Here is a 72,089-nt window from a genome sequence, read left to right on the forward strand (position 1 = left end):
ACCTTACACCTGCATGGGAAACTCGGAAGAGGCTCTGGGCTCCTGGCTTCGGATTGGCACAGCTCTGGCTGTTGTGGTCAGTTGGGGGTGAATCAGCAGATGGAGGATCTTCCTCTCCGTCTCTTCTCCTCTCTGTATATCTGACTTTCCAATGAAAATAAATCTTAAATAAAAATTTTTAAAAGAAATATTATATAAACCATTTAAAAATGAACAGAAAGAAAAATATATACAAGTGTACCCACATATTTCTATCTCAGGTAAGTTCCTGATATTGCCCTCCATGTTCTTTTCCAATCACATCCCACACCTGCAGAAATTGGGGAGCTAGAAGGAAGGATAAGCAGGCTTATGCTAAACATGAAGAGATGAAGGATCTTTGCCAGGAATGAACAAAGACAGGATAAGACACACCATGAGCATATCAGAAAGGCTGGCTTCTCCTGACATCATTTCTATCTACCACTCTTCAAAGATAATGACTCCAGCTCAACGTGGGCATTCTGGCACAACTTGTTAAGCCACTGCCTGAGAAGCCTGTATTCCCTTTCAAAGGGTCAGCTGAGTCCCAGCTGCTCCACTTCTGACCCAGCATCCTGCTTATGCACCTGCAAAGACAGGGAAGATGACCCAAATACTCCTGACCCTGCCATGCAGGGAACCTAGATGGAGTTTCAGCTACCTGGCTTTGACTCGGCCCAGCCTGGCTGCTGTGGCAATTTGGAAAGTAAACTGGATGATGGAAATGCTGTCTGTTTTCTTTGTGTCTTTGTCTCTCACTTTGTTTCCCCCCTTGCTGTCATTCTGCCTTTCAAATAAATAAATCTTTATACAAAGTATAAAAAAAGATTCCAGCTCAAGCATGCCAAAACTTTCACAGGAAGGACCAACATACCGGTTGTTTTTTTTTTTAAGAAATAGATTATAATAACTGTCTAGCAAAAAAAAAATCTTGTATTGCATTTTGACAAGGAGAGGTTAATTAGCTGCACAAGACATTCTTAGAATTCTCTGAAAAGCTCTGTCAACTCAAGATACCATGGATATCATAAGCAGTCTCTAGACAATCCACCAAGATCGACTAGCTAACAACTTTTAGTCCTGAAGTTCACCTGAAAGACAGGCAGATAATTATAAACCCTACTGACAGCCGTTCCCCTGGTTCTTACTGAACGTTCCTGTCCCAACACTATGGACAACCCAGCTTCCATTCTGCTTATCATCAGCTCTGTGTGCTCAGCTCACATCAAAATGGTCCATAAGTTTGATCAGTGTGTCCCATTAGAGATATTTCTGCTTCTTGCATTCAAAGACAATGAAGCTAATGGTGATGAGTCTCTCTCTGTGGTGAATGTTTAAACTCCACGAGAGAGTAATCTGGGCAAGGAGAGACAAAGACAACCACTTGCCTCATTGGCTTGTGGAAGGACATGTGATTGTTGAAGCAAATAGGGCCCTGTGTACCTCGTAAGACTCCCCTCCCCGCACACTGCTGGGTTCTCACCCAGCACATGTTCAATTAGCATTCACTGATGTCTCCAACACATCAGGCTCTGGTAGTTCAGGGATGAGTGGAACCCAGTTTCTGCTCAGAAATCAGACCCTCTGTCATTATGTAAAGGACTGGTGGGTTTTTTTTTTTCTCCAACCAGCCCCAGCGCTTGATGACAAAAGCACCTGACTCATTATGGCACTTACCGTGGGCAGTAGAGCTTAGAGGCGCTCTGTTAGGTGTGACAAGAGGACCTGTGATGGCCCCTACTTCACAGGGCATCATCTGAGGCATACGCAGTGGTCTGAGCACTACAGCAGAAGGTGCCACTCGTATCTGTGATTTAAGGTTGCATTTGGCTCTAATTAGCAGCCAAGTCTAAGTGCCTGCAAGATTCAAGGCATAAAATAATGGTACTCAACATTTTCAAAGTACAGAAAATGATACGTTTGGAACTTGCTCAATGACAGTTATAAAAGGGTTTTCCACTACTTTCCAAAGAGCTCATCAAACTGACAGCCAGCCCCAGAAAATTAGGCTTGGAGTGAAGCCGACACCTAGTCCAGCATGAGAGGTTGGAGTTGTAATACTGATTCACCAGAGGGAGATGAGTAAACTGGAAAGGAAACAGAAATTTCTAAGTACAGCTTATTTCTTATCTACTTTTAAATATTTGTCTCCTTCTAGACAATAGGGATTTTGAATTTCTTTGTTTCTTGATCCATATTTTATCTGCTGTTATTTTAGCTGAGAAAATTACCCAATTGTTGGTTTCTGATTAGTGATGAACTTTCGTAATAAATTACTGTTGTTCAATGCACTTCAAAAAAACATTCTGACCAATTCTAATCATCCCCAGAAATTATTTAATACCATGGAAGAAAATTATGCAGCTAATTTCTGACTACAAAGAATCCTGGTGCATATTCATGATCCCTAAAATTTTCTCCTCTTAAAAACAAGTAAGCTTCAGCTCTGCTTTCTGGAAATGTAGAAAACTTTACATGGAAGGTAGACAAATCTTGAGCCACAGAATTTACTAGCACCATGACTTCTGGGCAACGACTTCACCTCACTAGGCCTAAAACCCCACAAATGGAACCAGTGATTTTACCTACCTCTTGTAGCTAAGTAAGTGAACATGTATCATGGATTTTAACCTGGGATTGGCATTGATCAGGCACACAGCACTGTTGCTGCTGTGCCCCTATCCAAACCATTTTTGCTGTCTTGATAGCCCTGGTGGGGAAAATGAAAACAAAAGAACAAAAGTCTTTTCCTTCCCTTCTCCCATTCACCTCTCCATATACGTATAAGCAGCTAACTGATTCATGAAGAAAGATTCAGGACAGAAGGGTATGCACGGCCTACGAGGGTTGGCAGTGCAAGGCTGCCCTGGAAAGTCCCAGAGGTAAAGTGAGTAGTTGTGTCTCGCAGCTAATCTCTCTCCATGCCTATTCTCTTTTCTTTAATGAGATCCAAAGGGGATGCATCCCGGGGAGCCAAGCTTGTTGTGCTTCCAGAGAGATGGCCTGGCCCGTCCAGGCATAGTGTGTGGTATTCCTGTCTGTTTGGAACTAGAAATGCCCTCCAAGATTCCCTGCAAAGAAAACTGAAAAGACCTCACATGACTAAGAAAGTGTACCTATAGAACAGCACTTTGCTAAGACTCTCCCCCTGCCTTCTTTCATTCTTCTCTATAACCCAGGTATAAAGAGACTACCAGGACTGCAGCTGGAGCATCCTGGCCCTCACTCCCCTGGGGCCATGACCCAGAGTTTGTAGGGTCCCTTCTGAGCAGCAAATCAATAGGGGCAAATGCTACCAAAGCTGCAGCGTATCCTCCCGTAAAGTTCCCATCCTGATCTGATTCTAGAATTTTAGAAATCACTAACTCAAGGGACATTTCATACAGCAGGTAAATCATCACTTGGGTTGGCAGTCCCTTACATCAGAATCCTTGCATTAGTCCCAGCTCCACTTCTGACCTTCATTCCTGCTAATGTGTACCCTTAGGAGTAGCAGATATTATTAACTGAAGAAGTTAGGACCCCGCCTAGAAGTTAGGATTAAGTTCCAGGCTCCTGATTTCAGCCCGGCCCAACCCTGGTAGCTGTGAACATTTGGGGAAGCATGTAGACAGAAGACCTCTTATTTCCCTTCCTCCCCCATCCCCTCTCTGTGTTTCAAAGTAAATCAATGACTTAAAAATTTTCTTTAAAAAGTACAAGAGGAGAAACTCATACTACAGATAATCCAACGTAATAGATTTTTAAAAACATCTCTATGGTGTGGAACACAGGTGTCTGTAATTTTAATTTTGGAGTCCCTGGCTGCTGGCTCTGCTGTGCAGTCCAGGTTTCACAACCTCTTCAAAGAAATAGATTCCTTCCCACAAGCCCTCAGCTGGAGAACAGAGATGCTGTCTCTCTTGCTAATGATTTAATTATTTCATCCAGGTTTTAATTCATTTCCTGGGCGCCTATGGTGAGCAAAAGGAGTTGTAAATCTTCGAGAGTGTCCAGGACCAGCCATCTGTGAAATTGTATTCAGGTTCCCCCAAAGAAATGAAGGGAATGAACACAGCTCACTCAGACTCTGGGGCACCCTCACCTGGGACTCAGAACTGTCTGCTACCCAAGATGCCATCTCATGAGCTGCACAGTCACAGATGAGAGTGGAGCTGGGAAGGAGCATACAGCAGGAGTCCCAAATCTTTCAGGCTCCCTGCAGCTGAGCCACAGAAGAACAGCAGAAAGGCAAAGCCCAACCTCATTGTATCCTCTGAGTGGGAGCTGCTGGGTTCCTCAAGGCGCCTAGTGGGCTTCCTATACTGTCCTGTGGAGTTTCCCTCATGGCCACTTTGTAGGGGGAGAGGAAGTATCCAGGGCGCACAGGACCTGCCTGAGAAGGGTCAGGAACATATGTCTCATCCACAGCCTGTCACCCTGTCCTCCTCTGTGGGATACCCTCAGATTCAGGTATCTCCTGCCAAGCATTAACTCCCAACTGCTTTTACAAGCCCTAAATCTGGTTTCCAAGTCAGTGCTTCCTTAACAGAGATGAGATCAAAAGTGTGTTTCTGGATGAATTCAGAAGCCCCAGGGAGGGAAAGCAGCCTTCAGCCATCCATCTGGTAGCTTCATCTCTTTGTTCTCCCTGGTTTGCAGAACACTGCTTCCCGAGAAAGCTAGGAAACTGAACTTCAGAGAATGAATTTCCCTGGGGGTTTCTGATGCTCCCTTTGCAGCTCCTCTTGCCCAGGGAGTCTCCAGCCTGTCTTCTGCAGGGTCTGCTTCAACTTGAAGTCCTCTCAATGACCTTACACTGAAGGAGAGATCCCTGGAAAACCACACAGGACTCTGTACCATAGCACACTGTCTTGCCTGTTGTAGGGGACAGAAAGAACCCTAACAACCACGGGGTTCCTACAGGCCTGGTGCCCACTCTCTTGGGTCAGGGTTCTGCTCCAGATCCAGTCAAGGAAGACCCACATGGGCAGTTTCCCTTTCTGACTCAAACTAAGCTCCATTGCCCCTGAATTCCTAGGAGCTGACCAGGCATTCCAGACCCCAGGTACATTCTCCATGAAACTGAGAAACTGACTCTGCTCTCTCACCCAATGACCCCCACCCAAGCATCAGCTCCCCTACATATCCCAGATCCTGTGGCCTCTATCTTCTTTTCTGCAGGTTACAAAAGACGTTTGAAAAAGTCAATGTAGCACTGTCAGGCATGGTCAGTGGCCTGAGACATGTCACTCTGCCCCTGTAGGATTGTAGCAATTGTTAAATTGTTAGAATTAATTAAAATAGTATCTTGGAAGTTGCTGATGAGCTTTGAAGAGTTGTATAAATGTCACACTTTTGGTGCCATATTTAGTTTCTTAATGCTGGATCAATATGTAAGGTTGTTGGGCTCAAGACACAAAAGATCCATGCCCTCTACCATCCTGGGAGCCCTTTAGAAGGCCTGGTTTTAAAGGTTTTCACAGCTTAACCTCATGGGTTCCACAAGCTCAGAATAAAGATAATGTTAATGTGAAAAAGCAGTGTCTTAAACCCTTAGTGTGCTATTCAGATATGCTCATGGGAGAAGGCAGGTGGAAAAATACTTCATGGAACAATGGAGAGTGAAAGCAGATGAAATCAGGGTCAGGGGAGGTGAAGATAGTCTGCCTGTCTGGGGGACACCCAAGGTCCTCTGAGGCTGCAACCCTGGTTTAGTGCTCCACACTGCACTGATTCCAAGGACAGAGTACGCACCCCACTCTGACACTCTGACCCATCTCCCCAACCTCAGAGCTCACACCTCCCTAGACCTTCAGGCTGACACAATGCCTCCACACACCTTCCCCAAGGAAATACACCAGTTCATATTCTGAGTTTCTAGTGCCAACCCAATGCCTGGATCATGGAGTATGTATGGTGGTTAGAGGAAATCCAGGAACAGCAGGATCTTTTCCCCAGAATATTTCTGAAATATGGTCCACCTGCATTATCTGGGGAGGACTAACATCAGGTGGACCACTGCTAGTATACATAAAAGAAACGTGATCTTGGAACCTTCTACTCTCATCCTCTTCCCCATAAAAGATGCCAGTTTCAACAAATAAAAAATACAAGCACCCATTTTCAATATGAATTTTTAAAAATATTTTTATTGGCAAGTCAAACTTTACAGAGACAAAGAGAGTAGGCTCTTCCATTTGCTGGTTCACCCATAAAGCAACAGTCAGAGCTGAGCTGACCCAAAGCCAGGAGCTTCTGGGTCTCCCATGGGGGACAGAGTCCTAAGGCTTTGGGCCATCCTTGACTGCTTTTCCAGGCCACAAACGTGGAGCCGGATGGGAAGTGGAGCAACTTGGACATGAATAGGTACCCAGAAGGGATCCCAGTGCATGCAAGGTGAGGACTTTAGCCACCAGGCTACCACGCTGGGCGTTTGAATTTCCAATAAGTAACAAATTTTAGGATAAGTATGTCCCATGCAATCATTGAGATTCAGTAAAATAAATTTGTGCTAACTATCATTCAAGCAGAACTAGATACCTTGCATTTTATCTTGGAGCCCTACTATTAAAACAGATTGTGGGCTGTGAAATTCATTGCTCTCTATAGGAAGCAATTCAGCTTTGGCCTCATTGACTAAATGTTCTAGCCTCTTAGGGGCTCAGTCTAAGACAGGGGAGCCATAGCAGTACGTGAGAATGAACATAAGCATACAAGTTCTATCATTCTGAGATAGAATGTGGATGTAGAAAAGTCAGAATATCTCTTCCTCCCATCATTGTTCCCTTCTTCCTAATTCCCACCAAACCAATGAGCAAGATCCATTCCTATTTGCTAGTAGCCTCTTCTTAGGGCTACCATGAGCCTGTCTCATTCCTTTTTTCTAGGAGCACACTAGTGCCCTTGTTGGGGGGAGAAAAACTCCTTAACAATGCTAGCACATAAGCATGACTCCTTAAGGATTTCGAAAGTCATCCCTTTAGAAGACTCCTCTCCAGAGGAGTATTCCTTTCAAAGTGAGGCAGCACTTCTTCCAGTGATGAATGTGCCTTATACACAAAGAACCAACATCTCACTAGGCCTGTAAGTTGCTTTTCCTGTATGCTCCTATAGCTTTCAGAATAAAAGTCTCATCTATCTGGTAGGCTCAAATGCACAAAAACACGGGTAATGCTTCAGTAATTAGATTATTAATGGTTTGATCAGGTCCACTGCAAGCAACTTTTTCCTAAGATACAGCAAGTCTCTTGGTTACCTGACAGCCTCAAAGACATGAGAAAATTATCAGTGCTGCAAAGCAAACAATGTTGTGTTTATGTGTCCCAGCCGTAGGCTTCCTTCAGCATAAAGGCAGGGAAGATCACTGAAATTCCCTTAAAAACAGCATTCCTCTCTGACAGCCTAAAAGAGACTGTTTATGCACTTAATTAGGGGAACTCCCAAAAGCTGAGCTTCTGCAGCAACTACAACACACCAGGAAGCCATCGTGTAGGTATAGCTTTAATGTCATCTTCTTGTCATTAAAAATCACCATCACCCTACCAGACTTTCAAAAGAGAACATCTACAGAGTATCTATGGCTGTGTTTAGTCTACAGATCAATAAGGGCAATGTTGCCAGTTGACTATGTACCAAACAACCCTTAAGTCTCTAACCAAACCATGTAAAATGAAAACCAACGGATCCCATTCATTCACCATGGGAATTCGCCCCTCAGTTAATAACAATGAAAAGTCACGAGCTCTATGCTGAGTTATAAAGAAAGGCTAAAGCATAATTTTTGCTAAAGAAAATGTTTAGTCATTTAGGGGAGGCAGGTTGTTTTGGGAAACACACTAGGAATAAAAACAAAGTGAATGCAAAACCAATGATGTTAATGTCAAGGAATGACTGTATAGACTATGGATACCCAGAGAGTTTAACGGGAAGAACTCACCAGGTGATGAGCTTCCTTATAATGAGGAATGTGGTTCCCAATCCCCAGCACCCAAACCAGTGCCTGGCACTTGGTGCAACAAAACCGTAGGCACACTGAGGAATATATTTGTTTAAAAAAATGCATGGTTTAAATAGGTTGATTCAATAAGGATTGTGAAAGACGTTCTTTAGTAATTGGAGAAACTTACTAATTGCTTAAATCAGTATTTGGAGAAAATGCAGTGAGTGCCAAGCAAGGGCTATTACGTGGGTAAAAGAATAGAGGCAATCTGGATTTTCTCTGGGGTCATGATTATACCCATGGTCCCACAGCTGAGTTGGCTCATGCTAGCAAGGAAACCTCAAATCAGGCTGTTTCCATCCTGATAAACCCTTAAACCCTCTTTTTATCCCACAAGCATTTCCTATACCAAGGACTACCTAGATCTAATCGCCCACATCATAGTTTAGATGACTTGAAACCCAAATTACAGAACTTTCAACAACTATTTAAGGTTTCAATCCACAGCAAATTCATCCTGTGCAAAAAAAAAAAAATTACAGAAATTACAGAACCAAGATAATTAAAAGACCAGCTAATGTAAATCAGCGCAAATATCCATGGGAACCCATAGAAGGCAACAATGGCAACAGGAGTGTTAAAAGGTAGCACATTTAGGAAAAGAACTTTGGACTAATGAGCCCCAAGAATGCTACATAGTTCTGTTCCCAGGTCAAAACATTGACCACTGCCTCCAGGTGCACATGGACTCAGGAAACGCCAATCCTCAAGCTCTCTCCTGAAGATGGAGCCAACCCAGAGATACAGAGCCAAAGGCTGTTCCCTAAGTGCCTCCTGCCATTTGCCTGACCACTGTACTACCTCTTCTTCATCTGCAACCCAAGTTTTTCACTCTTCTTGGATGTTCTGAACTGCTCAGTCATCCTACCAAGCCAGGTAGGTTGGCTCCTGCAACCAGAGGTGAAGTGCTTCCTCCACCTGCTTACCTGCCGGCCTGACATCCAAACCACTGCAGTTACAATGTTTAGGTGCTCATCAAGACCTGTTCTTCATAGTTCATTATGCATGTCTAGCCCAATACACCTCACTGTGAAGAAGAGCTAACTCGGCATCTATCAGATTCTGTCACCAGTACATGCTCGAAGTGACCACCACAATACAGCATTTTCTGATTTAATCATTGCCTGCAGCTTCCTGCTTCCTACTTTGCCAAAATCTTCTCATACCGTGTGTGGTGTCCTCCCTTCACCCCACCAAAATAAAAGATAGTGTTGAAACCTTAATACGATGGTATTTGGAACTAGAATCTTTGGAGAGTAACTAGGTCACAAAAGTGCAGCCTGTGTGATGAAATCAGCACTCTTCTAGAAGGTACATCAAGAGCTCTTATGCTGTCTTTCCCTCATGTACAGATACAAAGTAAAGCTGCCCATGTGCAACCCAGAAGATAGCCTCACCAGGCTCCAACCAGGCTGAAACCCTGGTCACAGACTTCACCGCCTCCAGAATCAATTTCTATGTTAACAAGCCACTGCGTCTATGATACTTTGTTGTAGCAGTCCAAACTAACACACCCTGCAAATGCTTAAGCCCAAGCCAGATGCCAGAATTCTGCACTTCCTACTTAGGAGCAAAGAAGCTTTCAATGTAGTAAGAAGGGCAAAGAGTTTGAAATACTAAGCAAATAGGTTGCTTCTACCAAGCTCTAAAGCTACATGACATTGGGCACAAAAACACAGCTTTGCATGTAGCTGCCAAGCACATATGGCCACTAGACACTTAAACTACAGTCTGAACTGAAATATTTTGTGAATAAAATATATGTACTGAATTTAAAGTATTTCTTGTGAAAGAAATATAAACTGTCCCAATAATTTTTACATGGATCACATGCTGAAATGATGTATGTACATGTTTTATGTATGTTTAGGTAGGTAAAATATTTAACATTATTTTCACCTGTTTATTTTAATATAGTTTCTGGAATAATTTTAATGGCACTTATGGGCTACCTTAAATTTCTCTGCCACAACACAGCAAAATTAGCTTCAGAGATTACCAAAATACTGACAGTTGTACCAAATTTCTATTCTCACTTATAGGAAGTTAGCTAACTGGGTGGGTCACTGTTACTAGATCTCAGGTTTAATATTTTTTCACAAGAGTTAAATGTTGCATAAATACTCCCTGAAAAACCTCAAGGTAAAATCAGAGAGCATTTCTTTATTTTAAAAGTTTCTTCACATGAGATAAACAACACGTGAGTATTACTGAGAACAAAGTGAGGCAAGCCATGTCAGGAACTGCCTTCCCTAAAGTGTTTCATGGTGTTTTATCTTAACCCATTTTTTTTAAATTTGAGAAATTGCACCTAAATTTCTATGTCTGGATTTTTTTGGTCGTGGAAGAGAAACTTTCAGAACACTAGGCCATAATCCACCAATACATGCATTGGGGGCCATTATCCCTTCAATGGCAAACACAACCCAGGTTGGTGCGTTACCATCATCCACCGTAGTTCATTTACTTGTATGTCTACTTGTATGGTGAGCTGTCTAGTCCTTGTAAGCCCTTGCGTGTATCACTACTGTCTGAATGGTTCAAATTTGAAAAGTATGCCTCACAGAAGCAAAAAACAAAGGGAAAAAAAAGGCATAGCAATTTGCATATTGCACTTTTGTTCCCTCTTGCCCCTAAAGAACAGCACAATGAAACAATGCATTATCAAGGATATCATAATATCACTAAACTTAGATTTCTGGGTTCTAGAGAACAGAACACAATGAAACAAATTGTGAAACTGCTTTTTAAATGGAACAAAATTTAATAAATCATTAAATGAAGCAATGGCCAAATATGTGTAGGAAACTTATGCAATAAGTTTCATGGAACTACCAAACAACTCAACCTCATCTCTGATCATATAAGCACAACTGAAATCAGCTATTGACTTCTCCATCCTAGTCCTCATTTACCTCACCCTGTTATTATCTAGTGGTGTGAAAGAGTCCCCATGGGGCACAGAACAAATGGAAAATGTTAGGCTCTTGTTAAAAAAATTATTCTGAATTTTTAGACATTGATAGCAAAGCATTAAATCAAGTGTAAGGCCCCTCTAAATGTGAGACCCCACATGAATTACAGAATGTACTTGGAATCAACCCTAACTGGAATAGAGGCATCAAATCAATCAATGGGTATTAAGAAAATCTTTCCAGAGGAGGAAAATTCCCAACACAAGAGTTGAAACAGTATCTTCTAATCTGTATCATCCAATATTAGACATTGCAGTATCCGTACAGAAGAGTTATCCTTGGGGCCTAATGCGCAGTAAATGACGTCTTAATATGGAAACCTAAGTACCACGTAGAATGTGATGAGAGGACCTAAGCGAACTCCCCTAATTTAATCTCACCATTAAGGATTTTGCAGTTGGATGGTTATGTAATGACACCATACAGCTTCACATTTCCTCATAATGTGTAAATCCTGCTACTATGAATGACTACCATTTTGATGTCATTATAAAAATCAATATTTAAATGTAATAATCAAAAGATTAGGAGCAATACAGTGGTTTAGCAGGTAACACTGACAACTGCAGTTTTGGCATCTTTTATGGGAACTAGTTCAAGTCTCAGCTGCTCCAGTTCTGATTCAGCTCCCTGCAAATGTACCTGGGAAAGCAATGGCAGATGGCCCAAGGCTTAGTCCCCTACACCCAGGTGGGAGGTCCAGAAAAAGTTACTGTCTCCTAGCTTTAGACCAACTCAGCTCTCCAGCCATTGCAGCCATTTGGGAAGTGAAACACTGGATGAAAGAGCTCTCTTTCTAACTGCCTTTCAAGCAAATAATTTTTTTAAAAAAAATAAACATTTTTAAAATAAGTATATTCATAAAACATTAACCTGCATTTTTAAAAACTCACAGCTTAATTTCAACCCTCTGGTGATCAGACCAACTATTGCCAATTCAAATGGATCCTTTCTCTTCCAGGGACACTTGAGTTACATTATGCCTGTACTTGGGTAAGTTGTATATGTATGGGGTGGATGTGTCTTTATCTTAAGTTTCAAATTTCTTCCTTCACAGAGTAGAGAAAAATGTTAATACTTATTTGGGATTACTGTTCACTCATCTTTTTAAAATAAATATTTCAGGATTGTGTTCCAAGTGTTGGTATTATTCTTAGTGCAGGGGATGTGACAATCTGTCCTCATGTGTCTAACACTTGAACTGAGATGAACAACAGACTACATGAATAAGTAAAATATACAGTATGTTAGATGGTGCTAAGTGTCATGGGGAAGAAATAAAATAGAAAAAGTGTAAAGGGAAAAGCAGGGTTAAGGGTTGCACAGTAAGTAAAGTTGTAGGAGAGGCCAGGAGTAACACATGATTCAAACCGAAGGTAAAGCATTCCAGAGGAAATACTGGTGGAAACCTTGCCCGTGTGATACATGTCACCTGGAACTGAATGACACAGGCAGGAAGCCTGAAGGGCTGGCATGGAAGAGAAATGGAAATGCCATACTGAACAGGGCTTTTGCAGTATTAGAGAGATTTGGGTTTTTATCCTGGATACATGAGTCGTTTGGTTAGAAGAGTGGCAACATCTGGTTTATTTTGAAGAGGTCACTCTGTACTGGCCGATCTCAACAGCAATCAAAGCAAGAGCAGAAATGTAAATCTGGTGTGGATGCATTTGAGGTCATCTAAAGCAGAGATGAGGGGGGATTCAGAGCAGGATGGCAGCACTGGAACCAGTGAGATGTGGTCACATTCTGGAAGAGCTTGGTGTTAGAGATTAACATGTCGGCTGTGGTTTACAAAAGACAACAGGGGGTGATGTTAGCCTAAAATGATACAGAGAAGACCACAAAAAGAGTGTGTTCAGAGGCAGTAACAGGGGCTGAGTAATGTTAGAGAAGGACATCAGTATTCAAGAAGAGAAAATGTGATGGCTCAGTGGCTAAATACTTGCTTGCAAGCACTGAACTCCCACGTAGGTGCCAGTTTATGTTCCAGCTGCTCCACTTCCCATCCAGCTCCCAGTTTGTGGCATGGGAAAGCTGTAGAGAATGATTCCAAAGCCTTGCATCCACATGGGAGACCCAAAAGGAGTTCCTACCTCCTGGTTTTGGATCAAATTAGCTCCAGTCATTGTGGCCTTTTGGGGAGTGAACAAGCAGATGGAAGATCTTTCTGGCTCTCATTCTCCATAAATCTGATCTGCCTTTCCAATAAAAATAAAGTCTTTCAGAGAGACAGTATGTGGTTAATTGAATAAATGAGTTTGAAAATAAGAAATCTTGACACAAGGTATTTGAGAATTGTTAGCAAGCCAATGATATTTAAATCTATGAGATTCAATGATATCAGCAAACAATGACATTAGTAGACATGGAAAATATGTCTGAGAACTATGTGAAGGTAACAAAAGGATATGAAGAGGAGGTGCCTTAGGTCAGAGGAAAGCCAGGCAAGTGTGACAGCCTTTAAGGCAAATGGGGACGAATTTCACGGAGCAAGCACTCAACTGTATCAAATGACTCCAATGGGTCAAGGGAGACGAGAAGACTGAGAACTGGCAACTGGATCTAGCCACGTGTCAGTCAGTCATGGTGACCTTTTATGAGAGCAAAGTAAACAGGGTGGTAGGCCAGCGAGCATGATGGAGAGGAATTAATAAAATCAGTGAGAAGAACAAAACTGTAGGCAGCAAATGTAAGCAACATGGAGAGTAGTTTTGATTGAAAAGGCATCCAATATAAAAACCAAATGAGATATTATGTGGAAAGCACTTTGAAAAGTACAAAAGCACTATGTAAATGCTGTGTGACTGTATGAAATGAGACTCGCTATGGACTAAAAATACGGCTTTCAGATTGTGAGGCTGACTCCAGAATTTCCGTGCCTAGTTAGAGCATCAGCATCCCCAGATGACTGTTTTCTCACTACACCCACATCTGCGCTAAGGAACGGCCAAAGCCTCAAGAAATCAGGGCCCAAAGACTCAGACAGTAAGGGGCAGGGCTGACAAAGCTGTCCTCCCACTCTGGTTACACAATCAGCCCCACAGTACTACACAGTACTACCGGAAAGTTCAGTTACTCTTGATAGAAAGGGGGTCATTGCTCTTCAAGATTGCAGAGCTGCCTTTGGTAAATTTCCTAAGCTAATCAGGCACCTTGTTTGATTACAGTATGCAAATATTACAAAATGAGGAATTTCAGGTAAGAACATATCTTCATCTGCCACTCTAAGAATGAACACCCTTGACAATATCATGGGATGTTGCAGTTGTTCAAAGTGAACATGTGTCCTACTCAGTTTAGAATGTCATAATATTGGCAAATTAACTGAAATACAGACACAGGTACACAAAATCATGGCTGTGAGACCCAGTTCATAGGCTTTAAATCAGGTTCCATTCCAAGTGGCTTCATCCTTGGGTTCACAGACTTCCTGACCACCAGGAGGTCCAGCTCAGAGCTCAGAGCCTGTTTGGGTGATGGACCAATAAACATGACCTGGGGCGAAGAAGGGAAGGTGGGGGTCTAACCATTCCTAGATATCCATCTACCAAATTCATTTATTCAATAGACGTGTTAGGCAATCCAAGAGAAAAGGTAAGCCACAAATACGTGCTTCACATATGATTTTACATTTTCTGAAAGCCACATTAAGAAAAGCAAAAAAGAAACAGATGAACTTAATTTATTTTATTTTTAACTTAGTGCATTAAATTCTAAGAGAAATTGCATAATTTCTCTATAACTAGAAGTTGTTTGAGTTCATTCTCCAGAAACTGGTCTAAGAACCACAGATCTGAATTACCCTAAAGCATGGCTACTTCTCTGAGTGTGGTCCCCTACATGAGCTGCTCATCCTTCTGCTTCACCCCCTTGTTAGGATACAGCACAAGATCCTCACCAAATGTAACTACCCAACCTTGAACTTCCAGTGCACAGAACCATTAACTAAACCAACCTCTTTCCTTTATGAAATTACCCAATCTCCTGTCTTCAATTAAAGCAACAGAAAATGAACCAGGCAAGTTTGAAACTAGCTACAACTCAAGGCAAGAGCCACACAGATGACAAATGTGGCATTCAGGAGAGCAGGCTCCCTCCCTGCTGAAGCCAAGGAGAAAGACATTGCCACAGCCTGTGCAATGCAGAGGAGACACCAGGATGCTCCAGGCAAGGGGAGCCTGGCTCTGGGACCATTCCCTTTTGTTCCACTCTGACGCCTGGTGTTCCACAGAGGCAACAGCAGAAAACATTGCAGGAGCAGAAAATGCTGAGCTGTAACGGAACGTCCCTACAAAATCAGATCGTCTATGGAGATGAGACTCAGGGGAAAGGTCAGAGGGCTTGGGCTGTCAGGCCCAGGGGTGGGGCTCTGTCCCTTCGGCACTGAGCAGCAAGTGACCCCAAAAAATGTATCAGATGATGATGACACAGGGAATACAAGGGTGGTGAGTAATGAGGCAGGCAGAGCAGTGTGTTTTCAGCAGAACAGACGGAAAGATGCTGAGCAGGGGCCATAGGACTGGAAAAGAGGCCAGACACACAGGCCTCAAGCATGCAAGAATAGCCTGGCAGAGGTGGGTGGTGGGTGAGCAAGGGGGGGATGCACAGCAATGTCATGAGTGGGGAAAGAGGTCTCAGGAGCAGGAGTCTCATCAATGAGATGCCGATGAGGAATGTCCAGCAGGCAGTGGTAAAGCAGGCTGGGCCTGGACCAGTATCAACAATCAGTGATTAATAGTAATATGACAGAAAGCGGCATCCAGCACAACAGTTAGCTGGTGCTTAGGAAAGTTGCACCCCAGAGGCGTGCCTGGGTTAGAGTCCTGGCTCCATTTCTGATTCCAACTTGCTATTGGTACACACCATGGGAGACAGCAGATGATGCCTCAAGTAGTTGGGTCTCCCTCACTTAGATGGGAAACCTCGATGGAATTCCTAGCTCCCAAAATCAACTTGATCCAGCTTTGGCTCTTGTAGGCATTTGGGAAATAAACCCGTGGAAGAAGTTCAAACTCTGTCTCTCCTTCTCTATTTATTCTCACTGTCCCTCCCTTCTCTCTCAAATAATTTTTCAAAGCAAAGCAGTAATTTGGTAAGGGACAGGAACCTTGAGGACACAGCTGTGAGTGACAACTTGTTTGGGGTCCAGGGGAGGAAAGAAGGCACAGTCAGAGGAGGCAAGAACACCCACCCACCCAAGGACAGCCCTGCAAAAGCACAACAGCATTATCACAATTCAAGCCCTTATCAGCAGAGTGTGAGGCAGTGATTTGCTATCAATCGCACTACTTAAGAGATACTGGTCTACCAAATCCAATAACTCACAGAGGACAAGGAAAGCCCTGAGCGTGGGTCAGGAGCAGTGGAACATCACAGCCTATCTGCCAGCAACCTGAGAACAGAAGCCATGCTGCAGCAAGCCAGCACCAGTTCCCCACAGGACACATCAAGACTGTTGCTGCCACTTACAGAGGCTTCTTAAGAGGGGACCAGAGCCAGCTGGCTTTGGGACCTCCATCACCCCTGTGAGGCTCCAGGCCCTGCTGAGCTGAGAGGCAGGGCCTCTTCCCAGTTTCCCTACAGAACCCCAGAAGCTGTGCAGCAACACCTCTTGGGCAACTGGGTATGGCCACAATCTCTGGCACAAAGTCCCTTATGTATCAGGCCAGTCATGCTTGCTGCTTTCAAGGACAGGTGGAAGGGACAGAATCCCCGAGAGAACTTCCCAGCAAAAAATCTTTTGCCACCAGAAATTACGTTATGGTGAAAAAAAGGACATTGCATAGAATTTCCAAAACGAGGACAAAATATCTGGGACCAGAAGTTAGCTTAGAGATGGGCCCTGAGGCTGGGGAACAGTGACCAGGTGGCAGTGTAAGGAGGGTTTCTGGAAATTTGGAAATGCTTCATTTATTGGTCTGGGGATAGTTGTGTGCGGAGATTGGCAAGAAATCTGATAAAAACTCAAGCTTCACTGTTGAACTTTTTACTTCATATTACATTTCTATTTAAAAATTCACTTTCATAAAACACAGGAGAGCACTGTCTCTGTGGAGTAACAATTGCTGGCCTAGGAAGACAGAACGCGGTGACCAAAGAGTAGACAGCAGGGCCTTGGCCACCCTGCATGGACCACAACTAACTTGTCCCCAAAGGTGGGGCAAGCTGGCTCACAGCAGAAATCTGATGATAAAATCACCAACTGGCCAGCATTAGGAGACACAATTAGGGTCACAGCCACACTGAGGAGCTCACAGCTTATTTGTAAAGAAGGCCCTATGGGTTCCACAGTCAGCAGGACACTTGGTCTGTGAAGGTCATTTTCATGCATCAGCTTGGATAGACTATAGTGTCCACTGGTTTGGCCAAACATGAATTTCAGTGACACTGCAAAGAAATATTTTAGAAGTGATGAACATTACAGCCAGTTGACACAAAGTACAGCAGTTCACCCACCATGAGATAGGTCAGTCTCAAGCAATCACTGGAAGGTCTTAGGAGTAAAGAATAAGGCTCCTCAAAATGAGGAATTCTGCCTCCAGATGGCAACACAGAAATTTTGACTGAATTTCCAACCACCAGACTCAAAACTGAAAAACTGTCCTACAGATTTTGGACTTGACATCCACACAACCACACAAGTAAATTCCTTAAGTATATGAAGGAATTGAGACAACTGGGTGGAGTCAGTCCTGGTACTCGGGAGAATCTGCACTAATGCCATTTCTCAGGCAATGTGGGGATAGCAGAAAAGAAATCTACCTACAGTCAGCTAGGCAACTCAAGTTCACTCCCTCAACTAAGCCATTGTTACCAGGCACATTCTAGTTTGCAGAGCTCTGAAAAAAGACAAAGAAACTAAAACAGTGATAGAAATCTGCACTTTTCCAGTTTGTCCTGCCAGGGGTGCTGATGTGACTTTCTCAGACTCCACATAAATTCACCATCAACGGTCACCTTCCTGAAGGGGAACCCAAATCCACCTCAATTCTGACCCAGCGCAATGCAGCAGAGCGAGCAGACAAAATAAACAACGAACATTTGCAGGTGCTTTAATCTTCTCCAAACACTGAAATATTGTTGAGATGTTGCATTTTCCGCTGTGCATAGAGGAGATTAAAAAGCCGTGATAAATGGCGTGTTCTCCGGGAGGGAATGCCATATAGGGCAATACATAATTTCCTGCTTCTGGTACCGTTCAGGATAATTGTCCTGGTAACGTGAAAACAGGAGGGATATTAATTTAAGATTAAAGCACAATTATAAGCTCTGTCATTCTGTTAATTTCTTTTTAAATGTTCATCTGAATAATTCCACCTTTGCAAGATGGAATAAGCTCACAATTAAAAATTGCATTAAATAAATGAATAACTAATTAATGAATGAAAAGGACTCTGCAAATAAAATGGGCCATGCAAATTCCAAATAATGATTGCAACATCAGGCCAGATCTTCCTCCTGTATATCTTTGAAGGCTAGCATTTGGAAGCAGATAGATGACATTTCCCACTAGCTTGCAATCAGGAATACCTGTCTTCTTTGTTCCCAGTCTGCCCAGGGACAGCTGTTGGTGTAGACACAGCAAACGAGCTACCACAGAACCAGGCGTAACTGACCAATGTGAATACTGCTCTGCAGGTGCAATGTTAACTCCACCCTTCCTCCATTATGCCCGAAATCCCATGCTTTCCCTTGTTCTGTGGCCATTTTACTAGGGTGGTCTTTTGGGAATTCCGTTAGAAAATGCAGCCCTAGCTGCTCTGCTTCTGATTCAACTCCCTGCTAACATGCCTAGGAAACCAGAGGATCATGGTCCAAGTTCCTGGACCCCTGCTGCCCCCGTGGAAGACAGTTATTGGCTCCCGGTTTCTGCTTGGCCCATTCCTAACCAATACAATCATATGGGGAGTGAAGCAGCAGATGGAAAGATGGAAAACTCTTTTTCTGTTACTCTTTGCCTTTCAAATAAGTAAAATCGATCCTTTTTAAAAAGAAAGTCACTGTCATTATATGCATGTGACCAGCTGAGGAAATCTAGACTCTAGAAGTTATGAATTACTCAAAAGCACACAGTGCTATGGCAAATAAAGAAATTAAAAGCTTCCATCTTACCCCAAAATCCATGCTCTTTGAACCACATCACACTTCCTCATAGCAATCTTACAGGTTTACATGTTAGAGATGACTGTTCCCAATTCTTTCTTTTTTTAATTTATTTTTTATTGGAAAGCCAGATATATAGAGAAGAAGAGACAGATCTTCCATTTGCTGATTTACTCCCCAGCCGCAGCAGTCAGAGCTGCGCCAATCCAAAGCCAGGAGCCAGGAGCCTCTTCCAGGTCTCCCACACGAGTGCAGGGTCTCAAGGTTTTGGGCCATCCTCAACTGCTTTCTCAGGACACAAGCAGGAAGCAGGATGGTAAACAAGGCTGCCAGGACATGAACCAACACTCATAAGTGATCCCAGCGCATTTAAGGTGAGGACTTCAGCCATAAGGCTACCGCACTGGGCCTGACTGTTCCCATTTCTAAGATGAACAAATCAAGGCTCTGAGATAATGAAGAGACAGGTTCTAGACATGTGCAGGCGCTACAAATAGTTTGGCCATTGTTCACATGTTGACATGGCACAAAATGAGGCTGAATGGCAAGATTTGGGAGCCAGAAAAAAAAACTAAGTCAAGCTCATTCACCCCCCAGACTCAACACAGACTGCTCTGACCTTGTAACTAAGTCAGGTTGCCAAACCTGAGAGACAGTCCCAGTTACTGCTGAAAGCATTGTTTCCACTTCAAAACAGCTTGTTCTAATGGCCACTGATAAGAGCTGTAATTAAATGCTGTTCTGTTATCAGGAGCAAATTACCAACACAAAAGCTGCAGTTACTATCACTTAAGAAATTGTGAGATAGGGCCCACAAGATAGCATAGTGGTTAAGGTCCTAGCCTTTAACATGCTGGGATCCCATGTGGGGTACCGATTCTAATCCCGGCAGCTCCACTTCCCATACAGCTCCCTGCTTGTGGCCTGGGAGAGTGGTCGAGGATGACCTGGGATCTTGGGACCCTGCACCTGTGTGGGAGACCCAGAAAGAAGTTCCTGGCTCCTGGCTTCAGATCAGCGCAGTGCCACCCGTTGCGGTCACTTGGGGAGTGAATCATCAGACAGAGGATCTTCCTCTCTGTCTCTCCTCCTCTCTGTACATCTGCCTTTCCAATAAAATAAATCTTTTTTAAAAAGAAATTTTGAGATAACCAACTTCACCATGTACCGGGGAAACATGAAAAACCCTGGGCCTGAGAAACACCTAGGATGTGAACCCAAGGAATTTTCTCCTGAGGCCAAGTGCAGGCATCACAGAGCCCAGCGCTGCCTGGCACCTGCAGCTCTCTCCTACGCAGCAGGAACCCTCAGGGAGCTCCCTAGCTAGATGCCTTGCCGAGCCTTCTCTGCTGGACACCCCAGCATCATCCTGCTATCTGTTTTGTTCCAGGTGGCTGGTCCAGTGACAGCCAGGGGACTCCATCCTCCAAGATTCTCAAATCTGTTGGAGTTAGAGACCCCGCCTTTCCAACTACCTCCAGTCTCTAGTTAGCCCGCACCTGTGTCTTTCTCCCCACTCTGTCCCAGCTTCTGTAGCTAATCTGATAAACTCACCCACAGTCTCTGCTACCTCTCACTGCCAGTACCTTGCCATGTGTTACAGAAGGTTATCACAATACCTGTGTCCAACTGTTTATTAAGTTCCCATAGTATTCTGGGCACCGTGGGGGTACCAGGGATACAGCGATGAACAGAAAAGCAGTGCCTCGTCCTGCCAGTCTCCTCTAGATCATATCTGTCTCTGAGGACAGAACCCAAACTGCATTCTTCTGTGAAATTTCAGTTTCTACAGAGTGACAGCCAAATAACAATATAAAAGTGAAAGACTATAATTACAGTTTACAGAGGTTTTTGATTGCTGCCTTAAAGCACTTGGGTATTAATGGACAAAAGACAATCAATAGGCTTTCCATTACGAATACTCTATTTGCATTTTAATGAAAACCATTAATGCCTTAAAATTTACTCTCCAGCACTCCTGCCCTCCAAACCCTAGTGCTTAGGGGTTGGGGTCTTGGAAGCCCTAAGAGGAAGATTATTTTGAAGGAGAACCCATTCACACCATACTACTTGAATAGCCTTCTACTCCAGCCTTGTGAAAAATAAGCCTTGGAAGAGCTACCTGGACTCCCCACATAACTAATGGAAAGGCCAGCGTTGTGGCACAGCATATTAAGGTGTCACATCAATAGCACCATCCCATATGAGTGCCTATTTGAGTCCTAGTTGCTCCACTTCTCATTCATCTCATGGATAATGCACCTGGAAAGGCAGTGGAGGAGGGCCCAAGTGCTTGAGTCCACAAGGGATATATAAGTGGAATCCCAGACCCCTGGGATCCACTTGGCTCAGCTCTGGATGTTGTAGCTATTTGGGAAGTGAATCAGTAGATGGAAAATTTCTTTGTTCTACCCATTCCCCTCGTTCTCTCTCAGTCTTTTTTTGTAAATTTGCCTTTGAAACAATTTAAAAAAAAAAAAAAAAACTTTTAAAAGAAAAGCTATCAGCAATGAGCAACACTGGATGGGGTTTGTCCAGGGTCCTCTTGACTCACACACCTGGTGGCAAGCAACCCTGGATTGGGCAGCCTGGTCATCAATGGTACCTGGCAAACCCTTTGAGCCATGTGGCAGCACGTTGTGGGAACTTTGGGTGTAGGTTTACAGCTTTCTGGGGCATGGCACAGGTGGGGGCAAGCAGGGACCTGGGGGTTCATGTGCAGGTGAGGAATGACTCCTGAAGGACCTCCACAAACAAGGCCACTGTACCTGTAGGTAAGCGAGGGTACTGAGATCAAGCAGTTTGGAGCAGCAACATGAGGACCTTTAAGGGTCAGATCAAAACCCCAGCACAAGCAGGAGACCTGATCTAGAGTAGTTAGCAGCGACCATCACTGAATACCACTCACTGGTGCACATTAAAGCTATGGCTGGGGGCCTACCTGGCAGTACCCACCAGTGAGAGTTGGAACAGGGGACGGGCAATGTTAGGCTGGGCCCTGGCAATACCCAGCATGTGAGAGAATCCGGTTTGGTGGCAAAACATGTTACAGGGAGGGGGTATGTAGCCTCACTGCTATGAAACAGCAATCTCAGCTGTCACACACAAGATTTGTAGCTGGGAACAGGCCTGGTTGGGAAGCTAAGGGGACTGCCTGGTTGGGTTGGGGTTCCCACCAGTGAGCACGAGAGCTGGAATGGGGGAAACAGGCTGGGTTGATCATGGCTGCAGTCTCTCTTAGCATGGATATGGACTGGGTCTGGAGAGTACCAGACTGGACTAGACCCAGCACTCACTGGAACATGTAGAATGGACTAGGCTAGGTCTCAGCTCCCGCTGAACCTCGTGAAAGCTATGTCTGGGCATGAACTAGCTGTGGCTGGGCCATAAGACCCAACAACAGTGAGAACTGGAATGGGTGTGGGCCCATTGGGCAAGGATACTATTCCTGCCAGGACAAGAGGCAGACAAAGTCAACCTGGGCTAAGGACCCACCAGGGTGTGCAAGATCTGCCACTGGGAGATCTAGTAGAAGAGCTTGGTGAACTCCTTTGTCAGGATTCAGTCCCTGCAGATGAATGCAAGAACCAAGGCAAGGAGCAACACAGACCATGCCAGGTTATAGTACCTTCCAGCATACACATGGGTCAGGTCTAGGGGCCGGTCAGGCTGGACCAGTTCATAACATCCACTGGCAGATTTGAGAACTCGATGGGTTACAGGACATGAGAGAACTGGATCACAACACCAGCCAGTCCACATTAGGGCTGGGACTGGGGGGCTGGCTGGACTGGACTAGGCTGCAGCACCCATCAGCAGGTGCTGGAACTGTGATTAGGCTGGACAGAGCCAGGTTGAAGCACTGCGGGTGGATGCTGAGGTGAGGCAAACCATGCCAGTCCAAACACAGTGGATGCTAGGTTTATGAGCCCCTGGGGTGGGGGGAGGTTGGGGGTCCTACAGGGCCCAGATCACCTGGCCTGGGTCCTTGGCCCCACCTGCAAAAACTCACCTTCCTCAGGGGAAAAGATAAAGCCAGGTGTTATGCCCTAACTGGTGCCCATATGGGATCCCAGCATGTGCAAGGTATGGTAGCCTAGTGGCTAGAGTCCTCACCTTGCACATGCCCAAGTGGCTTTGATGGTTCTGAAATGCCCTCAATCTCGCTGATCAAAAGGATGAAGAAACTCTTTCAATGTCCATTGGATGAACCAGTCCGACTGTCCCACCCACTTCTGTGACCAGTATTCTAAAGCCATTAATAGTACCAGTATCTATTTCCTGCCCTAGGCCCACATTCCCAAAGTCATCTAGAAACATGCCTGGCACCTGACCACTTTCCACTACTCCCGGAGGTCCCTGTCTTGGGCAAGCCATCACTTTCTCTGGCCTAGGCACAGAAAGAGCTCCATAACCAACTCCTATGCTTCCACTGCCTTCTCTCCTGCTCCCACACAGTGTTCCTTTAAACACAAACATACAGGGACTAGCACAGTAGTTCCGCAAGTTAATCCTCTACCTTACAGCACCAGCATTCCATCTGGATGCTGATTTATGTCTTGGATGCTTCACTTCCAATCCAGTTCCCTGCTTATGGCCTAGAAAAGTAGCTAAGGATGGCCTTAATCCTTGGAACCCTGCACCCATGTGGGAAGCTTGGAGAAGTTCCTGGCTTTGGATTAGCTCAGCTGTAATCATTGTGAACATTTGAGGAGAGAACCAAAGGATGGAAGATCTTTCTCTGTCTCTCCCTCTCCTTATAAGTCTGCCTTTAAAATTTTAAAAATCTTTAAATAAACACAAGTGTATCATGTACTGTATCTATACAAAACCCTTCACTTATCAAATCCTGAAAGACTGCACATCTTCTGCTTCTTTCAGTCTTGACATATTCATTTGTCGCAGTCATTCCAATGAACTGCTATTAGAATTGTACTTACCACTATCTGAAATCTCTCCCATGCACTTATTCAGCAAATATTTATTAAGCACCTAATTTTCAGCAGACAGGACCTGTGCTAGGTGCTAGGAATACATCAATGAACAAAAAACAAATAAAACTTGCCCTTAGAGAGCCTATGTTCCTATGTAGACAAGCAGGGGGATTTGTTTACTTGTTTATTGATTGTCTTCCCTGCTGAAATGTAAACAGGAGCCTTAACTATCTGAATCGCAGCTTATCGCCTGTACCTGGAACCACTACAAGTAATTATTGAAGCCTTGTGGAATCAAGGAATGGTCCTTGATTCAAGACAAGTTCTGTCTTTCATTTGGAAGAGACAGCTTCACCTTCTGAATTTCAGAGCAGTTTGGAAACATGAAAAATCATCTTCGAAGGAACTCAAGAGAAGGCCTCATAGCAGACTTTATTGCACAGGGGGATCACCAGAATATAGCTGCTCCATTTCGGAGTTCACATCCAAGCAAGAACAGTTAGTTGGCCAAGGAGGATAGCTGACTTCCAAGTCAAGTGTCCTGGTTTCTTCCTCTGCCTTCCAAGCAGCCAGTCCAGAACACCCATCCCAGATTTCTGCTATCTGGCTCTGACGTGACGTCCTCCATTCCATCCTCATTAGTTCCAAGGACTAGAACCTCAGAGTGAGCCCTGGCTATTGGACCCCAAGTGGCATCCACTCTCCCCTTTTGGTCCATCCAACAAATATTTACGGTTTATACCAAGGACCCCAGTTAGAAGTGAGCTATGAAATGGCTGGTTGTTTCCACCACCAAACCGCTCATGGACCCCCACCCTATAGCCACTTCACTTTGCCAGGTGAGAGGTGTCTCTTTCAGGTACTGATAACAAACAGAGAAGTCCACTGCACAGAATAGGTTAAAGAAGTGAGTTTAGAAATTGTACTCAGCACCTTCCCTACCAGAGCTTAAAACATCACAGGCAACAACTAATTAATCTTCACCAAGTCCTTGAGAGAGGGCCAGGTTTTATTATCCTTTTTTAGCTACAGAGGAATATGGAGAGTCAGCATTTTCCTTCATACAACGGGACCCACACTATGGGGTGGGACCACTACCTGCTCAAGACAGACTCAATCAATGGAACCATGCCACAGTACTCTGGAAAGCTGTGGATGAAGTCAGAGGGATGAAAAACATTCATTTAGAATCTCCCTCAGCTGTGATGGGACAAGGTGTCAAAGAAATCCCATGTCATGCGGCTCTTGTGGAGCTGCCTCCTCACCCTGTCCTTGAGGAGCACCAACGTGCTTTTTTTGGAGAGGTAACAAGCTTTCATACTGAAAGATTCTTTTTTATCTCCCTGGGAAGTGGGCATACTTGGAGACTGTTTTGAAATACACGTATTGACAACCAATTACACAGCTCTGCTAGTGGAACAGTCCTTTGTCAGATCACTCTCCCGGCCTGTCTATGATCTGATGCTACCTGCTTCATTTTCACAAGCAAATGTCTCTTCCTCTCGGGGTTTCTCAGCTGCTTGCTTGTGCCCAGCAAGAAATGATTCTAAGCGTGGGAGAAGACAGGAAGGAAGAGGGTGTCAGGCTCACTCTGGTTGCCAGAAAGAGCCAGCAGCTGGAAGGGGGACGACAGGTGCCCCAGGAGAGTCATTATGCTGGCAATTTGCTCCCTGGAGACACCTGTTTCGTGGTCCTTGTCTCCTCTATGTCAAGTTGCTTCTCAAATATCCCTCAGGGGAAACACCCAAGATTGCCTCGAGTCTGCCCTTCTAGTGTACCATGTACTAGACATAACAGATCAAATAACATCCCAGTGTGGCCGTAGGCATCAGTGGCCTGCAGTGATGGTCCAGCAAGAACCATTTGATCCGGGCCTGCTGGGAACACAATATCCTAATATGAGGGCTGGCACTGTGCAGTATGTTAAGCCTTCTCCTTCAATATCAGCATTTCCAGCAGAAAACAGGTTAAAGTCCCACCTATTCCAGTTCCAATCCAGCTTCCTAACACACCTAGAAAGGTAGCAAAAAGTGAGCCACGTGCTTGGGTCCCTACTACCCATGTGGAAGACCAGGATGGAGTTCCAGGTTTCTGGCATCAGCCTGGTCCAGGCACAGACATCATGGCCATTTGAAAAGTGAACCAGTAAATGGAAGATATTTGTCTGTCAGTTGCTCTCTTGCTCAGCAATATAAATACATACTTATTTAAAAATTTTTACCTAGAGATTCTTCAGGGATTTATCAACACCCCAAAATTATATTATAGAAAAAGTTGTATCTTTGCATATGTGTGAGTATTCATGTTGTCATGGAGAAAAGGGTCACAATTTGTCTGATACTCATAAGTTCCACCCATGAAAAACATTAAGAATTAGAAAACCAAAGCAGGAAATCCAAGGAGACAGTTTCCAGCGAATTGACTAGAAAACAGAGGGAGAGGGAGAGATGGGGAATGAGCAGGGCCATTCTGGCATTCCTTGATAGTAACAGGAGGCTTCCCAGGTGCCAGGAACTGTCCTAAGCATTCTTGATTCATAATTCAGCTAGTTAATCCTCATTGTAGCCCTATAAAGAGCTCATTTTGCTAAGCCCATTTTACAGACCATGAAACTGAGTTACCAAGAGTCACAATAAGCAAAATGCAAGTGTGAATCAGAAACCAGGCAGCCTGACTTAAGGGACAAGGGGAGGACCAGGCACTGAATCCCAGTACCATGTTGGGCTCAAGCCGCTTGTTCTACAATTATAAGCTCTTCCCTGTGGCTCCTCTTCACCCAGGCAACACTGAACCCTCAGGCTCTGGCTGCAAAACCAAACTATATATACTCACTGTGCCAGGAGAGACAATGGTTTTGGCAAATATCTTCCCAGAAACTATACACTTGAGATGATCTATTATAACCAATTGCTTTGTAAGTTGCACAGTGCTATACAAATGTGAATTAGGATGACAACTATGGTCTATGCTTCACCCGATAAAGTGCAATTTTTAAAAATCCTCCAAAGTGCTGCAGAATTCCTCCATTCGAATCAAACTGCTTTCTGTTGTACTCTCTGTTGGGCACATTTTATACTTACCAGCTACTCTGCACAAACAAAATTTAAACACATGAAATTTGACATCCCTGGTTCAAAACACTGACAACATAAAATTCCCACAAGTAGAACATCTGGTCTCACAGCAACACAGATGTGCATGCTGCACATTTAATGGGTTGGTTTTTTCCCAGCCCTCTGCACTCAATGTGTGTTCATATATTTTGTCAGTGTCAATGGTGACCTGATAAGAGGTTGTATTTTCCCTAATTCTGTTTCATTTGGTTTCAAATTTCGAAGTGTCTAAAATGATTTAATAAGACAGATTCAACAGTAGTTACTCAAATAAAAACATACTTCATCTGATTGAAAGTCTTTTGCATAAGATCTCAACCTTCATAAATACAGAAAATACAGCTTAAATTCAGCTCAATACATTTTATTTTTCATGATGAAAAGCAAAACATGTAACAAAAATTGGACCACAAGGCCACCTATGAAAAGAAAATTGGATTACAATTCTTCTTACCTCAATATTAAGTCTAGTTAGGATGGATTTTAACAGGCATCCCATCCTTGTGTTCATTCATTCATTCAACACTTACTGAGCACGTCCTATGAGTCTAGCGCCACCTCAGAATCTTGGGCTTCATCTGTAACAAAACAGGCATATTCTGGATCCTACCCCTTGCACAGCTTACATACAAATTAAGATATCAGAAAATAAACAGCAGCAACAAAACCCACAATGCATAAATGAATTAGGCAATGGATTCAAAAGTAACAAGTTCCCTGGAGAAAGCAGGAGGGTACTTGGCTAAAGATTAACTTGGAGGCAGGAGTTAGAGTTTTATACAGGGTAGGCAGAGCAGACTTCACTGAGGGAAAAGTGAGCAGAAATGTTATACAGGTAAGGGAAGCAGTCACCTGGATATCTTGAAGAAAGGCACCCACAGAAATGCTGGAAGCAGGAGCTGTGGATGGGGGACGGAGGGAGAAAGGTCTGAGCAGGTTGGAAGGGGAGGAGGCAGGATCTGTGGTCTTTAGAGCATCCACTCTGACTGCTGTAGCAAGATCAGATTGTGTGCATATGTAGAAGGGATTTGGGGAAAGATGCTATTGAGGAATAGAAGCAGGAAAGCCAATTAGAATGGTACTGAAGCTACCCGGGTAGAGAGGATAGTGGCCGAGGGAAAGTCAACCAGCGACAGTTAGAAGTGGTCAGCTTCTGGAGATATTTTGAAAGCAGAGTCATGGAAATTGGCTGATGAATTGGATACTAGATACAAAAAGAGAAGGATCCAAGATAACTGTGACCTGAGCATTTTATTATCAAAACAATCATCTCCTTTGTTTTCTCTCAAAAAAAGGGAGGGGATTTATTTTATGAAAATAAATCTATTCGTTTATTCAATGAAAGGCAGAGGAATAAAGAGAAAGATCTTACATCCACTGATTCAGTCCCCTGATGGCCATAACAAAACTAGGATCCTAGAACTCTGTCTAGGTTTCCCATGTGGGTGGCAAGGGTTCAAGCCCTTGAGCCACCAATTGCTGCCTTCCTAGGTGCCTAAGCAGGGAGCTGTAGTTGAACTGAGAAGACAGAACTCAACCCTGTGCTCCATAAAATGCCATTATTGCAAACAGCAGCTTAACTTGTTGCACCACAATGCCAGCCTCAATTCTTTGGCCCTATTAAGGAAGACACAAAGAAAGCAGCAGGAACAGGGATCAACCTTGTTTACAGAGGCAAATGTGGGTTGTCAGTAACTGAGGGAGGCAAGACAGCAGCAACCCAGACAAGGCACAGGGTCTCTTCACTCTGTCACTTCTTTCCCCTTCTTCCTACAGGTCCAAGACACCCAACGCATAGCTCAATTCTGCACTTCCGGTAGCATTTGTCTCAATCTTTATTCTCCAAACATCTAGGGATGCGTGCAGTCCTGACCATGGGAAAGAGACGAACAGATGCATGATTGATTAATTCAGAGATACTGATTCCACTCCCCCTTTAATGTTCAACTCAATGCATGGCATGGGTTAAACACAAATTTCATGGATTAAGAAAATGTCACGAATTATTCAGAACATATCTGTAAACTCGTTTAGCAGGTGACAGATTAGTTTCAATCTAACCCAGGTCTAGAAGTTCATATTTGTTCTTTTTACAAAAAGGCACCTCATTAAATCAATGTCTAGTCCGTAACTGGCTTTATTGGAACATAAATTCATTTCACTAAACCAATAAATGTTAATTCTTCACCCTGGAGATTTTAGTCGTTCTGGTTTTATCCTGCTTCAGCTCCAGAGGCTGCCATCAATTACTCATGTTTGGGTTTATATGTCATTATGGAATCACTTTAGCTCAAACTAACGGGAAGTGAAAGGACAATAAAGTAAGCTTCATTCCAAAGAGAATATACAGAAGAGGGCATTCACCTGAACCCCATTATTCTTTTCTATAAATTACAATATCCTGGCATTCCACAGCAGCAATCCATTATATTTAGATTGTCGGCAAAAGCCGAGGCAGGCGAGTGGTGGGTACTAATGAAGGCAGCTGGAGGGTCTGGGGAGGTGAGCAAGCTCTGACTTGGAAGGTTTGGGTTAGAGACCTGCTCTGCAATAACCAAGTGTGATTTTCAGCCAATTACTTAATGTCACAGAAACTCACTCTCATCAGCAAAGCGAGTCCCAAAAAAGACCAGTTTCACACGCTGGAGGACAAGTGCATGAGAAGGCTGGGGTGGGGGCCCAAAAGGGTGACCTGGACCAGAGCAGCTTCAGGCTGTCTTTCATGCACACTCTTTCTCTCTCTCTCCACACACACACACACACACACACACACACACGCACACCCACCCACCCTAGCTGCTGACTCAATTGCTTGCCCTAACACCTTTCCATCGTAGTCTTAAACAAGTACTGTAACCTTTTTGAGCTTCAATTTTCCCATTTGAAAGATGGAGCTGATCCTATCTGCCTTCCATTTTACCCTCACCAGGTGCAGTGATACGGATCAACTCTGTATAGTTCTTAGCATCTCACCAGAAACGGGGTCAATTTTAGAAGAATGTAATACCATGGAAGGAGAACTTCATTTTTAAAAACAAAGGCATTATCTCTTCAACCAAATGTTCTTCCCTATGATGGAAGGTTTCTCTTTAAAGACGTCAGCTCTTTTTTTACCCCCTCAGACAGAAAATGGCTTCCTCTCTAAGCACCATATATAACTTCAGAAGCAAGGAGGGAAAAAGCAGAGTTGGCAAAAAGTGGAGGTGAACAGAATGCGTGTACATCCCTTTCAGGATAAACTGCCCTTGGTGTAAAACAGTCAGTAACATTTTACAAGGAAAAAGTGCAGATAAATGACTGCAGTCCCAGGACAGTGCTCCTTGTGGCTTTTTATAAACCATGCATGCTGCCTGGAGAATGCTATGTATTCTCCTCCTGCTCCAGAGAGAGAGTGTGTGAGCAGGGCTTCAAGCCAGGTACCCCCACAGTGCCAGCCCTTGCTCCAGATACAAGCCAGCAAGCCTCATCTCATACCAGCCCCTGTCCTGGAGCTAAGGAAATGCCAACAGCTAGACCAGGACCTGGAGAGGTGTGGCAAGCACTGGTGCCAGACCCCAAGCAGGTGCAGAACAAAGAGGGACCTGCAGAATGATATGGGACTGGCATGGGTTTGGAGTTACACTAGGAAGCCAATTCCAACTTTACAGGGTGACCTTGTATCAGTTCCTCCTTTGATAAAATGGAGCTTGTATCATTTCTACCACACAGGTTGTTGGGAGAATAGAGTGCTAAGACATTATATGGATGCACTGAACACAGCATTGGTGTTGTATTCATTATTGGAGTTAGCTCATCTAGTCTGCACTTGTGTCCTGCCCAACTTTAGGGATTTGCCAATAAAGAAACTCAGGTGTGTAGTGACTTGTTCAACGGCCTCCTGTCTCAGACTGTATGCTCATTCACTACATTGAATTACAGCTCATTATCTAATGAAGAAACAGACTCAGACAGAAATGGGCTGAAAACCTTTCCCAAGCAGATACAGGTCATGGCTGCTTGCAGTTTCAAACTCCTTTTGCAGTTTGAAACCCAAGGCCCTAAGGAGGCAGTGACTTGCTCAAAGTCACACTCTATATACTGACAAAGGACTCTGAGATCTTGCAAAGTCCTCCACTGTATCTTGGTATCCTATGAGCTCACAGCTGGTGGTAACTTACTAAGGACCTGCCCTAGATTCCAGACACAGTCTCTTCTCTTAAGAAGATTGGAACCATATGGGGAGACATGTTACTTAGGCAAGGACTCCTCGGTAGCACTTGCTGCCACAGGGTAAGCCCAGGATAGGAGGAGCACATGAGAAGGACCCTAGCCCAGTTTTGAGGGGTGAATTGACTCAGAGAAGTTAGATCTAAACTAAAGGATAAATAGGAGCTGCTCTAATGATGATGAAAGGAGACTAATGTTCAGGAATTGAAAACTGTGTCAGAAGTCAAAGGTTTAACAAGCATAACCTATTAAAAACCTGGGGTAAGAACACAAATGGAAAAAGAAAAAAAAAATGAACAAGGGACCCTGTAAGCTTCAAGCCGACTTTGGACTCAATTGTTACTGCTTGTTACATGGCTAATATGGCCATGGCTATGGCTGGAAGGGAAAACCTATATAACTCAAACAATGTCATTGGCAGAGTGCACTTCCAGTTTCCTATCAAGCCCAAATTTGTATGAATATCAAATAGAAAGAACTAATCAAGCCATTGCATAATGTTATCTTGATTTCAGCAAACCACTTCAATATCCTTCTTGATTACGAACAAGATAGAGCAACACAGGCTAGAAAATAGTGCAACTTTCTGAAAGAGTAGCTGGCAGGACACTCACTCAGATTTGACTAAAAGGCTACTGTCCTACCCAAAGGAAGTCTCTAGTACAATGCTACAAAATTCTTTCTCCTTGGTTCTTCTCTGATGGGCATGTTCAAAGTCTAGTTCATCAAAAGTGAAGATGACTTTAGAATAGAAGAACATCGGATACTTCATAAATAATGGCCTTAAAAAATAAATCAAGAAAGTCATAGAAGTAACATAAGGACAAATATAAAATCCTTCTTAATTTAAGCTCAAAATTTTACTGCAGCATGTGGATGGGCTTAACTGATAGTAATTTGGGAATAAAAATATTTTACTACCTATGTGACACGGTTGCTAAACGGAAACTGACTAATGTAATTCTTTATGGGAAATAGAAAAAAATGGGAAGAGTAGATAAAATCTGGCTCATAGTCGTGGGCAAGGGAGGTCTGGGGGAAGAGTAACCCAGGACTGATCCCCGTCAGAGTCATGAAGTAGCATTTCTCCAAAGTCCTGAGTTGTTCTTGCCTACCTCGCTGGGACATCTCTCACAAGAGGCAAATAAAGGACCCCTTTGTTACTGACAAATAAGTTTTGGCTCTGGCATTCAATGATGTGTAGAAACCACAGGTCCAACATTTTCTGCTTTTTAACCTTCTTCCACTGTGCCCTTTTCTGAGAGTCACTTATCCTTGTGCTCATCAACATTTGTTTCCGTTACAGTGCATTTCTTCTCGTCACCTCTTGATTTCATATGTAAACAGAACAAATGGATCTAGCATTCCAGACCTACTGGAGTCTGAGTCTCAGAGTGTGAACTCTTTGGGACTTGCCCTGCATACACGACCTCTGCATTAAGATTCTGCCCAGATCAAAAGGGATTATAATTCAGTTATATAGTTCATGATTGACCTATAGTCTCTGGATGTAGTGTTGTAAGCACATTTTCAAACTTGAATATTTATAGCCAATGATAAAGGTTCTAGAAACTGTTAGGAGAAATGGCTGAAGAACTTTGACTTGGAGAAAGTTTCATGCACATACAAATGCTTCTAAATATCTAACTGGTTATACCATTGGGGAGTTGATGGGAGCATATTTCGTAGACTCCAACACAAATAACTAGGTTTAAGATGTATAAGCTGCAAATAAGCATATTTTGGTTTTGGTGAGACAGCATTTCCTAACAATTTAGGCCATCCATAAATGAAATGACCTGACCAGAAAACTAATGATTTCCCTGGCACTGGATTAGTTCCCAGCATACTCTTAAAGACCACAGGCAAGGAATACTATTAAAAAAAATACTTCTGGTTTGGTGGACAGGTGGACTTCACGTTGGATTCTTTCCAAATCAGGTTCTGTAAGCTACTGGATCTTTATTTAGATGCTTGGGTGATCTCTAGCACCCATGTAAGTGCAAGGATCACTGAACATCCAATGACATACAAAATTATACAGGGAACCTGGCTGGATATCAGTCTATCCTCTTCTTGATTTTATTACATGCAAAAAAAAATGGATGAGATTCTGAAATTATATTATCTCCCTAGGTAAACTATTCTAGCTTACATCCCTTATCAGATTTTGGTTTTGTCCCTCCTAAATCTACATGCCTAACACTTAAGCCTATTCCTTATAGTTGTATGCTCAGTGAATATGAAGAACAACCAATCATATCCCTCATTATACCAATTCATACAACTAGAAATTGATTGTGTAAGGCTTGTCTTCCCCAAGCTGAGAAATTCCAGTTTATTTCCTGTCCTTCTTAAATGTCTCTTCTAATGATCACTTCCCCCAGTTCCTCTAAAATTTCTCTCAAACTGAGCATAGGACTTATAATGATCCCCTGTTTGCTAAAACAGGATTTGCAAAAGATATTCCATCGAACATTGATTTGTATTTCTTGGGGATTTCTCAGTATTCTCTGCTCAAATAAACTGGAAACACCCCTGGAGTGAACAGTGTGGCACAATGGTTTTAAGGCACTTCTTACGACGCTAACATCTAGTACTAGAGTGCCAGTTTGAGTCCTAACTGCTCTGCTTCTGCTCTATCTCCTTACTCATGTACCGAGGAGAGAGCAGATAATTTAGACCCAGTTCCCAGGCTTCTACATTTAGCTCTGCCCAACTCTGGTCAATATAGTCTTTTGGGAAGTCAATCAGCAGATTGAAAGATCTCTCCCTTTCTCTAACTCTTTCAAATAAGTACATAAATCATTTTTAAAAAATCAAAACATTCCAGACTAAGTCAAGTTAATCAGACTCCTCAGAGCCCTCAATACGTATTATACATCCAGCTCATAATACAGTTTGAGATAAGAGTCCTTCTCCCAAACTCATGGAAGAGCCTAGTCCCAAAAATCATATCTTAATTGTATTGGGGGGTAGGGGAGAAAGCTAATTAAATCTTGGGGTTTAGAGATGGAATCTTTAGCAGGTGACTGGGTATTCATAAGACAATTGGAGCAGAAGCCTCATGACCAAATCCTTGTAGCTTTACAGAAGGATCAAAACTAGTGGCACAAGCAGACATACATGCTCTCACCCTCTGATGTCTCCTGTTGAGTGATACTCTGTGCTGCCTCGGGACTTCACCAGCAAGAAGGCAATCACTAGTTGAGGGTTCCTCGACCTTGTTCCTCCAGAAATGTTGAGTCAGAGCCTCTCAAAGACCTAATGATCTCCATTTAGAAATTGTTCTCCTATGAGTTGATAGTTAAAGTCCACATCCACTCACAGAAATCTCCATACTGAAACCCTCCTCTATCCCATGTGACCAAGCTTTCCTCCCTGCCCCCTTCCCTAAAGGAAACCTCCAAGGCATACCATGCTGGCAGACTCACTCTCCCTGCACTACTCATGCCAGACCTCCTGTCCTCTCTCAGCAAAATGCGAACTCCAATCCCAGCTTCAGCTGGAATGGTGTAATGCAAGTTCCTTTCAGAGAGGAGACAATGCAGAATAGAAGGGTTGGTTAGCTCAGGTATCACAGCCAGACAAGAGAATTACTGAATCCTTTATATCATGCCAATTGGCTGATCCACAAGCCAGGAACTCACTGCAAAATAAATAAATAATAATAATATATTATTATTATCATCATTATTATTATTATATTCCAGGGCCTTACTCCAAGCTTCCTTAATCTGACTCCCTGGAAGATTTATTTTTGAAATGCCTCAGGAGATATCCTGCTACTTCCCTAGGTTTAGAAACCATCACTATTCAGCACCCTCTTGCAAAGCAGTATTAAATATGTAGTCCAGTTTCACACTTGCTCTGGATTTTTTGGGTCATTTGGGCAAGTCAACTTAACTAATCCTCTGCTTCTATATTGGAAGAGTGGGTTGTCTGGCCCAGTTAATCTCTAACTCCCCTTCATGGTATTTGATTCTGTCATCTCTAAGTGCTGCCTAAGTTATGCTCAGCATTTATACATCACTGCAACTGGCACTAGTCTCTCTAGCTTCTGCACATCTGTATACCTATTACTGAGGGCTAGATTATGATGTATTACATAATATAGCATCTTAGAATAATACTTTTGGAGTGTATCCAGCATGGCAGATCCTAACGCATGCTATTTGCTAATGCCTGCAACAATCTTAAAGATATTCCTGCCCTGTTAAATATAAAAAAATTAGATATTTACAATGTGAAATAAAATGTCCAAGCTGTGGAATTGCATTTCTAAATCAGGTTGGTGTGATTCCAGATGCTGTGCTCTGTCTTCCATGCCATGCTGGTTGTGCCCATGACTCATGCTTCCTGGCACAAGGTGAAGGCTCCCCTTGTGGTGCCCCCTCTGTAACACCAGCAGCTATGAGCATCAGGTAAGTAATCAATATTTGTTGATTTGATTAGCAACTTAACTCCTTCTCACTGGAACAAAGACCCTATCTTTTCGATATTGCAAAGATGTCCTAAACCCAGAGGCTATCGACAAATTTTCAGTTAGCTTAGGGCAAAGAATTACAGCTATGTAGACTGTACCTGTAGACTCAAGCTTAATTAACAGGCTTATCCTGGATCAAGAGAGTCACCGATACAGTACCTCATGCAAAAGGCACCAGGGAACATGACATGGAGGGGGCATGCTTCATTTCTCTGGTTTCCTATTAAAACCATGTTAATGAAAATGTATTATTAGTAGTAATAATAATAAAGATGAAAATCCTCCCTCTCCTGATCCCTTACAAATGTTGTTTTTCATTTCCAATCCCAAATCCTCCAGGGAGAAGTGGGAGGGAGTGTCACAAATCCAGATAATGATCTTGGGTATTACACTGTTCATTTGGAGCTCTGATTTAGCTAAGCTGACAGATGTTGGGGAAAAACATGTCTAGCCTGAAAACTCTCTGGTGGCCGCCCAGCTGTGGCTGTTGAGGAGTGAGGTTTCTCCACCAGAGCTTCAAGTTCATTTAAATTCAGGATTTGACATGCAAAAATGCCCTGCTTACAAGGGAAATAGAGGTGGAAGCAACTGGCTGAGAGGAACTGACTCCAGCCTGACACTTCGGGGACTGACTTGTGTCAAACCACACAGCTCATTCCACGGTCCTTGACATTGCTGTTCCTGGCTTTGGCCAGCCATCTGGACAAAAGCTGCCTCCAACACACAGTTATGGTCTGCACCACAAAGGGGGAAAACACACCTTGGTGCTGACTGCCCTCAGGCAGTGACACTTGGTTTGTTCTATCCTCAGAGCATTTTATAAGAGGTGAAAGCTTAATTCAGCTTTACAGGATGCCAAGTTCCCTAATGACAACCTGAACTCTGGTTTTTCTCCCAAAATAAATACGCAAGTGGCACCATGGGACCCATGGTAGAGAGATAGAAAAGCAACTAGAAGGACAACCTTTGATGTCCTTGGGCCTTGCTTTTTCCACCTGAAAGTTCTGTAGAAGGGGTTAATATCCAAGGAGAAAATATGCTAACATAATAAATGCCTAGCCGAAGGCCAGCCCCTCCCAGGGACAGTGGAGAGAGGTCAGCCCGCAGCTCCGACCTGGGGGAGCAGAGCTGAGAGGAAAACATTGTACCAGGCTCAGCCTTGTGTTCAGAGTTGTACAGAAACAAACAAGGCTGGTTTCGTTAATGCATAGAACACAGCAGGCAACACTGAAGTGGCCAACATGTTCTCTGGACAGTGGAAGGCTTCCCCCAAACTAGCTTAGGTCACTTGGAGCTTTGATTGCTATGATCTATCATGCTGACGGCTACGGTAAGGCAAAAGCGAAGAAGGTACTTGTCAACACAGTTCAACTAACTCATTACAAAGAAAAAGACATCAATCATAGTGAATTTGTCACTGTGGCTGAGTACAAACCACAGGTCTCTTGGAAACCCTGGCATCTTAACAGCCCTCTCGAAAATACTCCCTCTCAAGTCCCCTCTCCAAATGAAGGAGAATATTTGCAAGCTGACTTTGAGAGAGGAGGGACTTAAAGGTCAAAGATGCCTGACACGGGAAGGGCTGTGACGACACTGCTGCCTGCACAGCCCTAGCTTGGGATCATTATTGGGGCCATCCTCTTCTGCTTCCTAGTCCAACTCTGGCTCTTAGTTGTAACCCAAATGTTTTCATGGCCAGCATCTCACTTAGATGACATTAGTAGATTCATATCAACAGTAGCTCTGCTAGGATCACCTTAAAATTTCCTGGCATCTTAAAGAGAGCAAAGATATTATTCTAGGGTTTAGTGCCCATGAGGATGCTTAGAATCTACATTGGAGTTTTATTTGAAAAAGGCTGCAAAGTGACAAGGGGAAAGCACCCACATGGATCATAATCATGTAGAATGCTTACAAAGTGAGGCAGAGCGCGTAACCCTCTCCCTCATACCTGCAAGCCTAGAGGAAAAGGCTCCTCAGCAGCTCCAGGCTGATAAAATTATGCCTTCACTTATTCATTCAACAAACATTTTACTGAGCACCTTATTTTTCGCTAAGTTCCAAGAAAAAAAGAAGAACACAAAGAAACTGTCCCAGTACTCACAGATGCTCCAAAGATGATCAAGACGAAAAGATTGTAAAGAGAATGTAGGAGGGAGTGGTGAGGCTCAAGTTGAGATATGTGCAAGGAGCTATTAGTATACAAGACGAAAGCTCCTGAGTACTAAGGGAAGAACCAAAACCAGAGTAGAACTGAATGTCAAAAAGCATACCAAACACCAGCCACTTCTCCCCTAGCCCAGGAGCTCTCAGCCACAGCTGCACATTGGAACCCTTCAGGGAGCTCTTCCCGGTGCTGCCAAGGCCTTTCCACAGGCCACTGGGGTCAGAGTCTCTGCTTTGTAGATTTGAAGATTTATGTTTTTTAAAATGCATGTATGTGTGTGTATGTATATGAAGAGCTGAGTTACAGAGGGAGACTGAGGCAGAGAGTTCTTCTATCCATTGGTTCACTCTACACAAAACCACAAAAGGGCTGGGCCAGATCAAAACCAGGAACCTGTAACTCCATCTGGACCTCCCAAAGGGCTAAAAGAGACCCAAGAACTGACCATTTTCTGCTGCTTTCCCTGGCACATTAGCAGGAAGCTAGATCAGAAGTGGAGTAGCCAGGACTCAAACCAGCACTCATATGTGATACCAGTATCAGCTGCCTACCCTGTGACATCACAATAGTCCCAACATTTATCTTTTTAAAAGTGCTTCCCCCTCCTCTTCTCTCTAACCCTTTTTTTCTCTTTTCTCTTATCCCTTGTCTATCACTCTGCCTTTCAAATAAAGTAAAAATATTTTTTCAAAAAACAGATAAAACTGTCAGATATGCAAATGAAGTAGTATCAATTAAAAACCATTGTATTAGCCTAGGCCATGGCTATCACAACTGAAGCTCTTAGCTTATGTACTAATGTAAATACTATTCATCACCTTATGTGTGTGTGTGCCCCATCTACCCTCTGGATTATCAACCTCTTCAGGGCAGAAACCAGGACTTTAAACTCTTCCAAGTGTGTCTCGGTCCCCATGGGGCAAATGTAACATAGCCAGGCGACAAGTATTTGAAGAACAAATCAACTTTGTGAAGAAGTTATCAAAATGAAGTTTGGGTCTGCCCGTGTTGTTCCCAACTCTGGGGTTGAGGTTGTGCCAGCACAGAAATGAAGCATTACAGATAGATTTCCTTCAGCTAGATCAGAAAGATGTATATGATTAAATCCAAAGACAATGATTGAGTTGATGGTCAGCCCCCATCTGCTAATGAGTTTTCCTCTGAAAAAGTAGGAAGCAGAAAGCATTGTCCAGGATGGCACAGTGCTGTTTCAGAGGGCAAAGGATCTCAATTCCAGTGAAATGAACTTACCAAAAAAAAAAAAAAAAAAGCAGCAAGTTGACAGCATCCAGCACTCAGCTGGCAATCAATGGGTATAGAGGGAAATGAATTCAGGCTTTTGTTGGATTAACTGCTGGCCTTGTAAAACGGAAGCCACTGGGAAGCTATGCCAAGTTTTGGGTGTACTAAATCAGTCAGAAGTTTCCAGCACTAAAGTCTCCCTGACAATGGTTGTCAGAGACTACAGAACAAATAGCAGCTGCTGGCCAGGGCCTACCTGCTGAGCTGCTGCTCAGTCAGGTGCCCACGCCAGCTTCATCTATGCCCAAGACAGAGCAGAACTTTTCTGGTTGAACTAAATCCTCCAAGCCTCATTAAATCACGCTTTAGTACCACATTGTTCGGCCATTGCCGCTCCCAGTGTTGTATGTCAAACCTGTCCCCTCACCGTCTCAGCTAATAAAGTGTTTTATGGTTTTGCTGGATGATTGCTCTGCATCCCTTTTATTTTCAAAATGGCACATAATAAATACCCCCGTGGAGGAAAGACTGATTTGATGGAAAACACTACACTAGGTAGAGCCAAAAGCAATCACGCTTACCCAGAAAAGACAGCACAGCTGGTGGGAGATTCTGGAACCATGTCATTTGCAAATGTTTCCTCAGTCATTCATGAAAAAGCACAACTAACAGGATGTGGCTCTGTGCCCCCAAATAAGTGGCCTGTGACACAGCCAATCCAGCTGACTTGGTCCCCCACATTGTCAGTCTCAGGCAGCCAACAAGGACCAACCCTAAATTCAGCCAAAGGTGTCTTGTAGAACGATTGGATGCACACACATATGGCACGCTAAAGAAGAACCAACAGCTCACCATCACCGTGGGAGGGTCAGGGAAACGCTGCCATTGCCCGAACACCTGTACCTCCTCTCTGAAGGCTGGTCACCTGAGTCCCATCATCTCATTCTCTGATAGTATAAACGCCATTTCCTCTCAAAAAGCCCAATTTAGCTTAAAAAGAAACCTGTTATCTATAATAATGAATGGAATATGGAATCCTGATTCAACTTCAGCCTGATATTTTGATAACCTGATTCAATTATTTTAAAATGCATAGGCTTGGGTTTCAATCCAACCTAGTTCAGTCAACTTGTTAAAAATGAAACTTTGGTGCTTTTTTGAAAAATTAGATTTTATCTTTAGTTTCAGATTCCTAAATTGGTGTGAGAGATTTGATTTTGGCTTTGGAGATTTAGATAAGCGCCACGTTATACTAAGATTCATTATCTTAGATATCATCACACTTGCGAATTATATCCCCAATAACATGATTACCTCCAGGAGAATGTTCATGCAATTTAGCTAAAAGTAAGCATTGCTTTCCAATTTAAAAGGTTAGAAATAGATATCTCTAAATATATTTATGAAATGCAGGTGTTGTCTTAGTCCCTGTTGAGTTGCTATAACAAAACACCCGAGACTTCATACTTTACAAAGAAAAGAGGAGTGCCCAGCTCAGAGTTCTGATGGCTATAGAATGGTGCAAGATTCTTGGTGCTAGCACCCATAAAAGAAACCTTTGGCTAAATCACAGCATGGAGGAAAACTACATTATTCCCTTCCAATGCCAGACCCCATGATCTGAATGCCTTCCAGGAGGTCCCATTTCTTGCAGGTTCTACCACCTTTTAATACCTTCACCCGGAAGAACACATCTGTCTCATATGAACTCAGGAGGTGCAAACAATACCCCCACGATAACAAGAGTATTTATTTAGGTAATCTTTTTTATTATGAGTTTTTAACTGTGAGGTCAGCTATAACTTAGACATACGGTTATCCAAAGAACTGTCTATTTTGCTTTCTTCAATGAAATTCTATCAAGTCTTCCAAGAGTAAACAGATACATTTATTCACATTCACTAATGGCCACTTTTAATCAATGGCACCACTGGGAAAAAAAGTCACGTTTGTTTTATAAGTAAGAGAATTCATTAATGAGGTCAATCTTTTCCCAGCCTGGACATTAACCAACAACTGGTAGAATGGACTTTCCTGGTCATGTCCTAATAGCCAAACAAAATCAAGTATTTTTTTTCCATCAGGCGTCTCCCCTTCAATATAAAAACATTTGGAATCAAAGAGGTTTTCTCAAGTAAAATCAAGCAGGAACAGGATGTTAAAGGTGAGATGGGGACATAACTAACTAACCTGCTGGTTTTGAAGACAGTGTGTTACAACACTGAGCAACAAGGCATTCATGGTTAGCATCACAGGCCTCTTGTGTTATTGGAAACACAAGACAATATCCACAATCAACCACCAACATGCTTCCAAGGAAGGTTCTAAGACATTGTCCAGAAAGTAAAAACAACCAGTCACATTTGCAGAATTTTCTTAGATGCTACTACTCATGATAGAAAAGCATAGAAGATCCTGAAGAGCAAGCTACCCCTCTGCCAAGTCAAATCCAAAAGCCTTGGAAAGGAGGGGATGCTCTATATCACTTGTAGCTAGGTCCCCAAACCATTTTTATTGCATGTGGTCATTTACTATTAAACTTATTCATTTATAAACTAAATCTGTATACAAAACTATATAATAAAATATTTTGTATTAAAAATATATTAATTTTAAAACTATGTTATATATGTATAAAATACATAAATTCACCTCTAACTTAAGGCACAGCAGAAGATCCTACTTGTGTAAACTCTGACACATGACAGGAAAGAAAAGTCCCTTCCAAATGTGTAAATAATCACAACACACACAAACAAGACACTCTGAACAGGAGCCTACAAAAATGATTACTGACAGAAACTGTCTTAGAAAAATTTGAAATATTCATTCTGGGATTATTAGACATAAAATACAAAAGATATATAGTACTTCAATGAATAAAATGATTGAAAGCAGATGTGAGGAATAAGAAACTAAGTGACCAGTCTCATTTGGAAAAAAGAATGTATGCAGAATTTTTCAGAATTAAAACTCAGTTGACAGCTTTAATTACAAGAGCTGAACCACAAATACTTGGTCAATAACAAAATAATAAATTACTTAAAATGATTTTAATTTCAGCTTTAAGGGGAAAAAAATGTTTAAAACATTATGAGGGACTTTAAAGGGATGTAGACAGTAAAGTTGTCTGTCATACATTCAATAAGGATTCCACAAGAAAAGAATAAATCCAGAGGAGACAATAACAAAAACAGCTACAAATTTTCCATAACTAAATCTTAGCCAAAACAATTAGGCAAGAGAAAGAAAGGAAATGCATTCAAATAAGAAGGGAAAAAGTCAAATTATCTGTTTAAGGGCAACATAATTCCATATCAAGAAAAAACTAAAGATTCCAGCAAATGAAGGTTACAATTAAACAGCTTCACCAAGTTGCAGGATATAAAATCTACATGCAAAAATCAGTAGTATTTTCATATACCAATAATAAACATGTGAAGAATAAAATCAAGAAAGCAATCTTACCATCTCCAAAAACCAATAATAAAATAGACTAATACCATGGAATACTAATCCATTTAAAAAGAATGAAATATTGCCGTTTGCAACAAAATAGTCCCTGCTGGAAACTATTATGTTTAGTGAAATAAGGCAGTTTCAAAGGACAAATACCACATGCTCTCTGAAGTGAGAATACTCAAAGCACTAAGAGACAGACTCTACCAGGGAGAGTAGAATTAGCACACAGAGAAATGCATGTATACGGCATGCACCTTCACTTCCAATTATAGTAGGAATCCAATTAATATTTATAGGATTTATAATTAGACTTTTATACTACATTACTATAGTTTCTACCTTTTTCTATATTTGATATGATACATTCATGAATCAGTTTATAACAGTGAAATGAATGACAATGTTGTTATAATAACTTGGGGACAAATGATTGGAGGGGATTTTAAGGAATGAGAAAGAAGGAGGTGAAAGATAATCCCCCTATGCTTATAGATCCATATCATGGAAAAATGATCAATTATTTTTAAAATATCTACAAACAAATTTTTACCAAGAAGGTGAATGACCTCTAACAATGAAAATTACCAAACATTGATGAAAGAAACTGAATACACTAACAAATAGAAAGACCTTCCATGCTCTTGGATTGGATGATTATTATTATGATACTGATTTTCCCAAACTGATTTACAGATTCAGTGAAAACCCTACCAAAATATCAATAACATTCTCCACAGGAATAGAAACAATATCAAAATTCATAACTAATCACAGAAGACTTGAACAGACAAAGCCATCTGGAGCAAAAAGAACAAAACTGGGAACATCAAGGTAGATGTCACCACATACTACAGGACTATAAAACTAAGCAGAATGGTACTTGCATAAAAATAGACACATGGACCAGTAATCAGAACAAGGAACCCAGTATTAAACCTATTCAACTACAACCAAATGGTATCCAACACAAGTACCAAAAATATATATTGGAAAAATGATCCCAGCAAAACTGGATTATCTACATAGAGAAGAATGAAGCTCTATACCCATCTCTCACTGGACATAAAAATCAATTCAAAATGACTCAAAGAACTAAGTATAAGATATAAAACCAAAAAATGGCTCGAAGAAAACATAATGGAGACACTTTAAAGTATCAGCACAGATGTTGGTTTTTTACCAAGTTCTCAAAAAGCAGCAAAAGCAAAACTGGACAAATAATATTTAATCAAACAAGCAGCTTCCTCAACAGCAAAGGAAGCAATCAACAGAGAGAACAGGTAACTGACAGAATGGCAGAAAATACTGCCAATTATTTGTCTGATAAAGACTACATGCCCAGAATATATTAAAAACTCAAATAATTAAAGAACAAAAATTTATTTTAGAGATAAGGCCATGGTGTATTGAACTAAGCTTCCACCTGCACCACTGACATCACATACAAGCACCGGTTCGGGTCTGGCTACTGCACTTCCGACCCAGTACCCTGGGAAAGCAGAGGAGGGTGGCTCAAATCTTTGGACCTCTGTACCCACATGGCAGACCCAGCAGAAGTTCCCCACACCTGGCTCAGGATCAGCTCAGCTCCAGCCATTACAGCCACTGGGGAGTGAACCAGCAGATGGGAGACCCTCACCTCTTTGACTTCTTTCTCAGCAACTCTGCCTTTCAAATAATAATTGTGGGTCCCGATGCGGTGACCTAGTGGCAAAAGTCCTCCCCTTGAATGCGCCGGTTCTAATCCTGGCGGCCCCACTTCCCATTCAGCTCCCTGCTTGTGGCCTGGGAAAGCAGTCAAGGATGGCCCAAAACTTTGGACCCCTGCACCCGTGTAGAAGACCTGGAGGAAGTTCCTGGATCCTGGCTTCAGATTCGCTCAGCTCAGGCCATTGCAGCCACTCGGGCAGTGAATCAACAGATGGAAAATCTTCCTCTCTGCCTTTCCTCCTCTCTGTATATCTGACTTTGCAATAAAAATAAATAAATCAATATTTTAAAGATTGATTTTTTAATTTGAAATGCACATTTTTACAGAGAATGAGAGATAGAGAAAAGGTCTTCCATCTGTTTACTCTCCAAATGGTTGCCAACGGCCTGAGCTGAACCAATTCAAAGCCCGGAATTCCTTCCAGGTCTCCCTTGAGGAAGCAGGGGCTTCATCCTCGCTGCTTTCCCAGACCATCATCAGTGAGCTGGATCAGAAGTGGATCAGCCAGTACATGAACCAGCATCTATACAGAATGCCAGCACTGCAAGGCAGAGAATTCATAGGCTGTGCCACCACACCAGCCCCTGAAATAAAATCTAAAAAAAAAAAAAAAAGGAAAAAAGCAAATATCTGAGCAGACATTTCTTAATAGAGGACACAAAAATGGCCAACAAACACTGAGCATCACAAATCCCCAGGGAAAGGTAAAACAAAGCCACACCCATTGGAACAGCTATTATTAAAGCAAAGCAAAAATAAACAGAGTAAACTATTAAATGCTATCACAGCTGCGGAATAAAGTGGAACTAACCTTAAATGTTGATGGAAATGTAAATTAACACTGATACTCCATAGAATTGGATGGAAATTCTTCAAAAATCAAACTACTGGTGCTGGTGCAGGTGTAAGAACATCTTTCAGAATCCAGGTGAAATTTTCAGACTAGACACAAAGAATATGCCAAAATTGGTTCTCACTAAAATAAATTCTGGAGGACATTATCAAGTCATTAATGTGTCATCTCAAATGAAATATGAAAAAACAAAATAATGAAGAAAATAGTTAAGATGTGGTTAACTCTAAACATGTATTGACTTGCAAAAAGTACATGAAAGTCACAAACCACCATAAATCATAAATCATCCCAAGCCAAGACAGAGCCTGGGTCTTAGGTCAGCTTACATGTTAAGCTCTGACCTCTTCCTGAGCTAAAGTCTTGTGGGTGAAGAGAGAGAGAGAGGAGTTAGGTATAACTTATATACCCTTACAGGCAGAGGATTAGCCTGTTAAATCATGGTGCTGACAGAAAGGACTTCTCAAAACTTCAGAAACTTAAACCATTAAGCAAAATAATTGATGAACTGCATTACATGAAACCTGGGGTGTCTGTTCAGTAAAAATTCACTATAGAAAAAAGTAAACAAACAGCCAATAATAAAGAAGATATTTGCAATACTTAAAGCCAATAGAAGGTGCCCATGCTATGGAAAGAGCTAAGCCACTGCCTGCATGCTGCCATCCTGACTGTAGGCCAGTTTGAGTCCCAGTATTTGGTCCATTTCTTATCCTGCTCCCTGCTAACATGTTTGGAAAGCAGCAGAATATGGCCTAATATCTTGGCCCCGTTCACCCTCACAGGAGACTCAGAAGAAGCTCCCGACTTGGACCTGGCCCACCTTGACCGTTGTGATATTTGGGGAGTGAACTAACAAACAGAAGGTCTTATTCTCTATCTCTATCTTGGCCCTTCAAATAAATAAGTAAATCTTAAAAAGCAAAAAACAATATACAACTAAAGTTTGCAACTCAATGAGCAAAGGATGTAAACTAATAAGAAATTAAGGCAAAATATATGAAGAGGTAAAGTACAAAAGAAAATCTCCAAAAACCAACTGGGATATGAGAAACGTAGCAAAATATTGGTAATCAGGAAAGATAAATCAAAACACTTTAGGTCTAGATTGCTGAAGTGGGAAAGGTAGATGGATCCAAGTTTGAGACGGGCTGTGAGGACACAGGAGCACCCATTTGCTTTTGGTGAGTAGCTAACACTCGAGAGAAATCAGCCTTGCTTACCCCAACTAGACGAGTGCTGCCCTGCTGCCCAGAAATCCTGCCGCTGTACCCACACAGTCCATGAAGACACATATTCAAGGATGCACCTTGTCAGTAAAACAGGGAGCTGGGCAACCTAGAGTTTACATAGAGAGAACTTATACAATAGACACTGTTTAACAATCCAAAAAGTGGCCTACTTAAAAATAGTATAAACAAACACAAGCAAGAAAGATCAAGTAAAAAAAAATCAAGGAACAAATCTTATAATCTCAGGAATAACGAATGAGATGTAACTACATGCAGTTTTAAAACATTAAGAACACTGGCAAATAACTGTAAGCCAAATAAATTTGCAAACTAAGTCATGAATAAATTCCTAGAAAAAAATCCTAGAAATAGGAAATTGGAATAATCTTAAAACTCTTAAAAACTTGAATTAGCAGATAGCACAGATGATTTTGCCAGCAAATGCTACCAAACATTCAAAGGACAAATAATTTTGGTCTTTTAAAAATCTGAAGAAGAGCAAATGAGAGAATACTTCCTAACTCAATTTATGCAGTTGGCAGCACAACCTCAATTTCAAAGCCTGGCAAGGACAACTGGAGCAAGGAAAATGACATACTCAATCTCTCACGAACATAGATGCAAAACCCCAAATAAAGTATGACCAAATCCAATCCAATGGTCTATGAAGAAAAGATACTATGCCACAAACAAGTTCAATTTAAACCAAGAATGAAATTTTGATTTAACGTTGGGAATTCATTTTAATGTGTCTCATAATATTAAAAGACAATAAGAAAAGCTGTGGTTGTTTTAATTAAGGCAGAAAATCTGTGATAGAATTCCAAATATTTTCAGAATGGAAGCAAGGTTCCTTAACCTGATTATTAGTATTTACTGAAAACCCATAAATCTTCATCATATTAGTTTAGGCAAAGCTTTCCTAAGCACCAAAAAAACCCCCCAACATTATAATAAATAACAGCAAAATTTAAAATATTGGAACATTAGAGAATATGCCAGCAAGAAAGTAAAGAGAAAATCTACCAGGGAGAAAAATATTTGCAAATCACATTATCTGATAAAGGACTAATATCCAGGATAAAGTAAGAACCCCAAAATCCAGTAATTAAAAAACTCATAATCCTACTTAAAAATAGGCAAAGGGGCTGACAAACATTTCCAGTTAGGATATGTAAGCAACCAAAAACACATGGCAAGATGCTAAGTATCGTTAAGTGATTAGGAAAAACGCAAGACCTGTTCTAGCTTCAATCTGGTTTAGTCCCAACCATTGCAGGCATCTGGGGAGTGAATCAGCCAGTGGGAATGCTCTCTCTATTTCTCTGTCTCTGTATCTCCCTCATACAGAGTAATTTTTGAAAGTGAGCCAAGAATGGGAACATACAGTTTGCAGAAGTAGAGATTATAAAAAGTCAATAGATGTGTGAAAAAACAAAAACAAAACCTCAATGGATAATTTGCTCCACACTTCAGAATAGCTATCATTAAAAAAAAACCAAAAAAACAAACAAAAAAAACCAGACAAGTGCGGACAAGAAAATAGAGAAACTGTGTACTGCTGTGAAAATGTAAAATGGTGTATCCACTTTGGGAAACAGTCTGGCAATTCCTCAAGTGATCAAATACAGAGTTAACACAAGACCCAAAATTTCACTACGAGATGTATACTCAAGAGAATTGAACATTGTTGTTCTCACAAAGATGTATGCACAAACGTTTATAGAAATATTCATAGTAACAAAGCAAAGCAATCTAAAACTCCACCAACTGATAAAATATGGCAGTGAATCCTTACAATGGAACATTGTTTGACAATAAGAAATGAACGGGGTGCTGATATTTGCTGTAACATGGATGAACTTTGAAAACATAACACTAAGGAGAAGACACAAGTCATAAAAGGTCGACATGCTGTACTGGTATGAAATGTCCAAAACTGGCAGATCTATTTTAGAAGAGTGGTTGTCTAGGGCTGTGGATTGGAGAATAGTATTAGTATGGGAAGCGACAGCTGTTCATACAAACAGGAATTCTTTGTGGGGTAACAACAAAGTTCTAATATTAAATTGCAGTACTGCTTTCATCATTTTGCAAATACATTAAAATCATTGAATCATGAGGTTGAAATAAATAAATTGCATACAATATGAATTATTTCAGTACAATTGTTTTTCAAATAACCAAAAAATTCTATATATGCCACATTGTTCTGGAAACCCTAAATACAGTGAGACAGAAACGGAGCACAGGAAAGCAAAGGGAAACAAAAAGTGGATAGCAGCAAGCAAGGAAGGGAGAGAAAGAAGAGGAGGGAAAAAAGGTGAGGTAAGAATAAGATATAGTGAAGGAAGAGGTAGGAACTGGCAAAAGAGAATTTTGACAATACTAATAGAATATGATTACCCAAATAAGAAGTTATTAGAAGTAATAGCAAAGATGCTGAAGATAAAACCAGCATTCAGGGCCCAGTGTGATAGCTTAATGGCTAAAGTTCTCACTTTAAATGTGCCAGGATCCCATGTGGGCACCGGTTCACGTCCCAACTGCTCTATTTCCCATCCAGCTCTCTGCTTGTGGCCTGGGAAAGCAGTAGAGGACGGCCCAAAGCTTTGGGAATCTACACGCAAATGGGAGACCTGGAAGAGACTCTTGGCTCCTGGCTTCAGATCAGCTCAGCTTTGGCTATTGCAGCCACTTGGGGAGTAATCAGCGGATGGAAAATTTGCCTTTCCAGTAAGATCAATAAAAATCTTTAAGACACCATTCAAAAATCAATCTCATTTCTGTATCTACCAATGATATTCAGAAAATTACATTAGTAGAGAAAAATGTTCATTATATAACATCTCCTCTAAGATGTTAACCACTAGAGGTAAGTCTAACAAAGTTACACAAAATATTTATGACAAATACTCTAGAAGTTTATTGAAAGACTTTAAAGAGGAGCTAACCATAGAGAGACGTAATGGACTTTTTAATCCTGAAACAATTAGTTGGCATTATTTTGCAGATTTCTTCATTCCGTAACCTAAAGCCAATTCCAGACTAATTAAAATCTTACATGTGAGAGGAATCTCTATAAATCATAGAGGAAAAGCAGACATTCGGCCAAGTGGTTAAGATGAGTATGTCATCTGAGATACTTGTGCTCCATTGCTGGGGTGCTAGCTTTGGGTCTTGGCTCTGCTTCTAATTTCAGCTTCCTGTTAAGATGTGTCTTTGGAAGTAGCAGATGGTGGGTCATGCATCTGGGTCATGTCCATCTCCATGGGAGACCTGGAATGAAGTCCTAGCTTTTGGTTTCAGCGTGGCCCAGCCCAGAGTATCTGTCCATTCTGTCTCTTTCTCTCTCTCATTAGCCCTTTCAAATAAAATACATTATATATGTAAACATATATACATAAGCACATAGAACACAATATTGAAAGACACAATACTTCAAAAGTTCAAAAAATAGAATTAAAGGTAAGGTTATTTACATCAACGTATGTTTTTTCATAATATGCATGTTCCATAGAACTTTTAAGGCCCGCATATCTCAGGATTACAAGCCTGCAATGCCAGAATTCCACATGGGTGCCAGATTGAGTTCCAGCTGCTCCACTTTCAGTCCAGCTCCCTGTTAATGTACCTGGAAAAACTCATGAGGATGGCCCTATGCACCCAGACACCCACTCAGGAGACTCAAAAGCAGCTCTTGGCTTCTGGCTTCAGTCTAGCTCAGCCCATGCCTTTGGAAACTCTTTGTTTCTCTCTCTCTCTCTCCAACTCTGCCTTTCAAGAACATAAAAATAAATCTTTTGTAAAAGACAATAAAAAAGAGAACCAAAATATAAATTGAAAGACTATATTTTAAAAGAAATTGGCAAAAGATTAATAACCAGAAAAGTCACCATTTGATTATTATTACATGTAAATTGCCTTCATGTTTTATCATCTCTTTAATCAAGATGCATATTACAATCTGAGTGTGTGACAATTTAATTGCTGGCATTTTTCTTTCTTAGGGTAAATAAAATAGCAGTACCTCTCTAAATAAGTGGTTTCCTAAATTTAAAGGAACATACTAGTAAGAACTACAGGTCAACACACACAAAAAAAGCAAAGAATCAAAAATGAGTAAAGGGGGCAGATGTTTGGCCTAGCAGTTAGACACCCATGTTCCGTATCAGAGCATACAGGCTCCATTCGCAGCTCTGGACCCCTAATTCTAGCATCCTGCCAACACAAACCCTGAGAGCCGGCAGGTGAATCTCAAGTGCTTGGGTTCCAGACACCCTGGGGAGACCTGGATGAAGTTCCTGGTTTCCAGCTTCCAGCTTCCATCACAAAGATGTAGAGAATAAATCTATAAATAGGAGCTTAATTAATTGCTTGTGCTAGTTCTATCCCCCTCTCTCACCCACCCTCTTGAATAAATGAACAAGTTTTTAATGGGCAGAATATTTGAATAAGCACCTCACCAAAAAGAACATTTGAATAGCCTCTAAATATATGGAGTGATGGCTCAGGCTCATCAGCAGTCAGGGGAATGCAAATGAAACTATAATGAAACACTGCTCTACACTTGCCAGCTTGGCAAAAATTACAGGTTTGACAACACCAAATGCTAGAAAGAACATATAACAACCAAAATGCTTACACTCTGCCAACTAGAATGCACATTTGCACAATTACTTTGGAGTCTATCTTGACTTTATTTAATCCAAGATGCATATAACCTGTGATTTAACAATTCTAATCCTAGATCCATACTTATGGCAAACTCTTACACATGTACACAGGGTCATAGAAAAAAACATGTTCAAAACATGTTCAAAAGCATTGTATGTAATACCAAGCCTAGAAAAAAAGTCAATTAGGATGAATAAATGTATGTGGAACAGACTTAGAAGGGGAGACCGTGTATCAGTGAAAATGAGTGAACCACAGCTATACTCACTGAAGAGGAATGATCTCATCAAATGATATTAAGCAAAAAAATTGACAAGGGCTAACAGTATGCTTCCATTTACAAATAATCACAAACATGCATCATTTAAAAACATTCAGACTAAAACATATTCTGAAGCCAGACAGTCACAAATATAAGATCTAGAACAGTGGTTGCAAACAAGTAAAAGGAAAAAGACATGAAGAGAATGAAGCACTTCCAGGTTTTAAATTTTTTAAATGTTCTGTTTTTTAAAATACAGTTATGAGTGCATTTAATAGCTTGTATAGTTATACTTTCGGCTATACATATTCCACAAATAGTGTTTACTCAATACTTGATTTTTTTTTATAGTAAAAAAATCTAATTTTCACATCTAACCAATTTTCCCACCAATATATCATAGAACTTTGGCAAAAATCAATCCTAAGCGCATTTTACCCTTTAAAGCGCCTGACAATGATAAAGTTACTAGAAAGAGATTTAAGGGCAGTGTAATGTTTCTTCCAAGAGGGCAAAAAGGACCCTGTATTGCTGGAAATAATATTGTTTAGAAGAGTAGATAACTGTTCTGAAGGACTATACTATTATAATAAATTAGGGAAAATCAGTGGGGAGAGAATGTTGGGGAGAAGCGAGAGGAAATCCCTAAGCTCATGAAACTATCATAATTTTTAAAGTAGTCAAATGCTTCAATGCTAAATAAGATAACCACCAATTATCTGGAAAACTCACATGTGGAAAAGACAGAGTCCTCTTAATGACAGAGGAAGTGTTAAGGACACCATATTTAATAAACTCATTTTAATCTTTCATACCGTTTAGACACTCAATGGAAGTCTCCATTTTGAAGAATATGGATCTTAAGAAAATTACTTGGATTTCTCAGCCCTATTTTCTCCCAGTTCTTCACCTTGCCCAAAACTCAACTTTTACAAATATATTTGCAAAACATACATGTTTCAAACAAGTTCTATAAAGAAAATTTTCAGAAGTCTAAAAGTCATAGACCCCTTTATTCAAGGAAAAGTAAATCATGGAGGAATGTTTTATTGATGTAACTGACTACCTTCTATATACCTAGTTCTATACAAATGCTGGGGGTGACAATAGGGAATCACCCTGAGAAAGCTTACAGTTTAGGGGGAAAGATGGCTAATCAAAGTTTAAAACCACTATCAAAGATTCACTCAAGTCAAAATCCAGTCTCACTGGAGATAGTGCTACATGATGTGAATGTAGAACAGAAGTGGGCTGGTCAGGAATGGGCAAGCCACGAGGTGAAGGAAACCAGGTGTGCTAAGTTTGTGTGTTGTAAGCAAAGAGTAAAGAGAGGTGAAGCCAGGGCATAGAAAGACCAAGCAGTGCAAAAGCACAAGAATAGAAACTATGTATGGTTTATACTCAGTAATCACATCAAGGAGAAATATAAGTAGGTATACCGTAGTTTGCTCAGCTGAGTAAGTAGTATGTTAAACCACTGAACCAATAGTAGCTATTTCTTATCTAGACCTCAATGATTCATTTCTATGTGATCTATTTCTTCAACACTCCATGGAGATATACTCATTCACTCCTTCAACAAACATCTCATGTATATCCAGTATTGCCAGACAAGATTATAAGTACAAGGCAGAAACAGACAAAGATATGTAGAACTTCCCTCAAGGAGTTTGCTGTTCCACGTGTTTTACTTTTTTTAAAGATTTACTTATTTGCTTATATTTTTTTACATTTTATTATCATTATTCTCATTTTATGATATAATTCCATAGGCTCCTGGCATTTCCCTTATCCCCTCCCCAATTCCTTCCCCCCCACCTAGTTCCTCTATCATTACTAAAATATGACTGTATAAAGAACTATATGTTCCACGTGTTTTAGCAAAGTCACACAAAAAAGGAGCAAAGAAAAAGTAATGGGAAATTTGGGGGGGGGGGGTACAATGTGTCCATAAAGACTTGCAATAATATAGGATGTGTTCAGAGAAAACAATACATAAAGAAAGCCAAGTGGAAATAGGAAAAAAAAATCCCACAGCTGTTGAAGAAAGAACATGCAATCACAATAATGCACTTGCCTCTGAAGTGTAAGAGACTTGGATACTCATGACAATATAATCACTTCACTGCTGTAACCAAAACACTGTTGAAGGATAGTAGAAGAAATGGGGAATAGATCACAAGAAGTGAATGTTCATGGTAGAAAAGTAAGTAATGTCCAAAAAAAAATGGGCTAGTGCCATGTTGTAATGAATGAAGCCATCACCTGGGATGCCAGCATCCCATACAGGTGCCAGCTGGTGTCCCAGCTGTTGCAATTCCAATCCAACTCCTAACGTTTGAGAAAAGAAACAGAAGAAAATCTAAGTATTTAGGCTTCTGCCACCCACCTGGGAGACCCAGAAGATCCTGGCTTCAGATTGGCCCAGTACTGACCATTGCAACCCTCTGAGAATGAACCAGCAACGAAAGATTCTCTCTATATATCCCTCTGTCTAATTCTGATTTCCAAGTAAATAAATCTTTTAAAAAGACACAATTATTTAGCAATGAAGTTGATAAGGCAATATATTACAATAACTACACAACGAAACAGCTAAAATAAACTTAGTGGCTGCCACTGTAAAGTGGATCTGAGACATGGTTGCAAGTGGGGTACCTTCTATCATCTCGCATGAAAAGCACTTTTTGCGGTCTGATTATTTCATCATGTGTTACATCACTGACCATTCTCAAATGAATGTTACTTAAAAAGAATTATGTCAGCATAATCTTGTAATCATGTAAACAAGCACCCTCCAAAATGATCATGGCTTCATTCAGAAAAAATCTTGGAGACCCAGAGAAAGAGGCACAGACTCACGCAATGTTGAAAAACTGTTCTACAGCTAAGCCAAGTGGACCCCAAGCTAGAGAAAGAGGAGGGATCTTCAAAGAAATGAATATAGCAATGCATATCATGCATGAATTTCCAAAATGATTGGTACCAAAACAAATGTATCTTTTTAGACTCCATTTTGCCTGAATTTTTTAAGTCCCTTCATACTATAACATGATCACTCCAGTTTTCCCTAAGAGCCATGTTCCTTCCCGGTCCTGCTTCCTTCTGGCTGATGGGATCTTGAGCAGCTTAAAGCCCTTGGCACAGCCTCTCCACTGTGCTGCCACAATTGTGTGCCATCTGCATGTTTCCTAAGCAATTTTGAGGACATTTTCCAAGCAGGAAACATGCAATGACATGACAGAGGCTGAGATGCAAACCCTGCCAGTTACTGTATCTCACTGCTCATTTTTCATGAGAAAGCAGCATGCAATCCAATTCTCCTTCCCACATTCCCCAGAATGATAGATGCCAAGGAAACCAAAACATGGGTTTTTGGGAGAAAGGTCACTGTTCTAGAAGACTTTCTCAGAGAGACTTGTTCTGAAGATATTTTCTTTCTTGTGGAAAGAAAGGCAAAGATAGGCTAATTCTCAAAATGCTGACAGCTGATTGAACACCTTCCAGAGAGCAGGGCAGTCACTCACCTGTCTTGAGGAAATGTGTGCATTTAGAGTGAATCTCTCTCCTGGATTCAATATATGAAATAACCATTTACCTTTGGGTGATTCTGAAGTATCTATCACCCACTCGCCTTCCCTCATCTATTCTGCTTCCTCTGGGCCCCGGAGCATTCACGGAAAGCTATTGATCATGTTGAGCGAAATGCTGAAAAGGTTACTGCGAGTCAAGGGGACCTGTGATGGGGGCAGCGAAGGCAGCCAGGCTTCCAGCTCAATCAAGGATTCATCTTCACCCTGGTGCTAGGTATTGACAAGGGCCACTTCCTTTCTTACAGGAAAGGACTCCTCTCTACTCAAGGCCAAAACTCTCCCTCTAAGAGGACAAGTAAGAATTCAACCTCTTGCTCTCTGTTGCTTTTAAGAGACTAACCAGTTGTCTTGATTTCGGCCCCCTGCTGGCTTCCAGTTCAAGAGTCGGCTTTATAGAGACATAGTGAGGAAGATAATTCAGATAAGAGAGAGGCTCTTCAGGGGTTTGAGGAGTTGGCCATGTCCATCTTTGTTAGGAACAAAGCTCCATTTACAGATCAGACTTTCAACATGTTAGGTTCCAGACAGGCAAGGAAGGAGACTGCAGCTTCCTGTCCATGCACCTCACTGGCGGCAGCAGCAATGGGTCAAGTCACTGGATTTCAGCTCCTAGCTTCAGAGCCACCCCAACCCCTACGACTGCAGGCCTTGAAGGACTGAAAAAATGTGAGCTTTCCTTCTCTATCTCTGTATCCCTTCCATCTCCTTCCCCCTCCTCATCTCTACAGTGCCTTTCAAATAAGTAATAATTTAAAAAACCCATAAGCATCAGGAGTGTTATTCCTCCTTCATTCTAACAAAGAGAATAGTGAGGGTTCCCTGTTTTCTCAAGAGGTAGGCAAAATCTTTGTTCTCTCACTCATGAGGTGACTTCTATGGGTGCTCCCCTATGCCCAGCACCTCCTCTGCTCTTTACCCACTCAGGCCCCACACTCCTTCAGCAAACAGTGTGGCCAAAAGAGGCTGGAGGCAAGCACCCCCGACAACATGCTCCATTATATACCCAATGAGAAGGCCTACAACACCTCCAATCTTTCCAGCATGACCAGCAGCCCAGACCAGCAATCGTGCATCTAAGTCTGTCAGTTCCACTATAAACATTTATCAAATGCTCGTGGAATGGATGAAAATGTACCACGGAATGGCACTCTACCTGGCTCTATGAAAATATAAGGATGAATTCTTTCCCTAAGTCAGTGTCAGCTAGGCAGGATGAGATACTGCAAGCAGTCACTCTACACCAGGCACAGATTTTAATTGCGTTGCACATTTTCACTTGATTCTCACAATGACCCTACAAGGTAGCTGTTATGTGCAGTTTTTTCAAATGAAGCAGTAAGACACAGTCACTTACATTCAGCTTCCATGGTGAGCAGGTGACTGAGGCAGCATCAAAGTACAGGAAGTTGTGGCTCCTTAATTCAAGTGCCCAGCCACTCTCCCACTTCACTGTGCTTATCCATAGGTCCCTAAAAGAAGACAGAGACATAGGCCCATCCACCAGCCAAAATTGAAGCACACTGCTCTGGGAGAGAGAAATTCCAGTTGTGGAAATATTTTATATACATAAATATGTGTTAACATATGTATTTATTTGACAGAGAAAGCAAGCTCCCATCCAGCGGTTCAGTCCTCAATATTTACATCTGGGGTTTGACTGACCACAGCTCAGCAGTAGAAACTCAATCCAGATCCTCCATGGGGATACAAGAGACTCAGTTACTTGAGTCATCACTTTCTACCACCCAGAATCTGCATTAGTAAGAAACTGAACTCAGTAGTTGAAGCCAGGAATTCAAGCAAAGTACCATTGGGGTCAACATGATGGTACAATACGCTAATCTTCTGCCAGTGGCATCACATCTGATACAGGCTCAGGTTCAAGTCCCAGCTGCTCCACTTCCAGTCCAGCTTCCTATTAACATCCTGGAAAGCAGCAGAAGTAACCCAAATCCTTCGGCCCCTGCACCATGTGGGAACCTGGAGGAAATTCCTAGCTCCCAGCTTCATATCTGCCCAGCTCTGACTGTTGTAAATATCTAAGGAGTGATCCAGTGGATGGAAAATCTCTTTCTCTCTTTCCACCCACCTCCCCAACTCTGTCAATTAAAATATCTTTTAGAAACAGTGCAATAGGGCCCGGCGTGACCGGGATCCCATATGGGCGCCGGTTCTAATCCAAGCAGCTCCACTTCCCATCCAGCTCCCTGCTTGTGGCCTGGGAAGGCAGCTGAGGACGGCCCAATGCTTTGGGACCCTGCACCTGTGTGGGAAACCTGGAGGAGGTTCCTGGTTCCTGGCTCCGGATCGGCACAGCACCGGCTGTTGCGCTCACTTGGGGAGTGAATCATCGGACGGAAGATCTTCCTCTCTATCTCTCCTCCTCTCTATGTATCTGATTTTGTAATAAAAATAAATAAATCTTTTTTAAAAAGTGCAATATGGGGGCATTGGCATCTATCTAAGTATATATATATATATATATATATATATATATATATATATATATTTAAAAGGCATATTTTACAGAAGAGGAGAGGCAGAGATCTTCCATCCTCTGGTTCACTCCTCAAGTGACTGCATCAGCCAGAGCTGAGCCAATTCAAAGCCAATAACCTCTTCTGAGTCTCCCACTTGGGTGCAGGGATCTAAGGACTTGAGTCATCTTCTACTGCTTTCCCAGGCCATAAACAGGAAGCTCTATTAGAAGTGAAACAGCTGAGACACAAACCAGAATCCATATGGGATGCTGCGGCTTGCAGGTAGAGAACTAGTGTGCGATGTCACCATTCCAGCCCCAAGGGACATTAGCATCTTAACTGCTAGGCTAAATGCTTGCCTACATGATTTATTTTCCATTGACACTTTAACTGCATGTATTTATGGAATGTGGTATAGTATTTCAGTACATGCATATACCGTGTATTGATCATGTTGGGAATCACCAGCACACCCATTACAAATTGAGGAAATTTAGTATTTACTCGTTTATTTGAAAAAGAGAGAGAGAGAGAGAATAAGAGAAAGAAAGATCTCCCATCTGCTGATTTACTCCCCTAATGGCCACAGCAGCCAGGATTTGGACAGACATAAGTTACTAGATTGAACTCTATCTGGGTCTCCCAGATGGGAGCCAGGGGCCAAAATACTTGCGCTGGCCCCACTGTTTTCTCAATTGACTTAGCAGAGAGCTGGATAGGAAACAAGTCAATAAGGATTCAGACCAACACTCCTGTGGTTTATGCCAGTGTCACAGTTGGTATCTTAACTTGCTGCGCCTCAATTCTGGCCCCATCTTGAAGACAGAGTTGAAGTTAAATCTTAACAACTCTTCCTGACCTTTTGCCACCCACCCACATGTCATAGCTTCTACAAGCAACCAATTTTGGAACCCAGTTCAAAGCATCAGACCTATCAGCACCCAATCAAACTCAGCACCCACAATTTAAATGGAAAGTTGAGGATCTAATTCTAACAAGCTTCAGCATTTGATCATAAATTGCTTTGTGAGTGAAAATGGTTAAAAAAAAAAAACCAAAAAAACTTTACCTCCTAGATGAGAGAAAATATGCCTTCTAAATATTATGACACAACCAGACAGCAAATATTTTTTAAAAGACGTTTTGTCCCGACCCTGTATTTATGGGCTTAAAAATTGAGGTTAAAGATAAGGGTTTTTTAAATGACTGGCTTTTCTTGTCTTTCATTGCTTGGAAAATAAAGTAGCAATTCATGACTGTGATGGGTAATTCCACCGTGAGCCTTCCAGAGAATTGGAATAAGGAGCCCTTCATAGTTGGTATTCACATGTTCCTGCAAGGTCAGAGCCTGTGACCTTGAGATGGGCAACTGCTAATGGGAAATGCCAGAGCCTTCTCCTCCTACTGCCCCCTCAGCAGACTCCCCCAGAGTGCTGAAAGAACAGGGAGGATCTTCCCAGACACCTGGCCTCCTGGATGCCATCCCACTAACACTTCATTCTAACGCAAGAGAGGTCAAAATTCATTATTGCAGTCAATCTCATTTTCATATTTCCTGGGAGCAGCTTAAGGGAAACTGAAGAATAGGGATTCTGATGGGGGTGAAGGGTGTACGGGGGAGGCCAAATGCCATGAGAGGCAGGCACACTGTACCAGATGCACAACAGGAATCTGAGAACGATCTCTCTAAGTGACCTTTATGAAGTAGAAACTTTAAATTAAACGTTGCAAACTTCAAGACAGCAAACATTTGCTCTCCTTTCATTAATTTAAACTTTAAGAGGAGAAGTCTGCTTAGTTTCTCTTTCAGAGGATCACAGCATCCTTATAAAGGGACAAATGTTGACTTGAGATGTATTCCATAGATTGTGATATGGAGAAGTTCAAAGCAGATGGAGGTCATTTCCTATCACGCACTCTCCAAACCTGTTTCACTTTATAAGAATATGGGAGAGTACTTAATTTTTGTGGACAGAAAAACTTTATTTTGGTGCAAAAAAAATGTTGAAATCCATGAGCCATTTTTTAATATGCATTCTCCATGAACTATGTGAAGATCTCCTCTATGCATAGATTTCAAATGTGTATGCACAAAAATAAACTCATTCAATTTTTCCAGTTTTTTTCCAAAGATTGATTATCATTTTTATTGGAAAGGTAGATTTAAAGTGAGGAGAGATAGCAAGATCTTTCACCTTCTGGTTCACTCCCCAAATGGCCAACAGCCAGAGCTCGGCAGATTCAAAGCCAAGATCCAACAGCTTCTTCTGGGACTCACATGCCCGCTGCAGGGTTCCAAGACTTTGGACCATCCTCCTCTGCTTTCCTAGCCCACAGGCAGGGAGCTGGATATGAAATGGGGCAGTCAGAACACAAAAGAGCACCAGTGTGGGATCCCAGCACTTGCGAGATGAGGATTTAGCCATTGAGTCATCACACTGGTCCCTGAATTTTTCAATGTAACCTTATACTACTATTTTTTTTTTTTTACTCTTGTCAAGCAATCCTCTCCTGGGATGGTCTCCTGGCATTGGGTTCAGGAGTCAACACGCTACTGGGGATGCCCACATCACCTGTGAGTTCCTGGATTTGAGGCCTGGCTGCATGTCTAATTCTGGCTTCCTGCTTAATGCAGACCTGAGACAGGTGGTGAGACTGAAGTCCTTGTGGCCCTATCATACAGATGAGAGACTGAGTTTCTGGTTTCTGACTTATCCTGGCCCATTACCAGCTGTTGGGGACTGAGTCAGCAGATGGAAGATTATTCTGTGTATCTTCCATTAAAATAATATCCCATTTCATCTTACACCCTAAGTTGTCAGGCAGAGACTATCATAATACATCATCTGTGATTACTTTCAAATAATCTGTTAAATTTCCTTCTATTGTCTGATGAGTTAATCATCCCCTTCCTGGCCCTTGATTTATTCTAGAAATGACTTTCTTCAATATCATCACCATCATGATTACCATGGCTACCATTTGCAGAGTATTGTGCTAATTAGGAACTATTTCTCACATATGTTCTTCATTCACTCTTCACAACAGCCTGTGAGGCAAGTAGGTCTGTTCGTATTGCAGCTGAGCCTCCAAGAAGTTAGTAACTTGCTTTAGATCACACAGAACCTATCCAGGATTCAAACCTAAGACCATGGCTTCTGGAACTTAAAAAGCACAGACCTCAAGAGTAGCCCCTCCTCAGAGTCTTTTGGGGGATACGTGGCAACTTATACTATTTAGAGAAGCATAGTAGAACCTGGTTTCCTTTTCACTATAGAAAGAAGAAACCATAGAAGCTGTAAAATCACAAATTCTCCAAGCTGAAAGATACCTTAGCAAGGCTTCTCAAACTGCCTTGCACAAATGAATCATCTGGGAATTCTGTTCAAATGTAGATTCTGATTCCAATGTCTAGAGGACCTGAATCTGCATTTTTAACCAGCTACCAGGTAATGCCAAAGCTGGTGATCTTTGGGCCTCAGTTTGGGCAGAATGACCCTTGGTGATGACTAAGCACTCCCTGCCCAGTGAATGATTATTCTGCATAGACTAACCAAAGACTGAAAAACTTGGGAGAAGGGAGGAAGACTGTTGACCCATAAGCACTTAGACATACAACCTCAGTTTCTGAAAGTAGACATATTCCTATACCAGATTAATCTGTTCCAAGAGTTGTACTATGAGTTTACTATGAATGAGAGCTACCAATTTACATTCCAGTTTACATTCAGGCGGTGTCAAAATAGGGCTAGAAATAGCCCCCCAAATGCATTTGGTAATGGAAAAACACACTGATCCTTAACTTGTGTTGTGACACATGAAGCTTTAATTATTTACCATTTCTTAATGCCTGATTCATAATTAATACCAGAATGCACTTCTCTTGAGCTGCACCCTGATTGCTGCCACAGCAATGGGATTAGCATATCAAGATCAAATTCATCTTTTCTTAGGAAACCCATGAATATGTATCTAGCACATTGAAGAAGAAGTTTAGAATGCAATTTGCCAAAGCATTAAGGAACTAACAGGAAAGGAAATTGATAATGGTCACCTTCTTAATTTGAATTAATTTCATTAAATTTAAATTAAAAATTAATGCAGCCAGGAAGCATAAATGGGTCCTTCTCACACTGACAAAATAGCAAAACCGTCTGCAAGTTTTAAAATGTCCCTGGTGAAATGATTAGAAGTAATTCTAGTTTTGTCCATAATAGCATAATTTGTTAAAACATACAGATTGTTCCTGACATTTTACCTTCTGAAAATCCAGAACAGCAATAAGCTCTCTTCAAACCTCCCTTTCTCAGGATGGAAATTACTGGCTCCAGTGACCCAGCCAATACAAACACCCTCTGTTTCTGAATCCTGCCCTATGGGCAAACTTTTCACCATCAGAACTAAATGAATGATGAAGCACATATTTTAAAGACATTTTTGCTATGATCCTCTCTGAGAATGTGAGGGCTTTGCTCAACAACAAGCAAAAGATTTAGAAAAACATACAACTTTAATTTAGGCTTCTAGTTTTAAGTAAGAAGACAAATTTGCCTTTTAAAGGTTTGGGTGTGTCTCCTCTACCCTATCTCATGATCAAATTCAACCCAGATAGCAGAATCTTGACTCTCCCCAGCATTCATCCCAGCAGCGAGGGTTAAGGGCTGGTGGCCACATCTACTGTGATCCTACAACATACCCAAATGTCCTACCTCCCTGTGACATTGCCCACAATGGCACCACTGCCTAGACCATCTCACTTGTTGCTTTCATTCCCTTTTGTGTTCAAGATAATCCTCTCCAAAACCAATGCAAATGTCTGTGCCTGTGAAACTCCATGCCCCAGCACCCATGCTCTCCAAAAACCAAGCCAGATGCTCAGTTGCTCTGCAGCCTCCCAGCATTTGGAGCATGCTTTCATCCTCTTTGAACTACAAGTTTCTCCTCTGGGGTCCATCTGCCAGCTCCACAAAGGGCTGATCCCCTCAAGCAAAAGTGCCTACATTCCCTGGCAATTAGAAATCACTTCAGGAAGGCAGGTTAAAGCAGATAAATGAAAGTGTGACTGAATGAATGATCAATTGGTTAAATTAATAAGTTTGGTCATTCTTGGACCAAATCAAATCAACCTTATTCATCCAATCCATTGCTCCGCAATTGACAGTCACATTTGCGCTGTGAACTCCAGAACAAAGGCTATATTGGCAGACCGAACGGGTAGCATGCACCTTGTACTCCAGAAATGCTCGATAAATATTTTCAAACAGCAGGTGGGCCAATAACTAGCAATTTCCAAGTTGCTCAGGACAGACCACAAAGCAAAGCCCAACTGTGCTTTGACCCTGGCCCCCTAAGGCCTTCTTCCTCACAGCTTGGGCCTCTGAGCTTCCTCTTCCGTGCTCTTCTCACCAAACACCATCTGAAGAAGGAAGGCAGCCTGCAGTCACACTCCTGCAAATTTCCTCTCCTCAGGTTTCACTTCAGATCATTTCATTTTAAACAAAGATTTCTGGAGCCAAACTACTAACCAAGGGCTGCCAACCAAACAGGTTCCCAGCAAATCCTGGAGGCAGCTTTGAAAAACACTGGGACTGGCAGACATCCAAATGGGAGCCACATTCTAGTTCTGTTTGCTTTGCTTTTTTTTAATGAATGGTGCTATACACAGCATTCATCATGCTGCTGCTCACCACCAAGGTGTCCCACTCTGGAGCTGGATGCGCAGTGGGTTGGCATTCTCAGGGGGTCTTTACTGACAGACATCCCCAACAAATACACCAGAATGAGGCCTTCCTTCCCTACCACTTAGCTTGGACTCCATCTTTAGAACAGATGTCACCTTCCCCTCAGAGTGATGTGAAGCTTCCTCCATCACGGCCAGCCAGCCCTGGGTACCACTCTGCCATCCTCGCCCTGGGATTCCCAGCTGTCCCACAGCTGGAGGACTTTTTGTGACAGGTCCATGTGCCTGGGGAACAGGAAAGCAGAACACACTGCATTCAGCTCAGGAATTAGTACGTGTGCCAAGGGTGTCATTTCCCCAGGTGCCAGAATCATGGCTTTTGGGGACACCTTCCTGCAATGGCCAAGCAGAAAGAACTCTGGCAAAGTCTCGAGACTCAATTCAAAGGTGTCAGGCTCTACAGAATCATCCATGCCGAGTATACCATCAATAGCCTTAACCACAGAGCTGGCTGCCGTCCCTCAGCTCAGGCTCTCCCTGAACAGTGATCCATGGAAAGCCCAATTCCCAGAAACATCCAAGCACTTCCCACCATCATGAAGCTCACGGGTTATGCCTTGACCTGGCATTCTACCATTAATTGTTACTTGGTCTGTAACACCCATCCCCCTGCAAAAAAAAAAAAATAGTAGCAAATAAATGTACAAGTAGGCTTGCTGGATATAGTTGTACATGGCAGATCAGCACCATGACCTCCCAAGCTCTGTTCTCTGTGGCAGAAATAAGGATCAGGTATCTCTTTAGTGGGTCAATGAACAAACACTGAATCTTACTATACACCAGCTCTGTAGGGTATTCAGTGAATAACGAACCTCAGAGTGCTTGGGCCGGCTAAAGTCCTCACCTTCATGTGCTGAGATCTCATATGAGCTCCGGTTCTAATCCCAGCAGCTCAACTTCCCATCCAGATCCCTGCTGGTGGCCTGAGAAAGCAGTTGAGGATGGCCCAAAGCCTTGGGACCCTGCACCCGTGTGGGCTCTGGGATCCTGGCTTCAGATCAGCACAGCAACAGCTTTTGTAGCCACTTGGGGAGTGAATCAATGGATAGAGGATCTTCTCTGTCTCTCTTGCCCTGTGTATATCTGACTTTGCAATAAAAATCAAACAAACCTTTTTTTAAAGGAAAAAAAAACCAGTGCAATCCAGCTTCACATGAAAGATATAGTATAGTTCAGTATAGTAGGATCAGGGGAGGGAGAAAACTCAGAGGGAAAAAAAATCTTCATGAGACAGATGGGATTTAACGAGTCTTGAAGAATGAGCACAATTTAGATAAATGGGTGCTGCTGAGAGGGGGGGCGGGTATTCTAAGCGGGTTGTACAGCACACACAGGGGTGAGAATGAACCTGACGTGTCCAAGCAATTGGCTCCCAGGCTTTGTCCTGGGATCTCCTCTCCCTTCGTGCAGTCTGGGGGTATTCTTCCACCTGACATCACAATGGAAGCAGAATCAAGACATGAGACCCAGAAAACCACCAAGTCATCCTGGTGGGCTGAAAGCAAAAGGTCCTCGCAGTTGTGGATGGATAAGCCTGGCCCCTAGTGGGCAGGTGCCCTGACTCCACCCAGGGCAGAGGCAGGAGCAGCACTGGCTGTGTGCATGCAGGGGGGACCCTTGCCCACTTCACATTTCCTCATCCAATATGGCCAGGTGGCAAGGTGCCAGCCCATTTGCTGCCCGTCAAGGAGTATATTTATGGGCACCTATTTTTATTTTCTTCCCTAGCAGGTTTTAGGAGATCGATGAAGGTTGAGAATTCCCCTTCAAAGCTGGAGCCTAGGACCTAACTGGGAGTATTACAGTCACACTAATTCAGCAGGGGTCGCCAGAGCTGTTAAGGACACTGAACCTTCTGACTTCATGTTGGAGGAAACTAAAAAAGAAATCCAAGCTATAAAAATGAGCACACAAAAATGAATTCTCTCAGAAAAACCATTTCTCTTGGTTGAACATTATCAGCCTTCGGACCTTGGCTACAACCAAGTAGCTCCACCGTCAATTCACAAAATACAATTATCCGCTGTCTGGTTTTCTGATAGCAAGCCTTCTGTAGGTGAAAAATGCAACTGTTGAGTCCATTCACTATGGAAAATATTTGATGCCAGAAAACAGAGAAGCCAACAACGGGCAAACTCATCAGATGCTAAATCTATTTTCTCAGCTCCTGGGGGAGTACACTGAGAAATTTGCACTTGGGGGTGAACCCTGGGAAATTTAACATTCCAATCATCATCACCACCAATGCTCAAACAAGCATTTGTGTGTCCTACCTCTGGCTTTGGGGCAGCATTTGCTCAAGTGTGGTGGAGTGGCCCTGTGGGGATGGGTTGAGAAGCTCCTGTCAGCAGTCTTAGAAAGATTTGTGGCCTGCCCCTCACCCAGATAATATCAAAATCCATCCGTTATCGCTCTGCCTCAGTTTAAGGCTTTGTAATTCCCACCAACTAGGCTGGGAATATTGGACCCCATTCTGTCGTGAGCCAGAAAGGAAGAAATGCTCTCCTGGGGAGCCAAGTGTTCACTTGTGTGAAGTAAATTTCCTCCTCTGCCGTGCAAAATGGTTGGGATCCTACCATTTGGGTCCCGAAAACACCCCCCAGGGAGCAATCTGCTCAACCACATGTGAAAAATTCAGTCTATTTTTAAACTATCCTCCCTAGCATTGCTTTGTGTGAGCTCAGGTGAAGAAAGCAAGCCAATGTAAGTAAATCCAGAAACTTTGCCCTCTGTTTTGTCTGCACTCTCTCTGCTGCCTCTGAACACACACACACACACACACACACACACACACACACACACGATTATACTGCTGCCATGTTCCTCAATCTCTACTCTTCCCCTTAATCTCACCCTCCCCTACATTCCTCCCCTGCTCATCCCTACCATGTTCTCCCCTCTTCACTTCTCATATCCTCACTACTCTTCCCTGAATTTCTTTTTCCTCCCCCTTATCTCCCCTGAAAATGAATCATGGTAAACAGCAAGCTCTAGCCTTTCACTACAAAAAAATAGGACAAAAAAAATCATTGGGGGAAAATCAGTATCTCTTCTTAATGCACTGTTTAAACCCTTCAAAGGCTTAATGAAAACTTGGCGTACATATGGCATGAGAAGCTTGCATCTCTGCGTTGTAAATCTGACATCAGCTCACAGATATAACGACTTTGGCTCTTTGCCTTTTTAAAAAAGGAGACAAAATGCTTACAGTCATTATTGGCATTACTGTCTAACAAGAGAAAGGAAGGTTCTAATTATGACTAGACAAATCATGAGCAAGGTTCATTTCATTGAGGTCCTAGAAAAACAATGCATTAGGAGAAAATTAATGAGGCCAAGTGGCAGGTAAAGGAGAAATGTCTTTAATTCGCTGAGTTGTCCTCAGTTGCTTTTGAAATTTGTCCACCTGGCTTACAGGCTTCTTGACCACGTTAATACTCCCAACCTCAAACACTGTCATGATCACTGCATAAAGAGGCACCTGAGAAATACACTGAATATGAGCCAGCACAGTGGCTCAACGGGTTAATCCTGACTTGCAGTGCCAGCATCCCATTTGCGTGACAGTTCATGTCCCAGATGCTCTACTTCTGATCCAGCTCCCTGCAATGGCCTGGGAAAGCAATGGAGGACAACACAAATCCTTGGGACCCTGTTCCTGTGTAGCAGACCCAGAAAAAGCTTCTGGTCCATGGCTTGGAATCAGCTCAGCTCCAGCTGTAGCAGCCATTTGAGTGGTGAATTAGTAGATGGAAAACCTCTGTCTCTATTTCTCCTTCTCTATAAACATACCTGTCATGTTAAATATACTTTTTAAAAAAAAAAAAGAAGTGCAGTGAATAAAATGAGGAACAATGAAAGCATTCTTAGAAAAAGTTCAGGGTTAACAAATCTGGAAGTGATCCTTTTGTTAAAGTAGCTATGGCCTCATTCTCTGGAATTTCTCACAAACCAGGTGAAGGCTTGGACTGGCCACCTCGAAGGCCACATCCATAAGGGCAAGTCAGCAATGTCTGCAAAGCAGACAAGAGGAGCCGCAGGGTTCAAGGTTGCAGCTGGGACACAGAAGCAAGAACCATGGATCTCATCACCACCCATGGCCTCATGAGGCAAGGAAGAATCTGCCGTTCCAGGAGAGGGGTCAGACTTGTCCCTGAAGTGCCCTCTTGAGCCATAAAGAAAAGCTGCAGGTTATTATCCTAGTCACGGACTGCCCTTCCTCCTTTGTCCTACTTGCTGGATGATGCCAGGGGCTTCCTTCTTGAGCCCCGGGGCAGCCAGGAGCCTGTTTTTCTGCCCTGGTAATAGCAGATCTGAATTCCTACCTATCAGAGCCCAATATTTGTGCAATCTGTACCTATTCTTCATAGAGGAAGGCTGGGGATTTGAGAGCATTTGTGGGGAAAGTATCCAATTAAAGATTAAATAACAGGCACTATCCCAACTTCAGGCATGAGAAGCAAAGAAGGAATGGGTATAATGACAGAGACATTTAACCCAATGACCTGCTTCAGTCAAACCCTAAAGTCTCTGAAGCCAGTGGGTGGCACATGTCTATCATTTGGAGATGACTTATCTTCCCAAAGATTCATGAGTGGAAAACTTTGTCCCCAGACAGGTGCACTGAGATGCAATGATATAGGATACCAAAACATGTTTAAATATAATGTATTTGGGGGCCTGGTACAGTGGCCTAGTGGCTTAAGTCCTCGCCTTGAATGCACCAGGATCCCATATGGGCACCGATTCTAATCTCAGCGGCTCCACTTTCCATCCAGCTCCCTGCTTGTGACCTGGGAAAGCAGTTGAGGGCGGCCCAAAGCCTTGAGACCTTGCACTCATGTGGGAGACCTGGAGGAAGTTCCTGGCTCCTGGCTTCAGACCAGTGCAGCACCTGCTGTTGCAGTCACTTCGGGAATGAACCATAGGACAGAAGATCTTTCTCTGTCTCTCCTTCTCTCTGTATATCTGATTTTGCAATAAAAATAAATCTTTAAAAAGGTAATATGTTCAGGTGCCCCACAGCAATGTGAGTCAATTACAGCTTGCAAAAATAAAGTATGAACTACTGTATAGGGAAGTGAAGGAGAGGGGCTGTCAGGCTAAAGCATGGAGTGAAGATGGCGATGTCTGGAGGATGCATGCGGATTGAATCAGCTTACACTGTGTGCATGTGTTCAAACATTACACCATGCCTCATAAAAGTATACAAGGATTAAACTGTTAAGCAAAAATTTAGCACCTAAAAAAGGTAACAAAATCTTTAAGGAGTGGGGCTCAGCACAAAGTAATTAAGTCATTTAGAATTCTGCCCTTGGAAGGGATTAGGGAATTTTCTGGGATGTCAAGAAAGTACGTGGTTTTACGACTGGCCCCTAGGATTGGTATTATGGCAGAACACATTAACCCTCAGACTGCAGTACAGTATCCCACAGAGGTTCAAAGTCCCAGCCACTCCATTTCCTATCCAGTCCCTACTGATGTGTGAAGGAAAGCAGAATATGGCCCAAGTGCTTGGGCCCCTGCCCACCCACATGGGAGACACAGCAAACGCTCCTGCCTCCTGGCTTCTCATCAGCCAAGTTCTAGCCATTGTGTTTATTTGGAATCTAAAGTAGCAGATGGAAGGTATCTCTCTCACTCTCATTCTGCTTTCAAACAAAAAAATAAATCTTAAAAACAAAAAGACTGGCCCCTCCCTGCTGTCTGACTTCCTGTCCTGCCATGGAATCCTTCTTGCATACAATCCGCTATGACGTCATATACCATGAGGCCCAACAAATGGAGCCACCTAAGCTAGGACTTTCAACTTCCAAAACTGGGAACTAAATAAACCTCTCTTGTAAGTGTGCACAACACTCAGTCTGTAGTATTCTGCTAAAGCAAAAGGGAAAAACTAATATACAAATGCCAAACAGGCCTCCAAGTGCCCAGCATTCTGGTGGTCTATTCACTGTGGCACAACCAGGGTGTTCTGGTTTATAATACTTCTACAGCTGATTAATTTGTGGGTGAACTGGGCGTCCAACTGCCTGCCTGGTCCCCTCCAAGGCACTTTGTTTTCCTTTTACAGGAAAACCAAATGCCCAGTGCGAGTACCTGCTATCACAGGTTTCATTTGCTAAGAAGATCGTGGCAGATGAATTGTTCAATGTCACCTGAGACCTTGCCCCTTCACCCCAGACTTACTTTGGCCCAAATAAGGCTTTCAGATTGCCTGGGAGTTCACCCACCTGCCATCCCAGTTGCCTGTTGCCATGGATAATTAGCCATTGGCTGTTCATTTACATAACTTCTATTTACCCTGGGACCCATAAGCTTATTTATTCCAAAAAGCAGAGAGTGAAAACCCGTTAACCAAGAAGGGGAAATGCGTGACTTTTTCACTGAAACAGACAGAATTTCTCATTAATAAAGTCACATGTGACAGTGGTAGATTATAATCGATGTTCGACTTGATGTTTTAGAACTGTCTTCCTCTTGGAAAATAATAAAATCATATTAATTTGAAACTCCGATAATCAGAAAATCTTCACCAGCTTAACTTCCTTTTTAAGAATCACATATATATCATCTTTTTCTCAAGCAAGAGTAGGGCACCATGCACCTGAGGAAAAGCAGTTGCTTCCAATCAACCATGATTTTGAATAACCAATATTGATTTAATGAGGCTTTACTCTCTATCAGCATTTCAGCCAGAACTATTATAACTGCACAACCTTCCAAGGTCAAGCCCAGAGGTTTGCCCCCTACCTGAGGTGGAAAATAATGAAATCCATTTCCCCCCTGGGACAAGAATACCTATAAATCACATTTTTCACACCTCACCTGGCTGCCTCAAATGGCCCCACTCTACAACACGTCTATCCGTCACTCCTACAGCTGCCTCCAGGACTCTCCATCAGGCACCGGGGAGAGAGGCAGTGGGAAGAAAATGACAACGTGGGCATCACGCTGGCAGTGTGAGCATAGGCCATGGTGCAGCGAGGCTGGGAATTCAGAGAAACATTCTCTGTATTTCAGGGTTGTTGCTCCCCACCCCTCAAACTAAAATGAGCAGGGACCATGAGAGTCAGCCTAAAAATGGGATCACCCTCAGAATACAAAGGTTATTGGCTCAGTGGCTTCTCTTCCCACTCTGTTTTCATAAAGTCAGAACCATCCACTGCAATCCTATCTCCATATTGCAATTAATGCCAACATGTAACATCACAATACTATTGGGGATCTTATCACATAAATAATATATCATCCTCAGGACTCAGGATCATCATTAGAACTGAATTTTCACATCTCCTTTTTTAATGTATAGGGTATGGATACATGTCTGGCACTCACTAAGCAAAGGCGTCTGTGCGCCTTCAGACCAGAGGAGGGAAGCTTGCAGCCATTGCCAAGTCCCCTCCACAATGGATTCACAACAGCATTGCCCCAGGGAAGAGAGACATGCAGCTAATGCTGTGATATTCTAGGACTATAAGGTTGTTTCTAGATTGGGAGGGGGCGGGGTTGACAGTTGTGCGGCATCTTGATGGACACTAGAGGGTGCAGTGGGGACAATGCTGGGAGCTGCCCACTATTGGTGGCACTGGGATGGGCAGGGAGCTGTCCAGGGACAGCCACTACCGGAAACAAAAGAAGCTTGCTAATCAGAGCTGGGTGAAACTCTGGTGCTTAGGTGCTGACAGCTTTGCTGAAGGTGGGGAAATGTCACCCAGCCACTGCCAGGGAGCTACTGGGTTCAGAACTCAAGAAAGTAAGGGTGGGTGGGAGTGGGGTCCAGCTACCTCCAAAGGCCTGTCTGTCCCAAGGTTGCTGGTGAAGGGATTGCTGTTACAGTCTCAAGAAAATGTCTCTTGCTTTTCCAAGTACACCACTGAAGTGTTACCAACATGTCCAAATGTATGTGCATTTTTGTGAATGATGTTTTTCTAAATGATCCGATTTTCTGCCATAGTTTGCAGGGGGAGGGATAAAGGGTTCCATCTCAAGAAGTAATTTTGAAGACATAACCTTAGGTTGTCTTGTGACTGCCATCTACCAGCTTCAGGCTATTGCTTCCTGATTTTTCTTTGCCAGTTTCCCCACCAAAACTCCATTCCCATTCAGTTCATCTTCACCCTACCTCTTTTATTCATTAAGCACATAATATGTGTTAGGGCTAGGATTAGAGTGATGGAAGAGGGTCACAGTTCCTGGCATTGGGGAAACTGCCACCTAACTATCTCTTTCCAAATATTGGGCATGGGGAAGGAAACATTGGAAAATAAAACTTGAAAATTATTTGGGGCCAGATTGTGGAAAGCATTAAATACTATGCCAAGAACGTTTTATTGTATCCCATGGTAATAGGAAGCAATGAAAGATTCTAAGTAGAATATTTAGATCCAGCTTTTGGTCTCCAAAATATCTGGAGGCTAAAAAACGTTCCACCTTATTAGTATAGTAATGCAATTAAAACATCAAAATGGTACTTTTACCTAGTGGATTGCCAAAGTAATTTTTTAAAGACTACAGTCCATTTTGGCAAGAATTCCCCAAAATTAACAATATTATACATTACAGAAAAAATGTAATTTGGCAGAATCCCTCAGCTAATTTGGGATGTAGAAAAAAGAAAGTTGTATCACCTTTGACCCCAAAATGTATTGGTCCTAGTGAGAAATAGAAACTGATACTAAGGTAGAGAAAGCAAAATTTAAAAAGAAAAGTTTACTCCAGAGACTAAAACCATGTAAACCAGTACCCAACTGTGTTGGTGATAACCAAGAGAAAGAGCTTACTGTGAAACATGGGTTCTGGCCTGGGCAACCAGAATCATGTAAAAGCCCTTCAATCTTAGCTATTA

The 72,089-nt window shown here is 42.3% G+C and overlaps 1 protein-coding gene across 1 annotated transcript in view; it reads right to left on the reverse strand.

Annotated features, from left to right (window-relative positions):
• Window positions 1-1,786, reverse strand: part of OLFM4 (olfactomedin 4) — a 19,409-nt gene extending 17,623 nt beyond the window's left edge. Inside the window, 1 exon segment of the mRNA XM_040991550.1 lies at window positions 1,699-1,786. Within this exon segment, the coding sequence (XP_040847484.1) occupies window positions 1,699-1,786 (88 nt within the window).
• Between the last annotated feature and the right edge of the window lie 70,303 nt (window positions 1,787-72,089).

Source organism: Ochotona curzoniae, unplaced genomic scaffold (assembly GCF_017591425.1).
Source record: "Ochotona curzoniae isolate NIBS_2020 unplaced genomic scaffold, NIBS_Ocur_1.0 contig_64, whole genome shotgun sequence".
In the NCBI taxonomy this organism is placed as follows: Eukaryota; Metazoa; Chordata; class Mammalia; order Lagomorpha; family Ochotonidae; genus Ochotona; species Ochotona curzoniae.